Source organism: Carettochelys insculpta, chromosome 6 (assembly GCF_033958435.1).
Source record: "Carettochelys insculpta isolate YL-2023 chromosome 6, ASM3395843v1, whole genome shotgun sequence".
NCBI classification, from domain to species: Eukaryota; Metazoa; Chordata; order Testudines; family Carettochelyidae; genus Carettochelys; species Carettochelys insculpta.
In genome coordinates this window covers 95086720-95158808 of record NC_134142.1, presented here as the reverse complement: position 1 = coordinate 95158808, position 72089 = coordinate 95086720, and positions in this window count along the sequence as shown.

The following is a 72089-nucleotide window of genomic DNA, read 5'->3' as shown; positions in this document are numbered from 1 at the left end:
GATCTTGTGTTGTTTAGTGCAACTGTGTCTGGGAGGGGCCCTTTAAGGGAGCGGCTGGCTGTTGAGTCCGCCCTGTGACCCTGACTGCAGCTGTTCCTGGCACCCTTATTTCGATGTGTGCTACTTTGGCGTGTAGACGTTCCCTCGCAGCGCCTATTTCGATGTGGTGCTGCCCAACGCCGAAGTTGAACGTCGACGTTGCCAGCCCTGGAGGACATGTAGGCGTTATTCATCGAAATAGACTATTTCGATGTAGAGTGCACGTGTAGACGTAGCCATGGTATGCTGTAGGATGTAGTCAGTAAGTGGTACTGTACTTAGAATTCCCTACTCAGTGCACCTAAAATACATCTTCATTGTAATGTCTGGAGCTATGATGAAAGCAAACCCAAATGTTCTGAAAACATATACTGTAGATTAATAATATAGTATTATCCCAGATAACATAAAAATCATGGTACCTAACACATTGGTCTCTTGATCCAAGATTGGGACTTCTGGGTACTACTGCAATATAAATAACGATGATGATGAAATCCATAAACAAAATGTAACACTAAAGGACAACAATGAATGATGAACGATCATCTGCAGGGCAAGGTATCTAATAGAGATCTTTCAGAGGTCAATATTACACCTACTATTATTTAACACATTTGACAATCTGGAAAAAGTAAACAGGACAAACTACATTTATAGATTATACTAAATCAGAAGCAATTGCAAAATAGCGCTGAGAGAAATATATTGCAAAGGGACTGCAGATACAGTTTTCAAAACCAATAAAAATGCATTTGTAAACAATGAGATATGTGGTCAGAATTTCAAAAGTGCCTATATGATGTGTGAGCCTAAGTTCCATTTTCAAAACTGATTCAGACGCTTAGGAGCTTAAGGGTACGTCTATATTGCAGTAGAAAACCTGTGTCACTCTCAGAGCCTTTAGGTCAGTGGACTCAGGCTAACAGGGCTCCGGCTGCATAGCTATAAAATTGTACAAAGACAGCTGGTGCCCTGTGAGTCTCAGAACCCAAGCCAAAACATCTGCACTACAATTTTATAGCCGTGCAGTCAGAATCCCATGAGCCTAAGTCAGCTGACTCAGGCCCTGAGACTTCATGCCACAGGTTTTTTATTGCAGTGTGGACATACCTTTTGTCTCATCACAAGTAAATTGTGCTTAGTAAACATAAACGTTTTTGAAAATTCTAACCCAGGACAATGATTTGGCATGCATAAGGTGATACAGGGCACATTATTTACTAAGACGGTGATCATCATTTTTCTGGAGGGCACAGACGTAAGTGTACCTAGAATCCTGCATGTAATTCTTAGTATCTACAGTATTATAAAAAATTGAGAGGAAATTCAGAAGAAAGCACAAAAATAATTGACTTAAAAGAAAATAGTAAAACTAAACATGCAGAACTTTAGCATTAATTGAAGTGGCATAAATATTTGTCTATGAAATTTTTAAAAAGTGCAAATCAAGGAGAAAGAGAGAAATGATTTAAGTGCATGATAAAAGAAGTAGTGATGAGATAAAGTTGATCAAAGGATATAAAAGTTTGGTTGAATACCTGAAAATAAATTCCTAACAGTGAGGATTATTTAATCCTGGAAAATTCTCCCCCAAAAGAAGTGAAAGAAACGCTACTACTCATGTCCTGGAAAACTGTGATAAGTAATGCACTAGAAAAAATAGTGCAGGATACAATCCTGCAATGGCTAGAAGAAGCTCTAACTAGCTTAAGCTTTAGTTCTATGGTTGCATGGTTCTATGAATATGGTTAGAAGAGAATATATTATGCATATAGAGGATGGAAATCTCAGTCTGCCTTGGTTTCCCTCTCTGCTTTGTGCTGTTCGCAACTATCTCATCATCTACAGATAGCGAGAGGAGCAGAGGGCAACATACAATTACAAATTTATCCAAATATGGGACAGGGAGATATGAGGGGAGGGGTGGCTCCTCCAGGCTGCACCAAGCCCCATAGGAGTGGAGGTTCCTGGCCCTGGAACCCTGGGGAAACGGAAGTCGCTGGGGCTTCTGGCCTTGGAGCCCCATCAAGCGGCAGTCATGAGTACTCCTGGCTCTGGAGCCCCAGGAAGTGGCAGATGCAGGCGCTCCTGGACCCGGAACCCCAGGGAAGTGGCAGCCACGAATGCTCCCGCCCCCCAGCCCCAGCCCCGGAGGGCCTAAATATTGGAATATTTGTCCCTTTTAAAAAATAGGTCAGGAGGCCTTTTTGGCATCCCAAATACAGGATTGTCCTGCCCAATATGGGACAGCTGGTCACCCAAATTAATCCTAGTATTGGTGACCTATGCTCCACTCAGAATATAAGGGTTAAATAGTAGTAGTATTTTTGCTAGAGGCTGAGTTGCCCTCCAACACCATACAAAGTGAACATTATGGTCTGTGAAAGGCATCTTCCTGGGAGATTATTATTTGTTCATTATTTTATTTTACCCATTGAGTTTGTACACAAAAATCATACGGAGACAGAAGGAGTTATCAATTGTTACCAATGGGGATATCACTTATATGAGCCTTTAAGCTTGTGAGAAAGAGGGCTGAGATATCTGCAGTGGATTTAGTTCTGTGGCAGGGTGACTGAGACTGGCTTGCAGCATCTCCTCCCCCTCAGTTTGTGCTGGTCAATAAGATTTACCACATGGACCCAATTTGCATTACCAGGCTTTAGGGCTATGTTTACACTAGAAGCATCTGTCTACAGAAGTTGCTGTCAGAAGAGATGTTCTGACAAAACTTCTATTCACAGATCACATCTACACCTAAAAGTGTATTGATCTTTTGATCCACTCTGTCGACAACGCATTTTGTGTGTAGATGTTCTGCGAGTTTTGTCTACAAAACCCTAGCTGTGTCAATAAAACTCTCTCATGTAGACGTAGCCAAGCTGATTAAGAATATTTGTTGTCTCCCCAGTTCTAATGTATTGAGCATAAAAAAGAGATGTGACCTACACTTATACCACAGTTATATTGTCTGTGTCTCATTTCCTGCTGCATTTATTCAAAGTGCGTAAGTTCATTCTTTTAACTTGTTCTTTTCTTATACTTGGATGCCACAGTGATAAATTCTTTATCTATACATTAAATTACATTATGATAAATGTGTTCTGGGTATCTTAAATGAATAACAGAAATATGCTCACTTTCCCCAAGTATTTGTCTGTATTTTCAAGAAAAATCATAAGGAAATATCTGTTACATAAATTAACATATGCATTTAGGCAACACTTTATTTGTGTGATACTTGCCAGCACTGAGTATCAGCAACTCAGCACCCCCCAGCCATAGGATTGGCTGGGGGGAAGGGGCAGGGAACTAGCTGAGTACTGGCATCTCTCGCTCTCTCTCTCAATTTTAATACAAAAAAGGAACTGCATTTAGGAATCTATTAAGCGTGGATCTCTGACTCCTAACTATGGCTACAATAGATTAGCTTTGTTCTTGGTTTGATGCTTTCAAAATTATACTATTGTGCTAGAAAACAAATAAAATGTTTAAATAAAATAGAATTGTTTTTGTTTTTACAGATTTCTAAAGTGGTAAATGTTACAAGTGAACTGGTTCTATTTTCTCCTTGTGCACCCTGTACTACAATCCAATGAAGAAAGGGACTGGTACTTTAACAAAAAGATAAAAATAGAAAATAAAACAATAGAAGAAGGTTGGTCTAAAATACAGGAGCAAACCCTTTAAATCAACAGAAGCTAAACACTGGTTTGAAAAATACAAGTTCAGCTTTGTAAAACTTTTAATTTTATTTTGCTGAATACTCCACAAGGGTCCTCACCATTTCCCTCAGATTCCACTCTTTTCACAATCTGCAACTGTTTTAAAACACTTAGGCTACATTTACACTACAGCATCTGTCTACAGAAGTTACTGTTGGAAGAGATGTTCCGACACATAAAAGTGCATTGATCTCTTGATCCTTTCTGTCTGCAAAAGGGCCCTCTGGAGCATCTACATGGCTTTTTTGCAGTTTCTGTTGATAAAACACATTTTGGCTATGTCTATACTAGAAGCATCTGTCAACAGAAGTTATTGTCGACAGGGAAACCCCAATGGAACCTCTGTCAACAGATTGCATCTCCACAATTTGCTCTGTCGACAGAGAGCTGCAGACTGCATTGCCATCTAGTGCCAGAAAGTGGAATGGCAGCTCTAAAAACACGGTTGTCTGGCAAACCGAAGCCCCCTCTGTCGACAGAAGTGTTATGGCTCAAATTTTTGAGGGACAATACTGTCGAGGCAAATGCAGAGTTCTGTCAAGAATCTATTAACAGAATGCGTTAAGTGTGTAGACGTTCCCTGAGCTATGTCAACAGAAGGCTCCTTCTGTTGATAAAAACTCTCTAATGTAGACCCAGCCTTTGTGTGTCTACAAACTGATTATGATACTTTTTCCTTTTTTTGAGTTCATAACAAGATGAGTAATACTTTAGCATTGCTTTAATATTTTATCTCTCTCTACAGAAGCCAGCCAAATTGGTGCACAGTCTTAGTTGCTGCCATCATTTTTAGATTTTTCTCAGTATTGATTAGAACTTTTGTTGCAGGGATTATTAAACCACAATTAAACCATGACAGCAAACCTTGCTCAAGCAGACATTTCTTGTTTCAATAACATGTTTATTCAGACCTTGATGTGAATAAATCATTATGAAACCCTGAAAAAAGAGGATGTAGTCCCCAACTGAAAAATCAATCAATTTGTTGAGACAAGATTTACTCCTACTTGAAGTGTGACTTGTATTTGACCAACAATATTCATGCATCATAGTACTCTCTGCTCAGCTCCTGAATCTGTGCTCCATTTTCACCTATATATTTTAGACAAAAATGATCAAAACCAGGGATTACTTTAACTCAAATGGTGACAAAAGCAATAAATATTCCTCATGCCATCTGACTAAACTCTCAAACCTAATGATGTAATTAAATATTAATATACAATCAACATAACCTACTGAACAATCTAGAAATTCCTTTCCAAACTCAACTTCTGAAGCATACTACCACCATAGCACAAATATGGTAACCAAACTCCTCTCAGTAACAGTTCACTCCATGATTTCAGTCAGTATTTAAGTCTTTTTTATAATCTTATTAGCATTTGTTGGTAGAAGTAGTCAATTGATATCTGAAAATAGCCCTTTTCTGCACAGCAGCCCTACTGCCGCCAGGGCACCAATAATATGTCATTTCAGTTCTATATCAATATATTCACTTTTATCTCAGAAACTGTTTTGGAGCTGAATGGAGAGTGAGGGAAGGACATTTAGCATATACATGGGCTTCTTATTATTTAATCAGTGTGTGCAAAGGTGTCTAGCCAAGCAATGGCACCTTCACTGGCACGATGCCACAGTCAGCAGGCATTCATCAACAATATGTATTATCCTCTGTGTTCCAATGCATCTGCACAAAGGTTTAGAACAGCCCTAGTGATACTGGTTGGCTGCAAAGAATCCTTGTCCAGTCTGGAACCTGTTCAGCAGGGAACACTGACAATGCAGCAGGTCAAAACCAGATTGGCAGATTGTGGGGTTGGTGATAAGGGATTGGTTGGGAACTTTAACAGATACCTGTTGCTCTCTCCATATTGCTTCTGTCTGAACATCCTGGCATAGTAGATAAGAACATCATTGGTGACATGACAGCAAGGGTACAGCTAGCACTTTAAAAAGGCTATACTGCCGTGGCAGGCTTGGATTGGTGTATACTTTCCCCAGTAGCTTGCCAGTGGCAATCTCTGATCTGATATAAGGAGGAGCAATACTGCTCAGAACTGAGAGCCAGGGCAGTGGAGCCAGATGCAAGGTGCCAGAGACGATTTGCACGGTGGCATGTAACTTTGTGTCCAATCGACTCTATATTAGAGTGTGGTACTTAGCCACTGAATATGAGGTGAGCACAAACACCCTCTGGTGAAGCTGGCAGATTGCTCAGAAGATTCTTAACGTTTCTTGTCTAAAGCTGCTGTCTTTCTCATGTGGGTAAGGAAACTCAGTGTATAGCATAAGGTCACACCTAAATGAACTGGTTATACTTCATTATTCAACTTCTAACAATTCAGACAAACATTCAGGCTGTGTTTACACTAGACAGTTTTGTTGACAAAAGAGGCCTTCTGTTGACATAACTCAGAACATCTACACACATAAAGTGTTGTGTTGACAGAGTCTCAACAGAACTCTGCATGTGTCTCAACAGTGTTATGCCTTGGAAATTTGAGGAATAATGCTTCCGTCAACAGAACTCTGTCAACAGAAGTGCAGTGTAGACATTTCTGTTGACAGAGAGGACTTCTGGTTCACCTGGCAGTCCTGTTTGCAGAGCTTCTGTTCAGGCCTTCTGTCAACAGAGGGCAGGGCAGTCTGGCTGCTCTCTGTTGACAGAGCAGATTACTCTGTCGATCTGCTTTTGTATATAGATGCACTCTGTCGACAGAGTTTCTGTAGCCACAACTGTTGACAGATGTTATTGTCAACAGATGCTTCTAGTGTAGACATAGCCTCAGAGTTCCAAAACTGATTAATAGCTTCATATAATATTGGAGAAATATCACACATTGCAAGTTTGGTTGTTGAACAATCCACATATTTCCTGGCTATTCATTCCTAGCAAAAATATTTAATTCAAGCATTTGATTACATTGGTGGGCAGTGTGGTCTAGTGGATAGGACACTGAACTGGCAATCAGGAATCTACATTCATTCTGGTCTCTGCCCGTAACACATGAGTTGAGCAGGTCACTTCTCCTTTCTGTGCCTGTCTTTTTAATATAAATAAGATATAGGAAGCAGAAACTGTATTTTATTATATGAATGTAAAGTGCCAAGAATAATGGAGAGCTAATCTTATTTGGGTATAGAAGCTTTGGCACACCTGGGTTCCTCCTATTCTCTTCCTGTGGCATATATCGTCTGTGTCTATATTAGCGAGTGCTTTTAGAAAATCCAGCCCTTTTTTTAAAAGAACACAGAGTGTCCACACACAATACACTTTTTTGATCCGAAATCAAAAGAATGTGGCTTTTCTTCCGGACAGTCAAACCAAAAGGGATTGTGAAGAACTACAAAAAGATCTCAGCAAACTGAGTGATTGGGCAGCAAAATGGCAAATGAAATTTAATGTGGGTAAGTGTAAGGTAATGCACATTGGAAAAAATAACCCAAATTACACGTACAACATGATGGGGTCAAATTTAGCTATGACAGATCAGGAAAGGGATCTTGGACTTATAGGCTACGTCTACACGTGCCCCAAACTTCGAAATGGCCATGCAAATGACCATTTTGAAGTTTACTAATGAAGCACTGACATGCATATTCAGCGCTTCATTAGCATGCGGGCGGCAGTGGCGCTTCGAAATTGACGAGCCTTGCCGCCGCACGGCGCATCCAGACGGGGCTCCTTTTCGAAAGCACGCCACCTACTTCGAAGTCCCCTTATTCCCGTGAGCTCATGGGAATAAGGGGACTTCGAAGAAGGTGGCGTCCTTTCGAAAAGGAGCCCTGTCGGGACGCGCCGCGCGGCGGCAAGGCTCGTCAATTTCGAAGCGCCGCTGCCGCCCGCATGCTAATGAAGCGCTGAATATGCATTTCAGCGCTTCATTAGTAAACTTCGAAATGGCCATTTGCATGGCCATTTCGAAGTTTGGGGCACGTGTAGACACAGCCATAGTGGATAGTTCTCTGAAGACATCCACGCAGTGTGCAGCGGCAGTTAGTAAAGCAAATAGGATGTTAGGAATTATTAAAAAAGGGATCGATAATAAGACAAAAGATATCATACTGCCCCTATATAAAACTATGGTACGCCCACATCTTGAGTACTGCATGCAGATGTGGTCTCCTCACCTCAAAAAAGATTGGCATTAGAAAAGATTCAGAAAAGGGCGACTAAGATGATTAGGGGTTTGGAACGGGTCCCATATGGGGAGAGGCTAGAGAGACTGGGACTTTTCAGTCTGGAAAAGAGGCGATTGAGGGGCGATATGATAGAGGTATATAAAATCATGAATGGTGTGGAGGAAGTGAATATAGAAAAATTATTTACCTTTTCCCATAATACAAGAACTAGGGGACACCAAATGAAATTGATGGGTAGTAGGTTCACAACTAATAAAAGGAAATTTTTCTTCACACAGCACACAGTCAACCTGTGGAACTCCTTGCCCGAGGAGGCTGTGAAGGCCAGGACTCTATTAGGGTTTAAAAAAGAGCTCGATAAATTTTTGCAGGTTAGGTCCATAAATGGTTATTAGCCAGGGTAAAGTATGGTGCCCTAGCCTTCAGTACAAGGGCAGGAGATGGATGGCAGGAGATAAATCACTTGATCATTGCCTTCTGTTCTCCTTCTCTGGGGCACCTGGCATTGGCCAATGTTGGCAGACGGGATACTGGGCTAGATGGACCTTTGGTCTGACCCAGTATGGCCATTCTTATGTTCCTATGTGCTTATGAAGCCATCTTCTGCTCCCTGATCAGGAAGAGCACCTTCTTTCAAAATCTTCTTTCAAAAAAGAGCATGTGTAGATGCTGTGTAGGCCCTTTTTTTGAAAGAGCAGTCCACATGGCACTGGATTTTTCTAATTTTTTTTCAGAAGGGATCTTTTGAAAGATTATTGAAGTGATACTGTTGGCTATAAAATTTTGTGTATTTGATTTAGTGTGCAGCTGGTTGGTAATATTGGTGGCCTGTGTTATACAGGAGGTCAGACTAGATAACCTGGTGGCCCATTTTGGCCTAAAATTATATGTCTGTCACTTCTGATGAAAAAGTGCCTAAAAGGCAATCTATACTATGTAACCTACAAGATCTGGCCCTCAAGCACAGCGTAGCCAGCCACTGCTTTAAGCAGCTTCCTCCTCCATGTAGCTCTCTGCTCCGGATTCCAGGGGGGGAAGAAAAGGCTTTGGAGTGCTGCTCCTACCCCCTTGCATAATCTCTTAGCGCTCATTGGCTGGATTCCAGTTTCTAGCCAAAAGGAGTGAAGAGATTTTGCTGGGGGCAGGGCAGCATGCAAAAGTTGAGGCATCTGGAGCAGAAAGCCACATGGAGCAGGCAGCAGCTTTCATCCATCTGGGGCTGCAGCAGGCAAAGAAGCTGTCTCAGGATCCTACAGGGCTGCTTGCTGGGAGCTGTCGAGGTAAGTCTCCTAGCCAGAACCTACATCTGGCACTCCAGCTCCTCCCCTAAATCCTGTGCACCACCACTCCTTCCTGCTTACACTACATAACCCTAATCCTCTGTCCTCCCGTACCCATATCCCACATAACCCGAACACTCTGCCCCTCCCTCTCAGGATAGCCCCTCCCAGATTTTACCCCAGGTAAAATCTTTCCCAGATTGAAATCTCCTCCTGCTCTAGGTCACAACCCAAACCCCTGCACTCCCGTCTCCTGCCCCAGATCACAACCACCTCCTTCATATCCCTCCTAGAGCCCACACTCCAAGCCCACACCCCCTTCCTGCACACCCCGAGCCTACACCCCCTCCTGCACACCAAAGCTCCCTCCTCTACTCAACCTCCATCCCAGACTCTACACCTCCTCCATTAATATCGTGGAAGACTTTGGCCCTTCACCACCTTCCAAATTTTTGGAAAGGCCCACCCATCAAAAATTCTTTCCCATTTCTGCACTAGAGCCCGGAGATCTATGGCTGTGACTCACACCCCACACATATGGACAGCTGTCACTATCCTAGAGCAAACTTGCAGGCATGAGAAACAGTTTTCCAGAACAGTTAGTTGTAACTCTATGCCATGGCCCTCTGTTGGGATATGGATTTTACTTTCCCCATTCCACCAATATTAAGTCCAATTACCGGAAGATTTACTTGAGTGAAGAGAATGTCAATCTATATGCAAGTATTATATAATATAATAATTACAATATCTCAGAAGTACTTTTTTCATACCTATGTTTTCTTATTGGCCTGATCAAATCTTGGTGAATCTTTGCTGATTAACTAATTGTAGAAACCAAAATTTGGCAATGAACATGAAAATACAACAAAACCATGCCAGAAAATGCAAATATTTAGCACCAATGGTGAGAAGAGAACATTTCAACTCCTGCATGAGGCACTAAACTTGCAGCACTTGTAGCGCTAATAGAGCATTTTAAAAATTCAGCTCCTGGAATGTATTTTATAACTACCCATTCCAAGCATATTAAAGTGATTCAACAGCAGCAACATTTACACTAGGTTAATTGGATATCTTAGGTATTGTGAGTCACCATGTCTTTACAAGTAATGATTTTTCTTGTAATAATAATCTTTGGCAAAACAACTGTTAAGAACTCTATTGTTAAAAACAAACTGTTCTCCTAAGAGAATGCTACTATTCTAGTATTTTGTGCAAAATTGCTTAAGATTGGCTTGGTTTTGGCACTGCTTTACCTCAGAAGGCTTGAGATACTGTGGTCAGAAATATCTATTTCCTATCAAACCAAATTAGTTTAAACAAACAACAACCATAGCTAAAATTTTAACCAGAAACAGGAGCCCATTTTATCTCTAAGTACCCGCCAAAGGATACTTTGGGTCATCTAAAATATTAATGTTGCACACTGCCTAAACTTCATTAGGGAATGATAGAATTTTGGGAAAGACAATTGCCAGTAACTACTGAGCATACAAATATAGCAATTGATTATGAAGATAAGGCAAAACATAGTTATAAAGATGCATTTACAGCAAGATCCTACGTAAAAACATGCAGTAAAATCACAATAACCAAAAATTCCAATATTTTATTGGGTTTTGTTTTTTAATGTAATAAATGCCAAGTAAATCATTAAAAGAAATGTCAGTCCTGTCAGTGGCAGCTGCTCTCCCTACTAAAAAGGGAGGGGAAGTGTAGAAGCAGGGCAGCTAGCAAACCCCACAGCGGTCTACAGAGTCACTAGTGGGAAAACAACAAAGGCCTTTCCATGCAACTAGCACAGATGTGCCCATAGCTAAACTGTCAGAAGCAGTTAAGATGACAGCTACTCACAGTTCATTATTTCCTTCTCACAGGTCACTGGGTGACAAGCTGGGTCACCATGCTTTGTCGGCTACTATAGTCCTCCCTCCACATTTCCTATTCAATTTAAATAAACGTAAGCTGCTCAAGTTGATATACTAATGTAAACAAATATGTCCTAATGCTTGGAGAGAATAAGACTGCAACATTTATTATACCTTTGTACCATGTTTAGTGTGATTTATAACATTTAATTTGAGTGATGAACAGAAAATTGAATTTGGATATCTAGCAGAGATCAGAATTTTGTCAGGATGCAACTAAAGCACGTAATGAAAGCTAATATGTCACCAATTCAAAGCTTTAACCTTTAGAACATTTACTCAGAGATATAAAGCTATAAAACTTGAATTTCAGTGAAAAGATGCTTGTCCCATACAAGGGCAGAAACAGACTTCTTCACAAATAAAATTAAGTGAGATACCAGAAGTTAAAATGAATATAGGCCCTTTAAAATATGAAAACCAAAACATAACAGAAACAAAAAAAAATAACCCTCTCATGGTTTAGGATTTTTTAAAGTATGTTACATGGGATTTTTTTCTGTATCTCGATTACACATACAAAAGAATGTTAGCAGCTTTCAAGTTCATTCTCTTTAAACTTTTTCATCTATCATCAGGGAGTAAACATAGTCTACAAAATAGAGCTAGATGACGGTTCTTATCTATGCTTGACCACAAGGAATTTACAATCAATGAACAGCTTTTGAAGAATAAAAGTTAAATATTTTATTAAATACTAGAAGATTTACCTGGTATTGCTCAGGTCCGTAACTCAATTAATTTTTTTAAATAAATTGAAAACACACATGATTCACTTAACTTATTGCTGTGGGATGGGGCTAAGGGTGAAGGGTTCCATATGCAGGCTATGCCTGCCCTTTCTCATTGAAGTCAGAAGCACCTCTCCATGGCCACAGCAGCTCCAGTAGGCACAACCAGGACAGGGATGCATGTCTCACAGCTGGGGTAGGTCTAGGTTTGTGTGCCTCTTGTGCTCTCCAGCCCGAGTGAGGAATGCAGCAAACTGCACTCCCCTTCCTCTGCTCCCTAATGAAGGGGAATACCCAGCAATGTTACGCAAGTTGGCAGTGGGGAGGGGCCGGGAGAGCATCACCCCTACATATGCCCATCTTAAATGGTAGAAGGCTTGGGCAGTCTCATGTTGGGAGGTGCATTCCCAGCTAGCCCCTTTCACCAGCCTGGTGATTCCAATGGCTCTTTTCTATATTGTTTTATGAGAAGCAATCCCATTCCAGGTACATCCCATTTTCCTGGCACAACAAAAGCCTTATCTTCCATTAAGTTATGATAAGAGAAAGCTGTACACTGAATTTGGAAGTCTTAGCTCTTACAGTTTAGGAGGAGTTCTTGAACAGACAGACATAAACAGACTCTGACAAACTCTCTCAAATATATGGTAGATTACAAACAGTTCTACCAACTCTTAAGTATATAATGGATGTGAGTGAGAGACTAATACCTTAGGGCTATTCCTCAGCCATTTCCTTAGGTTAATAAATCTTGCAAAAATCTAATATGTGAACCTGACGGGCTTGTCCTGAAAGAGAGAGGTCTGCTCAATGTCCTACTAAGTACTGATCACTCTGGCTGAGAACCAAGAAAGCACTCCAGCATGTGCTTAATTTAACCTATGACTGACAAGTTCTGCTGGATGAGAGCAAGAGTGCTCAGAAAGTACCTGAACTAAGCTCCGGATGTAATTTTTGTAGCTACAGATTGAAGAATGACTCAGTAAAACCAAGTCCAGCAAAATATTGAAGCATGTGATTAACTTTAAATGTGACTAGTCTCATCTAAATTTCAGTGGAACTATTTACCTGCTTGTTTTCTGGGTTAGACTTAAGCATACAGTCCATGAAAATTGCCTTTCCTTCTTCTCCTGACCCACTCTTCCTGACTCTTTGCATTCCTCTCCCCTATATTTTGGTTTCATATAGGTATAAAGTAATTCCAACTGAAGGCTGCACAATCTCACTATGGAGTTATCATCTCAGGCAAAGGATATGGCCTCTAGGTTTTAAAAATATGGAATGATGATTTTAAGTGAACTGATCTCCCTCTATGAGGAATTTTATCTGCTGAGGTTGATGAGATAAAGGCTGCTCTTCTTCCTGTTTGGGCTTGTGACAGAGTATACCAACCCTGCACTGAGCCAACGGGGATGGACACAACATTGTGGGCCCTCTTCTCCTGCTGTGCATGCTCCAGATGGAAGAGCCACATAAAAGAAGGCAGACCAGTTTAGTTAGGGCTGGCTATGGAGGAGGAAAAATGTGTACTGAAGGCTTCCCCAGAGGGCCAGAGATGCTCCAAGCAGCAGAGCCTGTAGACCCTGACTTTGTTATGGGCAGCTTGCTAACTGCAGAGACTGACAGGGATGCCAAATCCATGCCAGTCAAAGAGATACCTGGATGCAACTTTTGGCAGGAACAAACCCAGGATATGAAGTAGAAGCCAATGCCTTTACCTTTAGTGGGGCAGGCCCTGGCTTGATAGGCTTCTACTACCTGATATGAGATCAAATCTCTAAGAATATGTACAAAACATGATTCACAGGTGTCCCATATGAACCGACATCAGGGATTCTCTGAGGTAATTTATTGGAAACCCATTGATGTAGACCATGCTTGTGCTTACAAAGTACCTGAAATGGTCTAATTTAAATGCTCCTCTCAATTTTACTTGTGAAATTTCTCGCACTAAAATGTTTAATATGGTATATGACAGCTAACACATCTACCTTTGACACCACTGATTCATAGGAGGCACTGATTCATAGGAGGACATCGTGCTAGATTTTGAACCAAGGGGGAACTAATTGCAACAGGCTGAAGACTGGACAAGATTCAGAGAATCTTTGCCTTTCCTTCTTTTTTGTATTCTAATGTGTTAAAGTTGAAATGTCGATAAATAAAATAGTTAAATACTAACACACTTGATTTTTATATTATAAAAATAATATACCAAATCTGCTATAGATACTTTAAGAGTCAGGGTGGGTAAGGTAGTATTTTTAATTGGATCAATTTCTGTCGGTGAGGGAGACAGACTTTTGAGCTCTCAAACCAATAAAGATTGGTCCAATAAAATATCTTACCTCACCACCCTTGTCTGTGTAATATCCTGGGACCAACACAGCTACAACCACAATTTGGATCACTCCAGTTAGACACTGATATAATACTTTTCTATGCATCTAGAAATACTGACTTTCAATATAAGTAGTACACAGACTTTGATCAAAAGGCAGTTTACTGAAGGAAATAGTGAAAGAGGCATCAGACACAAACGGGCGCTGAGCCCATGGTTGTTGTTGTTGATGATGATGATGATGATGATGATGATGAAAAGGCAGTTTGCTCAGTGAGATCTGTAGTGACACTATATTAACCTCAACAGAAGCACAAACATATTCCTATTAACTGTTCATTTTGGTCTCAGTATTTCAGGGTACTGAGTAGCTACAAATCCCATTGCAGGACTGAACATTCATCAGTATAACCTTTCAAGAACTTACACACAACAAAGTGAATGGCTACACCTAATATTCTTACATACAATAGCTATTTTATTCAATAGTGATATGAAAGGACATAGAACTATGTCTAATAGACAAAGGACTATGTGCCTTTAGTAAATGGCAAATATATGTTTAAAAAATATACTGTGATTTAGAACAAATCTCAGCAAGTTACAGTTCATATTTCAACTCAATTGTATGATGCTGAATTAATGCACACTCTTAAGATGTAAATTAGGATTAATGCATACTCTTAATTATTTAGTATTTTGTATTAACACAAACTTGTACTCATTGAGGCATTTAAGTGTGTGTTAAAACCTAATGAAGTCATTAGGACTTAATTATGTCTTTAAAACTATGCATGTGTTTAGGTGCTTTATAGTTCAGTGGCTAATATAAGAATCTAAGTTATCATGTGAGTAGAAGCTATTTTATAGCTCAACAGAAATAATAAAATATGGCAGAGTACAGTGATTGTAAGATGCTCCCCAAAATGCTGCCATCAGACATTCACCTTCCTTTCAGCCTTGTGTCTTGCAATTCTCCCTACATCCAGCTTATAGCGTCACCTGTCTTTTCATGTTTTTTTCTAAACATAATGTACAACACACACATTGCCATAGCATTATCCCAACATACACCGTTGTTATGACATAATATGGTAGCTTTCTTGGAAAAGGACACAGTAATCTTAAAAAATAAACCAAGCAAAGGACCAGTCAATTTTACCCAACAGTTTCTATTAATCCACAATGTGCCCCCAAATGATTCTCTCTCATGACATTATTATCATGGCAGATTCCCATGTTAAGGATGAGCTATGCCTGCCCCAACTGAAGCTACCTAAATGATGGTTGTTCTATCAAAATGAGGCTACCCTTATTGCCCACTTTGTTGCCACATATGAAAATGATTGTTTTCCAACACCCTGAGAAATATACGTTAGTGGTGACAGCTCTGAAATATAATCATACTGAAAGTACTTTTACCTTAAAGTATAAAGCTATGAAGAAGAAATATTTGGAATAACTTATTGCCCTTATATAAAACCATGGTATGCCCACATCTTGAGTATTGCATGTGGCCTCCTCAACTCAAAAAAGATATTTTGGCATCAGAAAAAGTTCAAAAAAGGGCAACTAAAATGATTAGGGGTTTGGAATGGGTCCCATATGAAAAGAGATTAAAGAGACTAGGACTCTTAATCTTAGAAAAGATGATACTAAGGGGGAATATGATAGAGGTAGATAAAATTACGAGTGGTGTGGAGAAAGTGAACAAGGAAAAATATTTGTTCTCATAATATCAAAACTAGAGGACAACAAATGAAATTAATGGGCAGTGGGTTTAAAACAAATAGAAGGAAGTTCTTCACACAGTGCACAGTCAACCTGTTGAACTCCTTGCCAGAGGAGGCTGTGAAGGCTAGAGCTATAACTGGGTTTAAAAAAAGAGCTAGATAAATTCATGGAAGTTTGGTCCTTTAATGATTATTAGCCATGATGGGTAAGGAACGGTGTCCTTAGCCTCTGTTTCTTAGAAGCTGGAGATGGATGGAGGGAGAGAGATTGTTTGATCGCTACTTGTTTGGTCCACTCCCTCTGGGGCACCTGGTATTGGCTACTGGCGGCAGACAGGATACTGTGCTGGATGGACCTTTGGTCTGACCTAGTATGGCTGTTCTTATGTTCTTACAAACGCAGAGTTTTTATTTCCTGCAGTCACACACATCTATTACTTTTGGTCAAGCCAGTAGCTGATAAAATCCCAACACAGGTTGGGCTTGGTTGACTTACGAGGCAGGATCCAAAACCTGCTTGTCACCAATTTAACACCTTATGAAGGGGAATAACTAACTACATTTAAATTGCTCAGATAATTTCCGAAGCAAAAACTTTATAGAAATTTGCCTGAATAAGAACTCTAGGACTGACGTATAGATAAGGTTTCAACAAAAAATTGTTCTATGCATACTTCATTCATTTGCATGTCTTTCCTTTCTCCCATTATATAAATAGATCTCAGTGTGCTATTTTACTGCTATACACACAGGCTACATCTACAGTGCATTCCACTTTCAGAAAAATGCAAATGAGTGAGATTGAAAATGTAAATGAAGTGTGGATTTACATATCTCAAACCTTATTTGCATATTCTTGCGTGATTGTGCTTGTGGAAGAGGCTCTTCCAGAAGCATAAGCAGCCATGTAAATGGGGTTCCTTTGAAAACAAACCCTGTTTTTGAAAGAACCCTTCCTCCTATTTTGTTTCAGAAAGATGGGTTCTTTTGAAAACAGGGTTTGTTTTCGAACGAACCCCTTCTATATGACTGATTTTGCTTCTGGAAAAGCCTCCTCTGGAAGAACAATCATGCTAGAATATGAAAATGAGGTGTGATATATGTAAATTTGCACTTCATTTTCATTTTTGATCTCGCTTATTTGCATTCCACTTCCAAAAGTGGAATTCAGTGTAGCTGTAGCCACGTATCAAAACAAAAAGCAGTCAAGTAGCACTTTAAGGACTAGCAAAATAGTTTATTAGGTGAGCTTTCGTGGGACAGACCCACTTCTTCAGACCATAGCCAGACCAGAACAGACTCAATATTTAAGACACAGAGAACCAAAAACAGTAAGCAAGGAGGACAAATCAGAAAAAGATAATCAAGGTGAGCAAATCAGAGAGTGGAGGGGTGGGGGGAAGATCAAGAATTAGATTGAGTTAAGTATGCAGATGAGCCCCTATAGTGACTCAGAAAGTTCACTTCACGATTTGCTCACCTTGATTATCTTTTTCTGATTTGTCCTCCTTGCTTACTGTTTTTGGTTCTCTGTGTCTTAAATATTGAGTCTGTTCTGGTCTGGATATGGTCTGAAGAAGTGGGTCTGTCCCACAAAAGCTCACCTAATAAACTATTTTGCTAGTCTTTAAAGTGCTACTTGACTGCTTTTTGTTTTGATAGTGTATAGACTAGCACGGCTTACTCTCTGTAGCCACGTAGTATAGCTTTCAGAATCACAAAATATATATTTATTAAATAAAATACCTTACATTTATACAGCATTTTTCTTCTTTGCTCAACATGTTTTACCAATTAAATGGAATGCTGAAGCTATTTAATAATCCACAGCAAAGCTACATCACAGGTTGGGAGGTTGGGACCAAAACCACCGGCAACAACAACATCAGTAGAGGAAAAGACTGTAGAAGATTTGGTATGTTTGGTAAGGAAGGTGACCTAAAAATTTTATGAATTAGTATTGTTCTTACTTAACATTTTACTGTAAAATGTTATTGAGGGTAAAATAATATTGTCATAAATTAAATATATTAGTAATGTGTTTTAATTTTTACTCCATATACCACAATTCAGTAAGACACTCTGACAGGCACAAAATCCACAAGACTTAAGGAAATTCATAAACTTAAGGACACCTGTCTTGATTACAAGTAGAGATTTCTGAATCAATGCCTGTGTTCTGTCAGAGTGTCTCTTTAGCTTCCAAATCATTTTAGTAAAGAAAGTGAAGATGTAAAAAAGAACAGAACATGTACTCTCATAGTTGAGTACACCGTATTCTTAACTTTTCCTATTGAGTTTACCTCATCTGGCATATAGCACATGATATTACATGCAAAGTAAAATAATACACAGCAATGCTGTAACATCACATAGTAATTTAAGACCAAGGGAATGTGTATATATATATATATATACACTAAGATTTGTAGAATAAATAAATGATTTTATGTTAGGCTTTGCATTCAAAATATTTTGGGAAGAGCTAATGTTGCCTTTATTAGCTCATTTGGAGCTTTTACATTTTATCTTTTAAACATAATAGCATTTATGATAGTTAACTTTAAGGCTTGGCTGACATTACTATTCATGGATTTTCTTAAAACTCTAATGCTTTGATGAGCTATATAATTACTAGGTAGTATTAGAACTAATATAGTACATTATTCCCAGAAACACTGGCTGTAAAACGTAGTACTTTCAGGAAGAAAAATCAAAGCATCAACCAATGGCAATTCATCTATGTGTAATACTTCCTGGAAGGAAAGAAGTATAAAAGTATCTTTAATAATCTGCACATCCCTATATTTGGATTTATTTATATTTTACCATTTTCATTATTTTGAATTAGTTGGGACTACTTCTACTACTAAGGTAATTTTATATATACATACACATAGATAATTGATCTGATGCTGCAAATGTTCACATGCAATGAACAAAAATAGCTGCTAAAATTCAATATTAAATTTTGTTGAAAAATAATATTGATGTCCACTAGACATGTGTTTTTTTATCAATACACCAATCATTTTTTAAATTTTTGCTCTGTTTTCCCACAAAGATGATCACCTACCAAATATAAATGTATAAAAAGGAAACATTTTGTGTTAATTATAGAAGCTTAAAGCTGCTAATTACATTTTCCCTCTCTAACTTAAAACTGCAAAGACAGTTACTTTTTTAGCTATAGTTTTAACCAAAATATACTCTTACACTATGGACCCAATGTGATATGCTATGTTTCAACTCAGCCTGAATTTCAGGTTTATATGTGTTATGTAACTCTAAGTCTAGTGCGAAAAACTATGTCACATAACATCAGTAAAATTCATATTACTCTGCATTCTGTGAGGTTTGTGCATAGAATTTAAAAGTAAATTTCCCATTACTATCAAAGTTTGTGTACACATCAATCTTTATGCACATAAATGTCACCCATTTTCATTAATTTTGGTCAAAAATCCATGTTTGTTTAAAAGCCAGAGGGCTTCTGAGATATTTCAATAATATCCAGGAAATCAATTTTACATGAAACTGAAGGAAAACATCTAATGTCATTGAACAATAAATATCAGTTCTGTCAGCGGCTTACCTTTGAGCTGAGGCCTTAGGATGTTTCTCTTCTAGCTTCCTCACCAGTGTGACTGTCAGCTGCATAGTCTCCCTTAGGGGACCTGCAGGCATTGAATGGGTGTCCAAAGGTCCTGAATGCTGTTTCTGATTAGGGTTGTTGACATTTTTTGTAGAACCTATAAAATGAAATACAACCATAAAATTTATGTATTGTTAATTAGAAAGTATGTGGCTACTTTTTCAAGTAAAGCTGTTGATCAACAGAAAATATTGAAATCTAAATAGCTATGTCAAGACTTATCAAGAAACAGAAATCTAAGTAAGCAGTAATTTTTTAATAACTTGCAATATACAGAACATGCAACTTCAACAATTTGTCAATCAATGCATTAAAGGAGGCTAAAATTGTAAAAGGTGTGGTACACAAAATAGTTGTATTAATTAAACTCGTGTCTTATTAAATGTATTTCTTTCATGCTTTTTAATTTAATAAAAAATGAGTTTATTTATTTAAAATATAAAGAGGATAGAGGTTATCTTCTCTCTTTTTTGAAAATACATTTTTGAAAAGACTGTCTCTGACCTGCCTCTGGCTTGGTACAGTGACCTCTTCTGCAGAGCTGCTCTCTATCTCTTGATGAGCTGTAGACCAGGCCCCATGGTGGATGTGGTGTTCCATCTGGGTCACCTCCTCTCTTACATTTAGCTCCTCTAGGTAGGTCAGGACAAACTCAGGGTAAGCCTGTAGGAAAGGACAAAGGCAGAAGAGTGACAAGGAGTAACATTAGGATATATCAGCAGAACCACAACAAACCACATACCAGGAATTATAGGAAGAGTGGTTGATATAGGCAATGTCACAAAAGTTCCTGAATATAAATAACTTTCATGAAGTTTTCTTAAATCTGATTTACATAAGACTTTTACAGATGTGCTACAGTGAAAAATACACTATGTAAAGGCTAAGGAGTAATTTAAGATTACGAATTGACAGCTTTCAGACTAAAACACCCACATAAATGGAACTAGTCTTTTCTTGTTACTCACTGATAAAACAAATATTGTATCCCTCTAAGTAATTATATGCAATTAAATATGAAGATCATATTTAGCTAGGCTCTGAAGTATAAGATGTTAGCTGAATGCCATTTCTCAAAAAGGCATGAACCCAAACTTTTTTACTCAGATGGAAAAAGGCTCTTCGAGTTGTGAAATGACTACATTTTATTTTTTAACAAACAACACAATTCAGTTACCAACTTTTGCACTCTGTTGACTTTGCTAGCCTGTCAAGTTAGCTAACATACTGTAGGGGTGCATCTACACTAGCCAGTACATTTGAAAGTGAGGTGAAAAGATGGCCTTCTTGCAAAATAAACCGTGAACGTCTACACACGCTCCATGATCTTTTGAAAGAACTGAGCCATTCTGTTGAAGTTAGTCCTCTGTTCCCACGGTGGGAAGAGTGCGCCCTCATGAAAGATTATTTTGAAGGACAGCAAGCATAGACTCTCCATGGCCTGTTATTTCAAAGAGGGAGTCTGCCATGGCAGCAATCATTTGGCAGGTGGCAACGCTGCTCACAGCACAAGCCGAGCTGTATGACCCCAGCGTCCAGCTGTGTTTAAGGAAGCAGGCTCCCACAAAGCCCCAGGCAGGAAGCTGAGAGCATGCAGGAAGCAGGGAGCCCACACTGCTGCACAGCCTGCTCCCAGCTGCGAGGCCCCAGACAGCCTACCCTGTTCTCCAGCACCATGGCCAGCACCCTGGACCCCTGCACATTCTGGGGAGTCCTTCCAGGACGGGAAGGCAGGACGTGAAGTACTGGGCACCCTGGTGGAGGGAGACAGAACTGTGGGACCTCCTTGCCTTTTGGGAAGATGAGGAGTTCCTACCTTTTGGGAAGACTAGAGTTCCTGAACCATATGGGGGTCCAGTGCTGCAATACCATGGCATTCAAGCACCTGTCCAAGGCCCTCAGTGGCCAGGGTCACCCCACTCACACCCTGGGCCAGATGAGGTCCAAGGCCGAGGAGCTCCAGCAGGGCTATTGCAGGGCCTGGGACATGGTCGGGTGATCAGGGGCAGCACCCACCAGCTGCCCCTACTTTAAAGAACTTGACTGCCTCCTTGGGTCCACAGAAGCAGGACCCCCAGCCACGGTCCTTGACACAGCAGACCCCAATACTCAGCTGTAGCCCGAGACGGGGATTGAGCGGGAGGACTGCCTGGGACCAGTGGCCAGCACCAGGAGCCTGCAGAGACTCCAGACCATTGGTAATGATGAGGGCTTGAGCAAGGGAGCCCTCGTCATCAACATCCTGTCTGGCCCATCCAGCCAGGCCCCCTCCGATCATGCCTCGCCCAAGTTCATGGAAAGACCCAGGGGTATGTGCTGTGCATGCCAGTCATGGTGGGGCTCGGAGAGGGGGCGCTTGGTCCTGCCTGTGGGGGCCACAGCCCACCCACATGGCCATTTGCCCTGGAGTACATGCAGGCCTGATTGCCCCGCTCCCCTGACCTCAGAGGGCTGACGTGTAGTACTCAGCACCATGTGGCCAGGACAGCACCATGGGGTGCCCATCTGTGGGGGGACTGGGAGGGGCAGAGGGCAGCTTGTGCTCACAGCACCCAGAGGGGGGACCCTGGGATGCAATCCCTGCAGGGCCCCCGGGAAAGGGAGCGTGTGAGAGGGGAGGTTTGCAAGGGCCATCACTCAGGACTAATGGCCCATTCCTCTTTGCTCTTGTCTCCACAGCTCCAGCAGCCGGCAGCCAGACAAACACTGTCACGGGCCTGGGGATCCCGACCACTGACACAAGAGGGAGTGGCTTGGACCCTGACCATAGACAGCACGGGGCCACTGCCTGGCAATCCACTGGCACCACCTGGGAAGTGAGGAGGAGGCAGGGGACCTGACAGATGTGCTGTGGGAGTGGCTCGCCATGGAGCAGCAGGCCTGGGACTGGGTGGCAGCCAACCTGGATGCTTTAACCCAGGTGGTGGTTGGCCACTCCCACATCTGCCCCTCCCTGCCCTCGCCCCTGCCCTGCTCCTGTCCCCAGCTGGGGCCGCACCCCCAGTTTCCAATGGCGCCCCTTGCCACAGTGCTCCCTAACCCCTAGTTCCCACATGCAGTGGGTGTGTGACATGGGCATGGCTTACTTCATTGAGGATGGCCCTGACAGTGGCCCTGCTCACCCCAAACTGGTGGCCAGTGGATCAGTGACTGTCTGGGGTGGTCAGTTTCCAGAGGGTGATGATCACACTTTTCTGGAGCAGGAGCGCTGGCCTCATGTGTGTGTCCTGGTGCTGGAAGACTGGGGCAAGCCAGTGGCACAGCTCCAGGAATGTCCTCTTGGTCATCCTGAAGTTCTGTAGCCACCGGTCATTACCCCAGTCCTCCAGCACCAGTCAGTCCCACCAGTCACTGCTTGTGAGGAACCACCACAAAGGGCGGAAGTCCTGGAGGACCAGTAGGGATGTTATGCCCTGAGGACAGCCTCCAGGAGGGTGGCTAGTAGGAAAGCCACCTGGAGCCACGGGTGCATGGCAGCGAGGACCATGGCCAGTGCACTGGCCACAGTTTCAATGGGGTGGGGAGCTGCTCGTGGTCCATGAGGATCCAGGGTGCTTCCTCCACTCAGTCTCCCTGTGTGCCTGGGGACAGGTAGCTGGCCCTCAGCATGTGCAGGTCGAGGCTTGGGATGGGGGCCCTTTAAAGGGACGGGAGGTGGCAGCCCTGGAAAGGCTCGTCTGCCACGAGACCCTGCCCGCAGCATTTCCTGCCCCTGTACTTTCGAAAGAGTGCCGTGGGACGTGTAGACACTCTCATTCAAACATGCAGTGGGGTCCATTCAAAAGGGCAAATCAAACCTTCGCTCCCCATTTGCCTGTGTGGACGCTTCATTTTGAAAGGCTGTCTTTCAAAATTAATTTTCAAAAGCCGTCCTTTTGAAAAGGAGCTTGTAGTGTAGATGCAGCCTAGGTGAAATCATATCCTAGCAATAACATCCTATTCTCCTTGACCAGAAAGGGATATCTGCATTCACAACCACTTAACTAAAGTCAAAATCACCACATCTTCCATCAGGATAACACGATCAGTCTCATTTGGCTTAACTCTGGCTGTGAATTGACTGCATTGTCACACCTCAGGAAGTACTTCAGGCTAAATAGCTTTCAAAGAGATTATTCACAGTTTACCACTGTCTTTAAAATCAGATCTCCCACGTATCTAATTCACTTTTCAAAATGGTACCTAGAGTTTGAAAATTTTCCTATAGTTCTAAATGTGTTTCATGACTTACAGGATTACATTTGCACAAATTGTTTTGGGAATAAGGGAATTTCAAAGTGTAGGGTTTATTTTGAAGTGCCCATGTCTATACAGCCAGTCTGTGTTTCAAAAGCAGCACTTTCAAAGTGCAACTGGCTGGCATAATGCTAAAGAGGCACTGAATACGCATGTCAGCACCTCATTAACCTATTCTGAAGTGCCTCATTAACATGCCCCTTCCGAAAGGAAAGGGTGTGTGTAGACACAGCCAGATTGTAAAGTATTTGTAAATATAGTTAATCAGTGAATAGCAGATATTAATTCCTAAGGAAGTGAGTTTCTCTTTCCATTTGAATGTGTCATAAACCATTGCATTGTATTATGACATGGCACTACAGATAAAGTGAATGTGCTAGGAAATATATATTGAAAAACACAACATTTGGGGATTAGAACCACTAACTGTTACCACCCTGTTGACAGTAAGTCAAGCACAGGCCAGAATTGAATGGAAGCATTCTGTTGTCCACAATTTAGTAGTGGAAATTTTGGAAGTAAATATTATATAGAGAGTATAAAAGGGGTTTTAAAAAGCCAACACATGAAAAATCACTTTGCATAACAAAAAAGGATGAAGTGCTGTACTCAGCAGGTAAAGAAAGAAAGAGCACTAATACTGTATCTCTATTCTGTCAGCCCATCAGGGCTGTGTGAACAGTAGTATCTAATCATTCCAATGGAATGTCCAAATGAGTGGGAGGAAAATAGAAGGCTGGTCCCAGGCAGACAATGCAAGTGACAGGCCAGCTATTGATTTCCTGCTGGACTGAGTATTCTATTATTTTCCATAAGTTAGCTGATTTAAATACAGTACATGCTGCTAACATTTCAGTGCACATTTTTAGAAAATTTACTGCACATTCAACAGTCACTGAAACTTTTTAGGTCTTGATAAAGCACAGCTAATTAATCTTTGCAAAAGGCACCGAGCATCACCCCACCAAAGCCACTAGTGGAATATAATCCATTATTTGGATTGGAAGGGCAGGAAGAGGAGAAGAGAGTAAATATTAGTCAAATATTACTCTCCATGGATCCCTAATCCCCACACATATGAAGTGACCTAAAATATGTCAGAATTCGTCAATTCAAGCTGCAGAGTGAGGACACTCATCTTCACCCATACAAAATAAAAAGAAAGTCTCTGTCAAGACTATGCACAGTTGTTGCATTCATGCTGCCCACATTAATACTCCCATTCAGAAATTTGATGTGACTGCAGTCACTAAAAAGGAACTTCTTGACAGCAAATATACTCATAGAAATATATTCTTACTCCGCAAGTAATGTATTTGAAAAGGGGTGTTTCCTTTATCTGTCAGAGAGCAAGCCCAACAGCCAGCAGTCCACTCTATTTATAAGAAGGGTAATCACAAGATTAAATTGGTTGGTATTTCTACTGTCATCATCTTCAGTTCAGTCATGAAACATTTGGTTTTAATTTGCTTGTTGATTTTATTTTTAAGAAGAGCTATATGGAAAAAAAAGTTAGGCAATAGCTGATATGGTTTTAATAAGGTCATAACTTTACTATTGAATGTCTGGAACTATCCAGCAGATAAAAGTGGACTGTGCAGGTAACTCCGTGATCATTCATTAACTACCTGGGTCCTTCCACAATCTCCTCTTTTTCTATGCAAGGCCCTCAGCCAACCCATTGTCATCTCTCTTAGAACAAGGGTTATGGGGGGTTATAAGACAGTGAATGTTGGCTCTCTCCTATGCTAGTCATAGGAGCCATGAATACCTCTTCCCTTCTCCCCTCCGCCACCTTTCTGTTCTTTTAACAAACACTTATTTTAAGGCATTTTAAGGCCTTTACCAACCTTTTATCCAGTCATTACATCCATTCCGTATCGTGTACCTGCACTGGACAGCCACCACACACTAACATAGTCTAACTCCCTTCCTTACTCACCATAACAAAGCTCCACCAAATTTGCTAAGGGGAAGGTAAAAACACTCCAAAACAGCCCCTCTCCATCTTGGCTTATCTGGTGGCAAGGAAAAAATTCTATCCCAGTCTTCCTAGAAAGGAACAGCTAGCATGACACCCACAATCTGTCAGCAGCAAACCTGGTATTTTGCTGCTTCAAAAGGAGATAGATTGAGTGGTGCTCTGTCTGGTTCCCAAAGAAGGATCTTTATCCCACTGGACTTTTGACCTCCCCAGCCCTTCTGGACTCTGGAGATGAGTCAGTGATATCACGCTGACCCATACTCCTTTTTGCAGAGACTTTGGAGCTTTACTCCCTCTCCCAGCTGTAAAGGCTATTCCCACATCCCTTGCAAGCCAAACCTCAACCCCACTGTTAAAAGGTGCTTTATAGTGACTGGTGTTTGCCTGCCTCACAGTCACTTATAAAAACCTACAGAACTATCCTTTAAATGTTCCCCACAACACATAAATACTCTAAATAAGCATTGGAGAGGCCTTTTCTACACCTCTTTTTAACAAAACAATATCTCATTGTTTGCTAAAGCAGTTGGTATGTTTTGTTCCATGTACAAAATCACTACATTTAAAGCTCTTTGGACGTTTACATCAAAACTCAGTCAGGGGCATAGCAAAGGCTGGGCTTAAGAGACTGACATTCCAAACCAATGGGTGTTTAAGTCTCTCTTAAAAATGAATATAAAAGCAATGATGCATACGTTTCTCTTTAGATGGCAACATCACCTTACATTTCTTTTAGCTTTAGCCTTTCTTCCAAATATTCATTTCTGACCAAGTGAATTTTCTTATTTATTTCATTTTAAATTATGAATAAATGTTGCATTTTTATTTATATAGAACAAATTATAAATCACAATAAATGTGTGTAAAATAATGATGAAAGTATTAAAAATCAAGGGACAAAAGCAAATTTAAAATACAATAACTGAAAAATATTTATAGAATATTCTAATATTAACATACATACAATTTAAAACAAAATCTTTTAACTTATTAATTCAGGAGGGTATTTTCCTCACCACATGTATATATATATTACTTGTAATAATAGATTGCATGCTAAAGTTTGAAAAGGAAGAAATAAGCAGTCCTGTAGCACCTTAAAAACTAATACATTTGTTTATTAGGTAATGAGTTTTTGTGGGTAAGACCCACTTCCTCACATTTGGAGTAGGCAATTAGAATTTAAGGTTTATATAGTAGGGGAGGGGAAGGAGGGAAAAAAAGAGGTTACCTGTCACTAATAGGACCAGTAGAAGATGCAAGTTAAGTTAAGTAGACCATATGCCATTCCTATGAATGTCTGGCTTCTAATTGTCTACTCCAGATCTGAAGAAGAGGGTCTTATGCACAAAAGCTCATTACCTAATAAATAAATGTGTTAGTTTTTAAGGTTCGATGGGACTGCTTGTTATTTGTGAAACTACAGACTAACATGGCTACCCCTTTGAGTCTATGACAAGGAGGGTAAGACAATTCAACAAAACTTCTCAGCTTGCTTCAAACATACCCACAAACCACGTACCTTACAATAAATAGACCCATCATTTCCAAAACCCCAGCGTTGAAAGATGCTGTTTTTGTCTCTGCAATGAAAAAATATAGTCAAACTTATACTTTCTTAATTCCTACTAAATAATGTGAAGCAAATTAACATTTACACTTTTAGTTTCCATAGTGAGATTTCTCAGATAAGAGATGTCATTTTCACTTTTGCCTAATTAGTCATGATATATTTAAAAAATAACAAAACAAAAAACTATTACATAAATCAGAAATTAAATACATAAAATGCAGAAGTTAAACTATGGAGAATGCCAGTGACTCTGAAAGCCTATTTCCAGTTCTGTTTTATCATTGCACTTTTGATCATCCATTAGTATTTCTTTTGACCACAACAATATAAAAAATCAGATTTAAGAAAAAATGCTTAAATAGTACTAAAGTTGTGATTCTAAGAGGGAAATCCTCAAGATACCAAAATTCTAACTGACATTTGTATTTTAATTCATGATGCCCTATTTCTAGAGGAAAGGACTTCACAAGGGCATTATCCAAAAAAGGACGACGAAATGTAAGGTTTTGTTTTCTAGATTTCGTACCTTTCTTAGTCTTAACATTAGCTTATGATTTTTTCATTTGTAGTATTTCAATATTAAACGATAGCAATAATTCAGAACACAAGGTTTCTCAAATCAGATCTTAAAATGTAAGCTGTTCCTGCCTTTAGTTTCAGGGTGTTCATAAAAATTTATTTCTGAGGTAGTGTTCTGTATAACAAACAATAAAAAACAAAACAAAATAAGACCTCTTAGCATTCCAATACGTGGATATTTGCTTAAAGATATATCAGGCAAAAGATCATGTGTGTCTGACTTGTGTAACATTTACTTTAAATGTAAATAAATCAAAACTAGGGTCAATGCACAATCTTATTCATATGGGACATGTCTTGGGAATGACCTAGTGTAGGTAGTGGAGTTTTTTCCCCTAAGTGTCAGCAAGTGACAGATCTCAATGACACCCAGTGCTATTTTTCTGCAGGGAATGCACCCAGAGGAGAAACATATTCAAAGTTACTAGGAATCTTGACATCTGTAACGCTCTTGGGGCATCGCATCAAGAGTCTTTAGGTTATTTTGATTTGATCTACATATCCATGAATATAACAATCAATGTGCCCAATGGTCTAGTAAAACATTCACCCTATCCTACACATTAGTTCCTTTGCTGGGAAGTCTAGGTGTAAAAGGCATAGTGACCCAGAGAACCATGCCATTGGAAATATACAGTATTAATAAAAGATTTCCCATTCTGAGTAGTTAATGCCTTTCCCTTCATCTTTCTTTCTAGAGTTAGGTTTGCTAAATCAATATTAAAAATGTTTACTTCTAATTAAATGTGAATGTTACCCAGTGTCACTAAGTCAGATTCCATATTTCATAGTATTTAAGTTGCAGGACTGAGGCCCCCATGTTAAATTATGTGTAGTCTTTATGCACACAAGTAGACTTCCATAGGAATGTTCATATAAATCAGGGCTACTTCTTTAGTAAGAGTTTTTAGAACTGTACTGTGTTTGATGTGTTTCCGTTATCATTTGTATGTACCTGTTGATGGTTTCTAGGGTAGAAATTCTTTGGCACAATGTGTTCCATGCCTAATCATGTAATTTAGTAATGCTAATATACAGCTTGTAAAGCATCTGGTATGTAAAATGAAAACCACACACAAATATTGTAGATCAAAAGAAGATACAAAGCAAACAAGTTTTTGATGTGAATTTACAAGACCAAAACATAGTTGTCTACCCTATGGAATCTTTGAATAATTATTGCACCTATATGTGACTAAACTGATGGCTGTGTCTACACTTACATGCCTCTTTTGAAGGAGTCATGCAAATGAGGGAAATTGAAAATGCAAATGAGGTGCAGATTAAATATCTGATACCTCATGTGCATATTCTTCTTTCAAAAGAGCTTCTTACGAAAGAAAAGCAGCGTAGATGCAGCTCTTTCAAAAATAAAACCCATTTTTGAAAGAACCCTTCTTCCTAAAAAAAAAAAAAATCGGAAGAAGGGTTCTTTCAAAGAGGTGGTTTACTTTTTACTTTCGAAGGAGCTGCATCTACGCTGCTTTTCTTCTTTTGAAAGAAGCTCTTTCTCCAAAAGAAAAATATGCACATGAGGTGCCAGATAGGTATGTAAATCTGCACCTCATTCATTTTTGATTTCCCTCATTTGCATGCCTCTTTCAGAAGAGGAATTCAACTGTAGACACAAACGTTATGTGGCTTCATGGATTAGCTTGAGGGGACCATGGAATGGCACTTGCATTTAATATATCTGGAGCTCTTTTTTGAGGAAAAAAAAAGGCAAACAAGTGCCTGAGAGAGGTTGTAATAAAAGGCAAAACCCAAAACAAACAAAAAAACTCTGTTGCAAGTTTTGCCTTTTGCTTATGCTTCTCTAAGGCTACATCTACACTAATGAGTTTTTTTGAAAATGTGTGGACTCTTTTGAAAAATCCCATGGAGCATCTACATACAAAATGTGTTCTTTTGCTATTAAATTGGAAGAATGCAACGCTTTTTCCAATAGCCCTCTTTCCCTCCCAGAGGAGGAAGAGCTCCTTTTTCTGAAAGATTATTTCAGAAAAAATGTGCATAGCTGCCCCGTGGCCCTTTCTTCGAAAGAACAGTCTTCATGGTGCCAGATATTTGAACCCTGGCCCATTCTTTCGAAAGAGCCGGGGCTGTGTGGATGCTCTCTATTGAAGGAGAAGATCGATTTTTTTGATTCACTTTTTTTGTGTGTGTGTATGCTCTTTCAAAAGATTTTTCAAAAGAGATCTTCCAGAAGAACATCTTTCAATGGACTGCTGTAATGTAGACACAGCCACAGTGAATCCAACCTATATATTCAGACTAAACTGAATGTTTTTGCATTATCACATGATTCTAACAGCTGTTTGCAAAGCTGTTCAGTATATTGGGAATTGCAGGGTTATGGACTGTAGGCCCTTTGGGGTAATATTTTGTTTCTTGCATTGCTGAGGAAGTAGATGTTAACATTAAGTTCTGCTTCTCTTACTTTTTGTTTTGGAGTTGCCCCCTCAGTTTACAAAATTTGATGCTCCCATTACAGTATGTTTTCCCATTGATTTCAGTGAACTTTGGAATCAGGTTTATAGTTAGAAACAAAGTGAAAAATCAGAAAAAATGAGAGCCTGATGGTGATAGTCAAGATAACAAAGAGATACTGTTAGTATGCAAAAACAATGAGGAGTCCTGTGTCAGCTTAAAAGCAAACAAATTTAGCTGTGCAGACGCTTTTGTGGTCCGGAGCCCACTTTGTCAGATGCATGAAGTGGAATCTTCACTTTGGCAGGGATATATATACATTCATGTAAATATAGATATGTTACATTGCTGTGTGGAGGACCAGAGCAGGATGGATGTGGCCCAAGAGTTGATCAGAAGTCAGAATACCGAAAGGGAGGGATTACCTTTTTTTGTAATTCAGCTACTCCCAATCTCTGTTCAGACCCAGACTGATAGTATCAATGATAGTATCAATTTGCATATGAATTCCAGGTTTGCAGTTTCCAACTGTGATCTGTTTTTAAAGGTAAGTTGTTTTTTTCTCAAGTATGGCAACTTTCAAGTCTGTTACTGGGCGTTCAGGGGGACTAAAGTGCTCTCCTACTGGTTTTGAATGTCACCATTCCTGATGTTGGATTTGTTTCCATTTATTCTTTTGTGTAGAGACAATCTGGTTTGGCCCAACATACATGACACAGGGGCATTGCTGGCACATGATGTCATATATCACAGGAATAGGTATGCAGGTGAACGAGCCTCTTATGGTATGGCTGACATGGCTCAGTCCCATGATGTTGTCACGAGAGCAGATATGTGGACAGAGCTGGCCACAATGTTTGTGGAAGGGATTAGTTCCTGGGTTAGAGTTTCTGTTGTGTGCTACGTGGTGGTGAGTATTTGTTTCAGGTTGGGGGGCTGTCTGTAAGCAAGGACTGGTCTGCCTCCCAAGGTCAAGAGAGTGAGTACAACAAATTACTTTTTATGTTTGGTGCAGCAGGAGAAGAGGAGAAGGATGATATTCCAGCATTTAACTAACAGAACTTAGTTGTAATGTGTCATAGCTCCACTGGCTGCAGAATCTGCCCCAAATAATCTTGCACAATTGGCAGAAATCAAAAAAAACATTCAGACTGGAGAGAGCAAATACTGTATTGTAGTTTCAACTCCATTTTTAGTTTTTATATTTCAAAGAGAATACCTTCTTAAACTGTCCAAACCTTTATGATTCTTTAAAAAATCTATAAAAGAGAAATAGATATGACTAACACTGAGATGACTGGTTATATAACTGAAATTCTGATTCCAGTAAGAATTTGAAGGTGAAAGGTCATCTATAATACATTGATTATCACATATGATTCAGGAACATTGACATTAAACAGTATAACAGCATTTCCCAATAACATTCAGCTTACCTATATAATTCTACATATGGCACAAACACCACATCATTAGTACCTTTTTTGTACTGTTAACTTATATCCTTCCAGAGATGTGCCATCATCTGTTTTGACTCTAATTGGATGACCAATAGCTAGACAGCTCTGTACCAGAGCTCGACTCAGAATCATTCCAGCCTTCCAATGAATGGAGAAAAAAGGGTTTGAATAAGTTAAAAGAACCAGAAAATTCAACAATGTGTCACAAATAGAGAGGTCATTATGCCTGGATAAGCCAGGATATTAACAGTTGCAGAAAGTGAAACACTATCCACAACTTAGCAGTCAATGAGCCCTGCTCAGAACCAGTGATCTTCTGTACAACAAGGGTGGCATTTTACAGTTCAGTGCAAAATAGAACAGACCCTTGATATCTTCATTTGTCCTTTTTCTGTGCATATTTCACAGTGCAACGGTTTAGGGTCCATAACGTGTCACTTGCTATCCCTATAACTACAGAGTTTACTTGAAATATGTATGCACAGAAAAAAGTTCAGTGAACTGCAAAGATTGCAACAAACCTATAGTCTTTGAGTCAATTTAAAGTTTTACTCCAAGTCTGAAACAGTGCTGGTTAAACATCATTAAAGACTAGTTTGAACTGGTTTTGTTTTTGTTGTTGTTCTAATATCCACACTTACTCCAAAAGCAGATGAGTGAAAGCTTTGTTAGAAGTCAAATATTTATTGATATTCCTTTAAATTGCATTTAAAATTATAAAATGTATTTTAACAAGATTTTCCCAAACATTTTGTTTGGAATATTTTAATATAACATTAACAGTGGCCTAAAAATAAGACAGGGGAGATAGAATAGAAAATAGGAATGGAAAAGATGTATTGGATGAAGCAGCCTAGCACTCTCCCAAAGCAGGACTGTGCCCAAAAGAGTATTTGCTAAAACTTTGTCCAGTGTTCCTTAGAAAACCCCAACAAGTGTTGGCATTGGGAAAGAATTGTATATCTCGTGATTTCTTTTGGGAGCCTGTTCCATAGTCTCATAGATCTCACTGCCAAGAGTTTATTCTGCCATACATCTTTGATTTTTATTCTATCATTTCTAGTAATAGCCTCTTATACGATCATAAATAATTCCTGTCCATGATTGGTACATACCTATCTCTATTAAAATGTTTGCTTAAAAGGACACTTTAAAATGTAAATCACTATCATTTCTGGAAAAACATCATGAAAGTTTATCTAGTCAGTTACAAAAGCTACTCATCCACCTTTTACCAGGATGATGTTAGTGATGACAAGAGTCAGCATGGGGAGGAAGGGAGTTACACTCTCCAGAGTAGCAGGCAAGTAAAATTTTGAAAAAGCTGACCTTTTCTCTCAAGAGTATATAAATATTAAAAAAATAGGTATGATTTACTGTAAATAATTTAGTGACTCCTGGGATGCTACAGGCTATAAGGGTTCTTAAAGCTAGCAGTTGCTCCAGAGTACCTGAGACACTGCTATATTTTCCTATATACAAGACATAACTGCAGGATAATACATTCTATAGGTTAAAAACTATAGATAAATATTTGCTTTTCAGTGGCACCTGCTGTACAAAGAAGTTTCTAACAAACTAAATATTTTAATGATGTCTGAACCATAATAACAACAAGAAGTCCTGTGGCACCTTATAAAGTAAGAGATATTTTGGAGCATAAGCTTTTGTGGGCAAAGACCCGCTTCGCCAGACTAAGGCCGTGTCTACACGTGCACGCTACTTCGAAGTAGCGGCGCCAACTTTGAAATAGCGCCCGTCATGGCTACACGTGTTGGGCGCTATTTCGAAGTTGAAATCGACGTTAGGCGGCGAGATGTCGAAGTCGCTAACCCCATGAGGGGATGGGAATAGCGCCCTACTTCGAAGTTGAACGTCGAAGTAGGGCACGTGTAGACGATCCGTGTCCCACAACATCGAAATAGCGGGGTCCACCATGGTGGCCATCAGCTGAGGGGTTGAGAGACGCTCTCTCTCCAGCCCCTGCGGGGCTCTATGGTCACCGTGGGCAGCAGCCCTTAGCCCAGGGCTTCTGGCTGCTGCTGCCGCAGCTGGGGATCCATGCTGCATGCACAGGGTCTGCAACCAGTTGTTGGCTCTGTGGATCTTGTGTTGTTTAGTGCAACTGTGTCTGGGAGGGGCCCTTTAAGGGAGCGGCTTGCTGTTGAGTCCGCCCTGTGACCCTGTCTGCAGCTGTTCCTGGCACCCTTATTTCGATGTGTGCTACTTTGGCGTGTAGACGTTCCCTCGCAGCGCCTATTTTGATGTGGTGCTGCCCAACGTCAAAGTTGAATGTCGACGGCACCAGCCCTGGAGGACATGTAGACGTTAGTCATCGAAATAGACTATTTCGAAATAAGGTATTTCGATGTAGCGTGCATGTGTAGACGTAGCCAATATGTCATAATAAAAAGTTATTGTGGATGATTCAGCTAAACTGATGAGCTTCCAAAAAATGAGATGATGAGCTTTAAAAAAATCCAGAGATCTTATTTCCCCTGTAGAAGCAGACATCAAAATCCTGAAGGACTGGGGCTGACCTGATGTACATGGAGGACACAGCGGTGTAGGAGTGGGAAGCCCCTTCCCCTAATCGCCACCCTCACAGCATGGAAGAGGGGGTTAACCCCTTAGCTCTTGGAAGCTGTCTGCCAGGCTGATGCAGGGGTCAGCACAAACAATCCAGAGACAGTAGAGAGGTGCCTTGGAACTTAACAGAGCTGCATCCCTGATTATATTGCACCTGGGGCAACTACCCCGCTTGCCCCACCTTTGTTATGATGCTGAAAAGGAACCTTCAGCTAACCAGCAGACAGCAAAGGGGAGGAAGCAGTGGGCAGTTGGAGCAGCAAATAGTTGGGGTCTCAGTGCCCAGTACAAGCAGAGCCAAATGGGGCCTCTTCCGAGCATAGTCCCAGCTCCACAGCCCCAATGGTGTCATTTTAAACTCGGCACTGCCATCAGTGCAGAAAGGCGAGTGGGAGGCTGGGCCTTTTCTAACTGTCCTTCCCTGCCAAAGCCTTTCTTTGCTACAGTGAAAAGCCCTAGCAGTGGGCAGCTCCTGAAGCTCTTGTCCACTGTCTCCTCTTTGCTAGAACCCTTCTCTAACATATACAGCTGCACACCACAGAGTGAAAGCTGTAGGATTTTCTCTGCTGTGCACCTGCAGTCATGCCTAGTGTAGAAGTAGTACACAGTGTCAGTAATGGAAGCTAATGTGAGTTGTGTGATTAATCTGGCATGCAAATAAAAGAAATTAGTATCCAGTATCTTCAACATGTTGTATATGCTATTGTTTAGTATATTTATGTGAACTATGAGAAATTAATAGTGTTGTTTTCCAATTGTACTTATTATCTTACAGAAGAACCTGAGAAATATGAACAGCTTGCTAATGGAGGTTGCTTGTTATTCTAAAATATTTGTAATATTGAAAAATGTGTTATGGTTGTTCTTTTAAAAATTTATAAATGAACATTCACTTAAAACAGCTTTGAAACTTTACTATGCAAAAGAAAATGCTATTTTCCCTTTTTTGAGGGTTTTTGTTTAACAGATTACTGTGACGCATTTGCTTTCTTTTGTTAGGGGTGTGTGTGTCATTTAGTCTCTGCTGTCTGAATGTGTATTTCTAGTTTCAAATGAGGGGTGTGATTCTCTGCTCAGATCAGAACTCTGGTGTTTGTAACTTTGAGATTCTACTGTAGTTTTTCTTTGTATTCTAACATGGATTATTCAAAATACAGGTCGCACCTCCCTGGTCCGGCATGGTCAGCACCTGACCTTTCCCGGACAATACAATTTTCCAGACCAGGGGCACCTCCACCCCCCACTCCACTGGGCTGCTTCCCCATCTGGTGGTGTGTACATATCCTATCCTAGCCTGCTGCTGGGAATCTCACTCACGCTGCTAGGGGACTAACTCTGGCTGGGCAAGGCTGCCAGGAATGCAGCTTCTGTACTGTGGGGCTGCCAGAAGAAGCCATCTCTGGCCTGTCTTGATTCAGCTGCTCCTGGACCCAGCCCCAGCCCTGCAGAATTGCTGGGTGAAGCCAGCTTCAGCTGCAGCTGTGCAGAGCTCCGCGTGCCATGGCTCCAGTCCCACAGGGCTGCCAGGGCTACATTTCCAGCTCTGCACTGCTGCCCCAGTCCACCGGGGCTGCCAGGAGAATCCAGCTGTTGCTCCAGTGCCATGGGGTTGCCCAGGACACAGCTCCAGCAGTGCACAGCTTCCCCGGCCCTATGGTGCTGCCTGGGACACTGGCTTGGGCCTTGCATGGCTGCCCCTCCCCCCGGTTGTTGGGCGACACAGGCTTTTGCTTGTGCAGCTGTCCCCCCGTGGGGCTGCCAGGGACACCAGCACCAGGTCCCCAGGGCTGCCTGAGGACATGGCCTGAAGCTTGCCCTCTGCCTGGCTCTCTGGTCCAGGAGCATCCCTGGTTCTGCTGGACCAGGAATGTTGCTGGACCAGGGAATGCCAGTTTTAGGAGGCAAAATCTGTATATTGATGACATCTCACTTCCTGCCAGGCAATATGATAGGAATTAAATTTAAAAATGTTGTCTTCATTTGCTGGGACAAATGCCTGAAAGAATAAGTGGTTCTGGGAAAATAAAACAGACCCATTAAGTTGCTCTCAAAATTAGCATTAGGATTTTAATTTAGTCCACTAGTAAAAAGGAATAGTACAGAATATTAATACTATCCTTTATCTATTTTTAAAATAGGTTGCCAGTGTATTGCATGAATTATAGCTCCTATTATAAACTGACCTTAGACATCATGGAAAATTAATTCCATAGTCTAGCTTGGGGGTAATGAAACTATGTAGCCACAGTTCCAGTGGCCACTTTCATTCTACCTGTTGTAGGTATAAGGAGATCCTGCAAAGCCAGGCTCCATGCCACCTGGAGGATATACAGTGGTGGATTAACATAAAGGCAAAAGGGGCAGTTGCCCCAGAGCCCCAATGCACCATAACTCTTGTTTTGTTTAAACAATTCTTTTTAATGGAATAAATGTGTCACGTTGTTCTTATTTTAAAATTAATATAAGTGTAATTTTATTATGCACCATGAATAATAGATTTGTTATTTTGGTGTGTAACTAAATATTGATATTTTAATATTTTGGGGGACCCCTTGTGACTGGGTTGTCCCAGGACACCACTTGTTTTTAATCCACCCCTGGGGATATGCACCCTGTGCAGATTCACAGCTTCCTATTCTTCCCCTAACTCCTATTACAGCAGAAACCTCACTAGGCTTGGGGTGGTGGTGCAAGATTCACCCCAGCTGGAAAATTCATATATTGAACTTTTTTAAAAATCCAATGTTAATATAATAGAGTGATGACAGTTATCAAGAACTAGTTGCTATAATGTCATATTAGCTCACAAATTAGAGACCTCTGAAGTCGCTCAAACCATTGCTGATCGCAGCCCAACTGTGCTGCCTCTTACAATTATTCCTCCCTTTTACACCAGTGAATTTCATTTTGACCCTGTCACTAAAAGTGATCCAATCCAATCAAATATAATACCTTTGTGATCAGCCATATATTAGCCAGAGGCCACAGTGTGGATGGGACTTTTAGATTCTGACAGTCCTTTCTCCTTGAAAGTTCCTTTCTCATTTTTTCCACAGAAACAGAGACATGAAAAAAACTATCTGGGGATCAGCCTAAACATTAAAAAAGAAACAAAAACAAACAAACAAAAAAAACCCAAGAGTGTTACTGTAATTGGTCTTTTAAATTAATACTACTAGTCAAGTTCAGCTAATGGTACAAAATGCCTGTTAATGTATTGTGTCCTCAAAGAATGCTCTTTCTGTAGAAGCATAACATGCTTCCAATAAACAGTGGCCATTCATCATATCTTAATATTTGAAATATTTACCCTTATTAATATGTTTGAGGAAAGAGAAGTTTTTGAATGACCCACATTATTCAACCTCTCTATAAGCTTCCAAGACAAGGCTATAGTAATAATATAACAATGTTCTGCTTCCTATTTTTAACAGAATGTAAAAATAAATGAATAGACTTATTCTTCATCCTCAGAATCCCACCTGGATGGAATAATACTTATTTTAAATAGACCATATGTAAATTAACAGTGCTCTATCTGTAATATAAGGGCTACTACTGCATACGTCAAAACACTCACTTTTCAACGACTGCTTCCATAAAATTTATGACACAAATATTTTGTATAACCACAACAAGACAGCATTAATGAATAAATACAGAATAATATAATGGAGATTTAACCTAGGATTTCTGCATTACATATTCTGCTATGCACTTCCAACAAGTCTAGAATACAATTATCAAAATCTGTTGTGATTAAGATAAAATTCAGCAGGCCAACAGTAATTTCAATAAGGTTAATATAGTTATTACAGATTATATGGGTTCAGTGTACTCCAACAGAACCATTTTAAATACAAAAAATGACTATCTGTCCTGATCTTATGCCCATATTGATCATATTGTTGGTGGGGCTTTTTACTTTCAAATGAACAGACAAGACTAATCAGGAAGGATGTTTAGAATACAAAGTAAGCACCCAAAAAGGTCAGGGGCAGGGGGGAAACGTACCCAGAACCCATTCTGAAATGAGATATTAGAGATGAACAGAAATGTGGGAGAAGTGTGTGGTTTTTTTTCTTGCTTCTAATTCACTCCCTTTTGAAGCCAAAATTAATGGTACATATATTGAGGCTAGCAAAGCAGCAGAAGCAGAACATAAACACATTTAGCACAGAGATATCTGATTTCATATTACCTGTTAGCCAGCAGTAGGCAGATCTTACAAGGGAATCCCCACAGTTATTGTACAATGACAATGGATATCCTACTAATCCTCCTCCAAAGGCTAAGGGCTTAAGACAGCACTCTTCCTCAACCTCACTATTATAAATTGCTATTAGATATCAGAGGTTTTACAACTGGGTAGAAGATTGTTTGGGTTGGAATTAGACTCAAGTACCACTATGCTGTGTGCCTCCCTATTCAACACCTGCTGCAAGTCCCTATATTTTTGTTATCACTACCACAGGTTTTAATCTTATAACATTTGGTTTAGTGGTGCAGCAATGAGGAAGCATTGGCCCTTTGTATTCATCTCAGGCTGGCATTCAGGACTGACACCATGTTGTTCATCAGGAGATAATAAAGCTCGACAATACTCAAGTGACACTAGACAAAGAATCAACAGCATGTTCCTCTCATCAGCTTCAGATGATCTTAAACCTGTAGACCTTGAGGCAATGGCACCCCAAAAAAGCAACAATGCCCATTAACTTTCCTATTTGAGTTTTCACCTTTTTAATGTATTTGATAGGTTTGCTTCAGACTAGTAGCCCATCAAAGTAAAATGGAGAGATGTGACTTAGAGTGCTTTTAAAAAACATTAGAAATTGCACTGAAAGTGTACATTCATAGCATGTGCTATCACAGGCCAAGTTGTACGATCCTATATCACACCATCTTTTTTTCTATGACACATGCTATTAAACATTTTTCTTTCAATCCACAGACAGAAGCAAGCAAAACATGCATTTCATCCTTTAATAAAATTACAAATTAAAAAATCTTCCATTTATAAAGAATGCAAACAGATAAAGCAGGTTGGGCAATCATAAACAACATTTTTGGAAATTGTACAAGCAAAGCCAAATTATCTTACAGAACTCCATGAAAAAAAAAAACATCCACAATACTACCTGGGCTTGTCTACACTACCACCTTCCTTCAAAGGAAGGATGGTAATTAGGATGTTGGGAGTTTACTAATCACACAGAATCACAGGGCTGGAAGGGACCTCAGGAGGTCATCTAGTCCAGCCCCCTGCTTCATGCAGGATCAACCCCCACTAAGTCATCCTAGCCAGGACCTTGTCCAGCTGGGACTTAAAAACCTCAAGGGATGGAGAATCCACCACCTCTCTAGGCAACGCATTCCAATGTTTCACCACCCGCCTGGTAAAGCAGTTTTTCCTAAAATCTAAGCTACACCTTTCCTTCTTCAACTTCTGACCATTACTCCTTGTTCTGCCATCTGACACCACTGAGAACAGTTTCTCACCCTCCTTTTCAGAGCTCCCCTTCAGGAAGTTGAAGGCTGCTATTAAATCACCTCTAAGTCTTCTCTTCTGTAAACTAAACAAGCCCAAATCCCTCAGCCTATCCTCATAGGTCTTGTGCTCCAGACCCTTAATCATTTTTGTTGCCCTTCGCTGAACCTGCTCCAGCAAATCCACATCATTTTTATACTGGGGGGGCCCAAAACTGGACACAATATTCCAGATGTGGCCTCACCAGTGCCGAATAAAGAGGAAAAACTACTCCTCTAGATCTGCTCAAAATGCTCCTTCTAATGCACCCTAGTATGCCGTTAGCTTTCTTGGCTACAAGGGCACACTGTTTACTTATATCCAGCCTTTCATCCACCATAACCCCTAGGTCCCTTTCCATCATACTGCTGCTGAGCCAGTCAGTCCCCAGCCTGTAACAATGTTTGGGATTCTTCTGCCCCAGGTGCAGGACTCTACACTTCTCCTTATTGAACCATATCAGATTTCTTTTGGCCCAGTCCTCCAATTTATCTAGGTCCTGCTGGACTCTCTCTCTACCCTCCAACGTATCTACCTCTCCCCCTAGTTTTGTGTCATCCGCAAACTTGCTGACGGTGCAATCCAGTCCCTCATCCAGGTCATTAATAAAGGTGTTGAATAACACCGGCCCCAGAACCAAGCCTTGCAGCACTCCGCTTGAAACAGACTGCCATCCAGATATTGAGCCATTGACCACTACCCGTTGGGCCCAACCATCAAGCCAGCTTTCTATCCATCTTATAGTCCAAGGATCCAATCCATATTTCCTTAACTTATGGACAAGAATGTTGTGGGAGACCATATCAAAAGCCTTGCTGAAGTCAAGGTATATCACATCCACTGACTTCTGAAGTGCTGCCATGCACAGGCAGCACTTCATTAAGCAAATTCCCCCCTGCAGCAACTTCAAAGTTTTAAACTTCGAAGTACCCACACGCGTCTAGCCGCGGCTCACCCGACGGTACTTCGAAGTGCTGGAGCAACTTCCAAGTCCCCTTACTTGAGTATGGGGGAATGCACGCAGCTAGATGCATTTAAAACTTCGAAGTTGCCGCGGGGGGGAATTTGCTTAATGAAGTGCTGTCTATGCATGGCAGTACTTCATTAGTAAACTCCCAACACCCTAATTCCCATCCTTCCTTTGAAGGAAGGTGGTAGTGTAGACAAGCCCCCTTAGTCTTTTAAAAGGGGTGTGTTACTTTACTGTTATTATGTATAGCAGGTGATTCTCAACAAGGAGTATGTGGCACCTATGGGATATAGAGGTCTTCCAGTAGTTACATCAACTCATTTAAAGATTTGCCTAGTTTTATAACAGGCTGTATAAAAACCACTATCAATGTCAGTACAAACTACAATTTCATGCAAACAATGACAATTTTTTATACTGCTCTCTATTCTATTCTGTGAAATGTAAGTACGGTATTTACAGGTGGCAATAAGTGCAAAGGAGGTCGATGTCCCTGTGGGAAGAACCTCCTCCATCATGTCCATCTGCAGCAACCCCCCCAGCTTCCTCCATGAGCAGATTCTCGTGAGAACTGTTCCTGCAGAGGGATGGGGAGGGAGAATAGAAGGGAGGCCTAGAAGAGAGTTACCAGGTATAGTCTCCCTGAGCTATGGTGAGGACCCAACAGTTCCCTTGTTATGGAGTGCCAGGCTGGAAGGAAAGGCTAAATGGTTGGCAAACAAAAAGAGAAGGACTCAGTGAATTCATCCAGGGATAAGGGATGAGGTGGAGAATGCTTGTCCCAATGGTCTTTCTTTGCATACAAGAGGCTGTTCTGATAACTCCTCCTTGATTGATGGGGTAGTGAGCTGGAGGCGTCTGGTACTGGGGCTGTCTCAGAAAGGTGGTGGATGGCACCTCCAATACTCCAGCCACTGAATGGGACATCTGGGACTGCACAGAGAACCCTCACAGGACCCATGGACACCACTGGGTAGGCTAGGGAGTCCCATCTGTGGTACCACTGATTAGGGTAACAAATGTCAATATTGAAGCCTGGGCCAGTGGGAGACAGCAGGGCTGCAATACCCAGAGCTCATTGATCTGTTGCTGCCTAGTGATAATGATGAGGGTGAGTGGGTACTGCCTTTCTGTTCCTGGTTCAGGCTGTCCCAGTTGACTGAGGGAAGCACCTGGAGTGGTGATTTGGCAATCAATGGCACTCTTGTGACCTGTGCCACAGACAAGTACTCGGATGACAAGTGGATGACAAGCACTGGGATCTGGAATGGGATCTCAAAGAGACTCGATGCTCACATACCTCTGACAAAGCAGGCTTTTACCCACAAAAGCTTATGCTCCAATAAATCTGTTAGTCTACAAGGTGCCACAGGACTGCTCATTGTTTTTGTGGATACACACTAACACAGCTACCTCTCTGATACTATGCTCCTCTGATGCACACCTTGAGAGTGCAGAGCTGGTGAATGGTGTCAGTGAAGGGAGCAGTGGTAGTGGACGGGCGATTTGTCCTTCAACTGTTGGCTGGAACATGGGTAGTACTAATCACAGGTATGCTGCAAGTGGCAGTGGTTGCACACCTCTTAAGGTCTACACCCACTTTTGCCTCAAGTCACCAACCCCCACCACACCACCTATGAACCACACGGGGCTGAGGATTGCCCTCTTTTTGGTACAGAGAGGTAAACTCAGGTGCAATGCTCTTCTAAAGTGGGAGTGCTGTTTACCAAGGGATCAAGGCAGGCCAAGTGACAGTTTTCTCCTACCACCAGTGTAGGCAGCATCAGCACTGAGATAATGTCCTGGGCCACTTGAAAAACCTGAGCTGGATGGCATGAGGAGATGGGCACTTACCTAGAGCAGGAGGTGGAGAGTGAGGCAGACCGTCTCTTTCTTGTTTTGTGTCCAGAAAGATTTACAAATTTAGCACTTTTCACTAATATGGGCCTCTCCCAAGCACTGCATACACTTGCTGTCGTAGGCCTGCAACAATGAACACATACCTTAAAGCCAGGGGACTGGGCATGCCCTGTTCCAAGGCAACATCCCTAATGGATTTAATAACACTGCTAACTAGTAACAATTAACTAAGAGGGAATTATTTACAAGAAAACATGGGGCTGACACACCTGCCAGGCCTCTGGGCAAGATCGGGCATGGGGGAAGAAAAGTAGACAGTGGGGAGGAAGGGAAGGCACCAGTAAGTCAACAGAACGCAGCACTTTTGTTGACAGCTGTACCCTGCTCACTACAAGGATGATCTATCAACAAAAAGCCAGTCTGGACATTCCAGGGGACCTTCTGTCAACAGAAAAGGCTTCTGGGATACCAGGCAACCCTGTCTGCTGTGCTTCCAGTTGGCTGTTTTGCCAGTAGAGCAGCCGGGCAGTCTGGTTGCTCTATGTTAACAGAGTGGAATTCTCTTTCAATCTGTCTTGCAGTCTGGCCATGATCTGTCGACAGAAGTTTTGTTGGAAGATATCTTCTGACAAAAACGACAAATTAATCAAGTCTAGACATAGCCTTAAAGAGCCTCATGGACTCAAGTGGTACATATGTTATGAGCTGGATCTCCGCACAGAGTGAATTTTATACAGTGTTGATTGACTGAATAGAATACACAATTTCCTTTAACATTAGTGGGAACAGAGGACTTAAAAACCAGTACATCACCTTCAAGTTTTACCATGATGTCTCAAATACAAGTGAATCAATTCAGGAACTTGTGCACTGAAGTTTATATTGCTCTTCATGTTCAGTAAAAGGCCAAGCATATAAAAGTTTGTATAAGGTCCAAAATTAGAATTTCTCCAAGATTTCTTTTGTCAAAAGTACACTATGATGAAGTCCATATAAGCAGTGTGAGTGGACAACTAACTGGAAGTGCCCAGGGATGACATCTGCTGATGGATATCTATCCCACATTACTGGGGTATTGGCCAATCTTCCGCAGCAGTGACAAAAGAGCAACAGGTTGTAATTGCCAGGGTTTTCTGAAGCCCCAGATGTATGCACTGGGATGGTATGTCCAAAATTCTACTCAGCTGGAAATCTTTTATTTTTAATCTTCTATTGACAGTAACAGCTAGAGGTTGAACAATAATATCTATACCTGAAAACAATTTCAAAATGTATGCATCCAGAACATCTGAGCCTTTTGCCTTTTTAGTGTGTAATCCTCTTAGTGCCTTCCGCACCTCATTGAGCTCCAAGATTCGGAAATACAAAATACTGCAGGTATCTGACATCTCTGCCCTGAATTTAGCTTTATCCTCCTTGAGCACAGCAAATTATAATTGACAATACACTGTTCATTCCAGATGAGTAATTGTTGGATGCTCTCATCCTGTTTCCAAATGTAAACTTCTCAATGGATTAATGCAGTTGCAGTTTTTATGCTTATATTTACTATCCCATCTTCTATCTTCTGAGGTTTATTTCTCATATTCCATTGTAGGTATACAGTAGCAGTATTCAGATGTTTTTATCTTTCTCCTTATTGATCTATAGATTTATGCATTTCCAGGTCACTTTGGAATGTGTTTATACCAGATAGTAGCTTCAGCATCAATATAACATGCTAATATATTAACAAGATCACGTAACATAAAAAGGTTGCTGTAGATTACCATCGTTTAAACAAAGGAAACTATGTTGTTGCCCCATTCCACAGAAAACAAATATTTGGATGGCTATTGAAGAAACCTTGCAGAATGCATATGTTCTCCTAAATGTTTCTCCTTGGACTGTGCCTGGGTTCTCCCATTGCAGCAGAAATGATGCAATTCTGCTATCTACTGAACTTTATTTGCTCTTGGGGGGTTAGATACAAGTTTGTCTCAATACAGTATTATTATTTGTATTGCACCGTTGTGCTACACACTTATCTAAAGTGAGAGCCAATTCCTGCTCTAAAGAGTTTAAATTTTAAATAGGCAAGAAGGGCAAAATGTGGAAGAGGAAAACAGGCTTTCCCACGATCACACAGCCAGTTCAGTAAAGAATATAATTCATGTCTTCTAAGTCTCAGGCCACTTTCTTTCCATCTGGACTCAGGTACCTCATAATTTGTGAAGAATTTGTGAGAACAATCTTTAACTGACAATGTAAAAAGGCATACTGCAGCTGTAATGTTGTACTCTATTCATTCTTCTAAGTAAACTTAAAGTGATCACAGCTACTAGCTCAATTTAAATGATTTGCACAATCAAAATGACTTTAGTCAGGCAAGACAAGAGGTTTTATGTGAATATTAGATTAGGAACTCAGTTTACATTTTCAGTTAACAAATACACTTGAGTGAGGCTAATGTACTTATTCCTTTATATGAAAACAAAAATATGGTATTGGACTCAAAATTTATACAAACACTCCAAAATATAAGCACCTAATAAGTTACTGTATTTGACAAATAATTTTGATTTTCTTTCATTACCAAAACAAGAATTTAAATATCTTAATCTTTTCAGTGTTTGCATTTATGGAACTCTTATCACATCAATGGAATTGCAACATTTGAGATGTTAACTTGCACAAAACAGGAAGTGAGAATCAGGTATATAAAAGTCATATTTAATTTATATAACAGTTAATAGCATATGTTAAAAAAAAAAAAAAGAGTATGCTGACCTTGTATTGTATAAAATGGCTATCCAGGTCCACCTTTTCTAAATTTTCAAGTGTGAGATGATTTATGCCCTGTAAGTTGTCTGGAAAAACTGCACAAGCTTCCCAACTGAAAATACATAAAGTCATTAAAAGATTCTTTATTGGGACTTTTTAAAACTACTAAGAGAGCTTCTATATTTTACCAAAGGTTTGCATATTTTTAGATATCTTAAGTTTGTATTAGCATATAATTAATATTTACAAACACTAAAAAAATTACCAGTGATGCTTAAGAAGAAGGTGTGCTAATTTAAATATTTTAAATTATACTTTGGCTTAAATCAAATTTAAAATTAAAATCAAATGGACAAAATTTTAATACTTTGGTTCAAGATCGTTAGTCCAACCAAACTGTACTGGGTGCAAGATACCCAGGGAAAGACAGCTCCAGGGTAAAAAATATGTTTTTTCACTCATTTTGTTCTCTCCTGATCAGAGGACCATTCATGGACTAATTTGATCCCTAATGTCATTTATAACAGTTCCAAGGCTGCTTTTAGTCATGGCAGTAGTAACAACCATTTCACCATCTGGGAATCACTGGAGTACAGCTACACTCCAACCACATTATATCTCCCAGTTGCATTTCTAGCACCCATTGTGTTGTGAGCTCTACAGTGTGGGCAGTGAAGATGACAATGAGCCAGCTTCGCCGGCTCTTTGCCTGAAAGAGACATTCTTGGTTTCCTGATAGTTGAGAGTTTTGCCACTCATTTCAAAGGGACCAGAATTTCACCCAATGTTTGTAAGAAAAAAAACATCTGTATAATATGGAGTAGAATTACAGGACAACAAAACTGCACATTTTCTTAAGTTTTCCCTTTCTTATATGAAAAGTAGACATTACCTCATACTGATATAAAATAATATCTGCCTGATCTACACATTTTAAAATACATAACATTATTTAAATGTTTGTTTATTCAAACAGTTTAGACATTCCACATAAAATACTACGGCTGTGTCTAGAATAGCCCCGAACTTCGAAGGGGGCATGATAATTAGGGTGTCGGGAGATTACTAATGAAGTGCTGCAGTGCATATGCAGCACTTCATTAGTCAAAATCTCACCCACGGCAACTTCGAAGTGTGAAACTTCGAAGTGTCAGCTTGTGTGTAGCCAACGGTCAGCTGCGGGTACTTTGAACTTCCCACGCTACTTCGAAGTCCCTTTACTCCTCAAAATTTGTTGCCACAGGGGAGATTTTGACTAATGAAGTGCTGCATATGTACCACAACACTTCACTAGTAATCTCCCGACACGCTAACTACCATGCCCCCTTCGAAGTTCAGGGCTAATCTAGACACAGCCTAAGTTAATTTGCTGTAGGAGCTGCTCATGTGCTGCATGACTCATTATCTCCCTTTTCCTCTTATCTTAACAATGAGTGCACAAGGGCCAGGAAAATCTGGAGGTTACATTAAAATGGAACCTGTAACTAGGGCCTCTCAGAAAGAGGCATGGGCACCAGTACTTGCTCTGGTGAACCTTAACAATTCTGCAGTAGGTAGGAAGATGAACATTCCAACAGAGAATATAAGAATAACTTATTTGATAGTCTACTATTGCTACAAAGTAAGGATTGGGAGGCAAGCTGGAGAATAAGCACAGTGAAGTGAAGTGCATTTTTTATTATGAAGGTGCTAATTAGAATTTTTAAACTGATGCGCACATACAATGGTGGAAGTATAGGCTCTTATTTTGCAGACATTTATGCAGTTGAATAGCGTTGATCATGCGAGTAACCTTTTAACGTTGAACAGAACTACTCACATGCTTAATGTTGTTTACTCATGTGCATACCTGTTTGCAGTAACAAGGTCTGGAGATGCAATTTACATAAAACATTGAAAAATATACAAGCAACTAGCTAGCCAGGTACTTTTGTTTTTGGCATGTTAACACGTTAAAATGAAATGTTTAATAGGGAAAATCTTTTAGAATGCATTTTAGCAAATGTAAAAGCAAAGTGTTTTTTCTTATAATTTAGTAAGAGTGCTGAAACTAACATATATTAGTGTCTTAACCAGGGATGGCATAAAGATTTCTGGAGTCCCTGCATCAAAGCAAGTAGGGGACCCTCCCCATCCCTCCTGCCTACAGATCTCTCTCTTGGTACACCTGCTTGGGAAATGGGGTGGGGCCCAGATGCTTGCCTAACTTGCCTAGGGCTTGTCTACACTTGCCCCCAACTTCAAAGGGGGCATGTTAATCAGGGCGACGGGAGATTACTAATGATGTGCTGTGGTAAATATGCAGCACTTCATTAGGCTAATTCTCTCCCATGGCTACTTCAGAGAGTCAAACTTTGAAGCTTGTGCACATGCTACTTCGAAGTCCCTTTACTCTTCCGTGGCTGAACGTAAGCCGGCACTTCGAAGTTTGATACTTCAAAGTTGCCATGGACGAGAATTAACCTAAAAAAAATGCTGCATATTCACCACAGCACTTCATTAGTATTCTCCCATCACGCTGATTAACATGCCCCCTTCAAAGTGGGGGCAAGTGTAGACCCAGTCCTAGTGTTCCAGCTGGGAAGGAGGTTCAGATGCAGAGGCTTGCCCCACTCTGCCTGCTTAGTGCTCCACTGGGGAGCATGGCCAGAACTCAGGGGCTTCTCCCATCTATCTGGTGCTCCAGCCAGGGAATGGTGTCAGACAGCAAGGGTTCCCATTTTTTCTGCACAACGCAATTAACCAGGGCCTCTGTGGAATTGACTCTGTTGGCCAATCTGTCACTGGACTCAGCACTTTATTGAAATTACCCATTAAACGGTTGCAGAAAATGCTTGGGGTAACAGCCACCTCCTTATTTTAGGTCACACCTTCTAAAATTTGAAGGATGAGGTATATTGATTTTATTTGTTTACAGTTGTTGACACTTTTTGAAACACTGATGAGGAAGTACTGCTGCATTGTACTGTGCCCCGAAACAATGTTATAAACTGTCACATTTATAGGAAAATTTGCAAACTAATTGTAAACATTTTAATCATTCTCCATCTTTCTCTGTAATCTTGTGCTTTCAGAGAACTTTGACAAAGCAGAAGTTAATATACTTGTCATATCCAGGCAGCAGATCAACATTAGGATCCAGAAGAGTTTTATAAATAACTGTGATACCATCCTTTTCAGCTGCAGTCACTCTGTCGAAGGTCAAACTTAGTATGTGGGATAAGGGAGAGCTGGAAAATGGAAATAACATCAGAGCTGACCTTTCTGAAACAAAATTAAACAGCTTCAGAAACAATAATGAGCTTATACATATGAAGGAAGTAAACATAATGGAAACACTATTGAAAGATCTAAGGCAGAAAATATTAAAACCCACTGCATTTTATATGTCAGAGAGAAGATTAGTAATCTAGCAGCCACTTTTGGCTTCAGTTCAGGTGCTCCCATCTCACTTACTAATTCTCTCTCCAGAGATCTTCTTATCTTTATTAACCTACAGATTATGATCAACAAACCAATTGAATTAGTTTTGCAGTATTAGCTCTTTTACTGGAATAAATAACATTTGGGAAGAAAGAAATCGGTATTATGATCAGCACCCAGTTAATCACGTAAGGATAATGAAATAATACTGTAGCTTATTGACCATGAACAATAACTAAAACATATCAACATATATGATGAAACTAATAAATTATGTATTTTTGTTAAAATACAGTAACAAATACGAGTTTGTTTAATTAGCTGAACCTTAATGTTGAGAAATCCACTGAAGACTGTGATCAGTAGCTCAGCCTTCAAACTGATATATTAATCTATAGGTCTAATGGTTGTAAGCAACATTACATTAAAATCTAATAATGCACGTATAACTTACATATATACTCTTATTAGTAAACTTTATATTAAATGGACACTTTCAACTTTATATCCACTTTCCATATTAATATTAATATTTTTACCACAAGTAGAAGCTAGTATAAATAAACTGAAACACTTTAGAGGTAAATATATAACTTCTATTTCTTTTCTAATTTGTTTATTTTGTACTTTTGATAGCATGTTTGTAAATTCATAGCTTCATTGTTTCCACTGTATAGTCAATCAATTTCCCTTTGTTCATTTGTGTTTTTTCCACAGCAGCAAAGGCAAAACACATTCACAGAATCAGAGACCCTGGGTAAGAGGCTTTTTGTTTTGCTTTGTTTTGTTTCGTTTTCAAATGTAAGAGGTATTCAGAAAGCAGGTCAACTTCACTAAAATGCTTTTATTTCATTTTGGTGAAATTAGCCAATTGTGAGTTGTCAATGTCATTTTAAACAAAGAAAACAGTACAGCACTGAACAAAAATTTTAAAAATGTGTCAAAACACATATATAACAAACTGTATGCTATTTGCATACCTTTCTACTCGCTTTGCAGGGATGCAACAGTGTGAGAAATTAGAAAAGCAAAATTAATTTTAAAATCAGACAAATGTGAATGTTAATTGTTATTTACCATGTTGTGGCATTGTTACTGCAATTATCTAATACTACACACCATTAACTTAAAGCTGGCATTTTGAAGATGAAGAGAAGGCATTTTCTGGAATATTCACTAAAAACAATCGTTGCATTTTCTGTTCATTCTACGAATGACCCCAGCGACAAGTTACCAGTTTTGGATTAACCAGTTTACAGGAATACAGGAATTATTTGCAAAGAAATTGAATATGTCATAATACATAGGAAAAGTGAAAGGTCATCAATATTTCAACCACTCTCAGATAACACTGTACATTGAGAGATTTGTCATAAATCTGACATGACCTTCCCCCAACAGAGTAGAATCATAAAGAATTAGTATTAAGAATAGATTTTTGTTTGCTAAAGGAAACTTTGCAAACTTGAATAGGTATTTATCACAAGATTGTATGATTATCTCCTGTTGCATGTGTACCAGTGAATATGAGCTCTATGCAAAATGTTACACATAAAGTTTATATTATGTCTTGTTTTACAGTTTTCTGACTGCACAGCAAGTTTTATTATTACTGTTAATAATGTATTCTACAACCATGCTCCAAACCCCAGTGAGAATGGGTGTTTCATTGCACTTGCCTCTATTCAAGCACAGATGTCAAAGAGAAGGGGATAAACAAACTGTTTCCTTGCCAATAATCAACGGAAATAGGGAATTGTATTAAAAGACTGTAAATTGAGCTAAAATGCTGCAAATAGGTTAAGTTGCAAAATACAAGCCCTGAGTGAAGCTCATAATAATTGCAAAATCTTATCAATAAAGCAGACTGAAATAGTGATAAATGACTGTTCAATTGCTGGCTTCAGTGGGAGTGTTGCCCAAGTAAGGACTGTAGGTTGTACCTCATATGCCGCCTCTACACGAGCAAGTTCTTTTGGAATAACAGGCCCTTTATCGGATGAACACATGGAGCATCTACACACAAAATGAGCTCTCTCAAATTCCTTTTGAAAGAACACGGTGCTTCTTCCAGAGGCCCTATTACAATCCCAGACCAGGAAGAGCGCCTTCTTCCAAAAGATTCTTTTGAAAAAAAGTGTGTGTAGACACTCCATGGGTCCTTTGTCCATTTCAAGATAAAAATTATGTCATCACAGATTTTATCAAATTATTCACCTTGAATCTGCTTCTAAGTAACTAATATATAAACTATTCAATAATTGTTACCACTTCGATCATTGATTCCAAGTATGCAGCTGTATTTATGTATGTATGTATGCAGCTGTATGTAATTAAATTGTCACCAAAGCTGTGAGTGATAAAACCAGCTCAACAGCAAGTATTCTGTAAATTATTTGGGCTAACCCTCATTTAAGTACTTTTTATTTACAAATCTGTTGAAACCTCAAAGAGAAATTGTGCAATGTGTTACACATGTTGAATATTATCTTCAAATCAGTGTTTCAGGTATTCTTTACACTTCTGAATTTACAGTAAGTTTATTGCATTAACATCACAATTCCCTCAATACTTGAGCTTAGTTCTGATTAAAATAGTTTTCAGCTATTTTTCCAGTGTAATGAACAAAACTGGATGATTAAACAATGGACAGTACAATATACATTTACAAATGTTTTTCAGCATTTTATTGCTGTATTGTTTTGCAGTTAGCAACCATAATGACTGGTTTTCTGAACAAAAATGATCAGGAATCCTAAACTCAGTTCTATTTGCTAATAGTCTAAGAGGGGTAGCTGTGCTAGTCTGTAGTCACAAGAAGCAAGCAATCTTGTAGCACCTTAAAGACTAACACATTTATTTTTTAGGTAATGAGCTTTAATGTGTGAGACCTACACCCTCGAAAGCTCATTACCTAAAAAATAAACTTGTTAGCCTTTAACGTACTACAGGATTGCTTATTTTTACCACCTCATAATTAAGTCACAAAGAAGCATTAAATTATATTAAATTGAGAAAGTAATCTTCAGTTGATAATACCATACAACAATGAACTTAAAATCTTCAACAACGTTTCAGACATGATCCCAGATGTGTCCTGTCAATACACATAATTTCACAATAATTCAACAAGATCTCAACAGGCTAGCACAGCAGTGAATAGATATGCAGCACAGCCATTTTTTCCTCAGAAAACAAGATACTTTTTTGCAGGAATTAGCAAATCTAAAAACTTAAGTGCCACTCAAACATCTCCAGAAATCATGAGATGAAAACATGAGAAGACTATCTTTTTAAAAAAACTTTGGTAGGCCAGCATTTACAAGCTTTACCAATTTATTTTTCACTCTACCATCACTGGTGCTTAAGAGGTTAAGACTTTATTTGTGAAAACAGAGAGAGGTAGTGGGGAATCATTTTGTCTGCTGCTTCATAAATCTTGCTTAAGATCCTTTTCAATTACCATCCATTTCTCCTTTAAAAAGGGACAAAAAAATAGAGGAGTGGAAACAGGTCAGGGCAGTCTGTGACAATGACAGTGTGATGGGCTTGGACCCCCTGTGGTGTTTCCATCTGCTATCATTAAGGTGACTATTCAGACATGAAAAAATCCCTCTTGCTGTGCTGACAGGCAGACATCAAGAACTATGACAAGGCATTAAGACAGAAAGTCAGAGACAGAGATGTCATATTCCACAAACAATACTGCCTCAAACAAGACCTATGAAATTTTCTTGGAATTTAAAATAAAAATAAAAGGGGTTTTACCTGGAGGTTATCAAACTTCCTCTTACATTAGTTTGACAACGAAAAGATTGCTGACTGTCACACAGATAAACAGTTAGCTCCTGCCTGTAATCTTTACCATAAAAAACCCAAACTTTTTGCTCATTCTTCAGGAAAAGTGGGTTTTTAATTTCTCATCCTTTCTCAACAAAAAGCCGAGCAGGAATGAGACTGAGGCCTGATGGTTTGAAGTTTGCTGCATACTGTAGTTTTCCATGGATCATATGCAGCAGCTAGCAAGGACAAAGCAAACAAATAAATACACTAAAAATGTGAACATCTGTAATAAATTGTTTATACTTCATAACAAATGAAGTCCAAACAAATGACAATTAAATTCATATAGAATGTTAAAAGAAGTGTGAAATTACTGCAATGTTTATCTCAGTGTAAAATAACAAAATGAGCACAGGCTTTTAACCGGCAGGGGGTGCAACAGGATTATGATTGAGCTCTGACCCTTTGGCACAGAAACTGAAAGCAGATGTGACAGTTGTACAGAACAAGCATTTAGCTTCTGCATACTATAACAGCTCTCTTTATAAAGATTATGTTTTTCCTATCCACATAAAGAGCTACAGTTTGATCATGTTTTTACTGAGCTTGTTCAAGTTTTACGAGTGCTCTCCACCTTCCTCCCAAACCATAGGTGATCAATAGCTGAACAATAATATTGCAAGCTTCATTTAACAATTTCTGTACTATGTCCGTTAACTTGCTCCTACCAGAATAGCCACCTCTGTGAATATAAGATTTTCACGAATTTCATTGTTTCTTCTCCAGAAGTTGGTTCTCATCTCCATTTCTGAACTTTATTTAATGTTAAATGACTGCACTTCAGTCTTCATTTTTGCACAGGTAGGGCCTTTACATATTTGCAGCACCTTCAGGCTTTGGCAAACGTTACTGGACTGCAAATTTTGTGGACAATTTTCCCTGAATATTGTAGTCACCTCATTCCACTTCTCCCTTTTATCACTCTGCCTATAGAAAAGCACTTTCCCTTAACAGACATTCACATGCTGTCTTTCTTGCCAGCTCCTGCCATTGAACACAGCACTGAGTTGCTCCTTATTTCGATGTAGCGAAATTGAAATAAGCTATTTCGATGAATAGTGTCTACACGTCCTCCAGGGCTGGTGCCGTCGACGTTCAACGTCGACATTGGGCAGCACTACTTTGAAGTAGGCACTGCAGGGGAGCGTCTACTTGCCAAAGCAGCCCACATCGAAACAAGGGTGCCAGGAACAGCTGCAGACAGGGTCACAGGGCGGACTAGCACTTCCGGGGCAACAGCCAGCCACTCCCTTAAAGGGCCCCTCCCAGACACACGCAGCCTGCACAGCACGCAGTCTGCAGAGCCACAAGCATGCACACCCCATCGAGGCAGTATGGACCCCCAGCAGCAGCAGCAGCAGCAGCCAGAGGTCCACACACCCGCCCCTGCAGGAGCAGTGCTTGCCCTGCTCAATGCTATGCAGGAGGCAGCTGACCACCTTCTATTCGCGGAAGAAGAGCTGCCCCCAGGGGAGGAGGAAGCAGCCCCAGACCTTGCTGCCCTCTGACCCCACCCCCGCCGCACACGCCGCCGGCTGTGGAGCTACCCCACGAGCACCGACTGGTGGGAGCAGCTGGTGCTCAGCAAGTGGGACAATGAGCGCTGGCTCCAGAACTTCCGCATGAGCCGGCAGACATTCCTGGAGCTCTGCCAGTGGCTCACCCCTGCACTGAGGCACCATGACACCTCCATGCGGCATGCCCTCACGGTGGAGAAACGGATCGGCATCGCTGTCTGGAAGCTGGCCACTCCAGACAGCTACAGATCTGTGGGGCAGCAGTTTGGTATGGGCAAGGCCACCGTCGGGGCTGTCCTCATGGAGGTAAGAGGACCTGCGGGGGGGGGCCTAGGGGAGGGAGCCCTGGGGTGGAGGGCCAGACACACCCTGCACACCCCTCACTGGTGCTCTCCCATGTTCTTCCACTGCAGGTCGTCTGCGCCATCAATGCCCAGCTCCTCCCCAGGCTCGTGCGGCTTGGGGACCCGGATGCCGCCATCGTGGGGTTTGCCAGCCTGGGCTTCCCAAATTGCTTTGGGGCTCTGGATGGGACCCATATCCCCATCCGTGCTCTGGAGCACAGCGGAGGATGCTTCCTGAACAGGAAGGGCTACCATTCAGTGGTCCTCCAGGCCTTGGTGGACAGCTGGGGCCACTTCCTGGACATTTATGTTGGCTGGCTTGGCATCACCCACAATACCCAGGTGTTCAGGAATTCGGGCCTGTGCTGCCGGCTGGAGGTGGGGACCTATCTCCCTCAGCGGGAGATCCCTGTGGGGTACACCACCATGCACCTCTGCGTTGTCGCAGATGTGGTGTACCCCCTCCGGACCTGGCTCATGCACCCTTACAGGGGCCATATCTCAGCCAGCCAGGAGCGCTTCAACGCGCACCTGAACCATGCGCGCCAGGTGGTTGAGTGCACTTTTGGCCGCCTCAAAGGGCGCTGGAGGTGTCTCCTTACCCAATTGGAAGCAGGCCCCACCAACATCCCCCAGGTTGTGGGCACATGCAGTGCACTCCACAACCTGATGGAGAGCAAGGGGGAGGCATTCTTCCAGGGCTGGGCTGTGGAGGCTGGCAGGGCCGATGTGCAGCCACCCGCTGCCCCCAGTCACCAGGTGGACCCCGAGGGGATCCTGGTCCAGGAGGCCCTGCAGACCCATTTCGACCAGGCCGTGGGGTGAACGCTGGCAGGCCACCCACTGCACCCCCCATCCTCCACAACACTCCCTGCCCTCACGCCCACACCACAGAGCACCCAAGAGCACCCCCCCCACTTTTCTTGCAAATAAAAATGGACCTGTTGTTTTTGAAACCAACAGTGAATTCTCTTATTAATACAATATATATAAATATATATATATATATATATATATAAATATATATATATATATATATATATATATATATATATCAGAATAAAAGGGGGGAACTATTTACATGGGGGGCAGGTACCATAAAAGAACAGGGGTCCAACACACACTTTATACAAATAATGGGGGATATGTACAAAGGGGGAGGTGGGGGGACATCCTCGGCCCCGCACCCTCTACTGTCCGGCGCCCGGGCTTGGAGGGCGCGACTCTCTCCTCAGCCTGAGCCCTGGCCGAGGCTGGCTGGGGGCCGGGCGAACCGGCAGATACGGCCAGCGGGTGTCTGCAGGCCCCAGGTCCCCCTCGGCGGAAGGCCCCAGGGTGGCGGATGGCAGTGGGACGGCGGTCAGAGCGGCAGGTGGAGCGGCAGGCAGAGCGGCGGGCGGCGCGGCAAGTGGGGCCAGGTATTCCACTATGCACTCGAATGTGCACATGAAGGCCCCCCATACCTCCTGGCGCCAGGCCAGTGCTCGCTCCTGGAGCTCCAGCCACCGCTCCTCCATCCGCAAGCACCGCTCTGACACCTCCAGCTAACGCCGGAGGGTCATGAGCAGCTGGGGGTCCGTCGCCGTCCGCTGGTGACTCCTCCTCTGTCGGCCTCGTCCTGGGGCTGGTTGGTGCTCCACCGAGGGGCTGACCTGCTGGGATGGCCCCGGTGGGCTCTCCGGGACCACTGAGACCTCGCTGGCGCTCTCCAGGCCCTCTGATGGTGCAGCTGCAGAACACAGGGGGGAAGAAGAGTGGAGACAGCCGTTAGTGTGGGCCCCGACCCGTGGCCCTTGTCCTCCCACCCCTCTGCTGCTGGTTCCCCATCCCCCTCCCCAGGAGATGCTGCTGCTGCTGATGGATGTTCCCCCACCCCAGGGGACCCTAGGTTCCGCTCCCCCCATCCCCAGGGATGGGGCATGGAGCTGTCCTGCTGGGGGGCAGGGGCTGATGCACTCTTCTGAGGGACATGCCACTGCTGTCCTTGGGGCCATGGTCATCTGGGCATGTGAAGGGCCCTGGTCATGTCTGTTGTCCCCGCCGCTTAACCCCGGGGGTGTGCACTGGGGGTTACATACCTGATGGTCCGCTCCCATGGTCAGGGGACACCCTCTGGGTGGATGCCCTGCTGGAGCTCCGGGATGGGAGGGCGATGTGGAGCCCCCCGTCGCTGGAGGAGGATTCCCCCTCCTCCTCCTCCGGCATCCCAGGGGTGGGCTCCTGGGGGGGCCCCTGGGGTGCAGGGCTTGCCTCGGGGCGGACTCCGTCTCTGGGGCCTTCTGGGGCTCGTCGGCCAAGGTGTCAACAGTGGCTGGCGGGGAGGAGGTGTACCGGGGCCCCAGGATGGACCTGAGCTGCCTGTAAAAGGGGCAAGTGGTGGGGGCAGCCCCAGATCGGCTGGCCACATCCCGGGCCCAGGCGTAACCCTGCCACAGCTCCTTAACCTTACTCCTGACGTGGTCAGGAGTGTGGGCAGGGTGACCCCGGGCAGCCAGGCCCTCGGCCAGCCGAGCGAATGCATCCGCATTCCACCTCTTGCTCCCCATTACCTGGAGCACCTCCTCCTTGCCCCAGAGCCCCAGCAGGTCCCAGATCTCGGCCTCTGTCCAGGAGGGGCCCCGCTGCCTTTTCCCAGGCTGGCTGGCTGCCTGGAAGCCCTGGCTCCCCTTGTGGGGGGTGCCGGCGAGCGGCCATCGCTGCGGGGGTGGTGGACTGGGGCTGCAGAATGGTGTGCAGGCTGGCCATGTGGCTGTGCTGCTGCCTGCACACGCTCTCAGCTTCCTGCACAGGAACGCAGGGGGCGGGGAGCTTTAAGGGGCCACTGCACACGGCGACCATAGAGCTCAGGGGCTGGAGAGAGCGTCTCTCAACCCCTCAGCTGATGGCCGCCATGGCGGACCCCGCTCTTTTGATGTTGCGGGACGCGGATCAGCTACACGTGCCCTACTTCAACGTTCAACGTCGAAGTAGGGCGCTATTCCCATCCCCTGATGGGGATAGCGACTTTGACGTCTCGCCGCCTTACATCGATTTCAAATTCAAAATAACGCTCGCCACGTGTAGACGTGGCTAATAAGTGGGATCCAACAGAGATTAGTTCTTGGCCAAGTTCTGTTCAATATCTTCATCAATGATCTAGCTGATGGCATAGAGAATACATTTATAAAGTTTGTGAATGATATAAGACTGGAAGAAATTCCAAGTGCTTTGGAGGATAGGATTAAAAATCAAAATTATCTGGACAAACTGGGCAAATGGTCTGAATGGGATGACAAATGCAAAGTGCTCCACTTGGGAAGCAACAATCAGTTACACACATATAAAATGGGAAATGACTGCCTAGTAAGGAGTACTGCAGAAAAGGATCTGGGAATCAGAGTGGACCATAGGCTACATATCAGTAAAAAGTGTAACATGGTTGCAAAAAAAAAATTATTATTCTGGGATGTATTAGCAGGAGTGTTGTAAGCAAGACATGAGAAGTAATTCTTCCTCCTTTACTCTGCACTGATTAGGCCTCAACTGGAGCATTGTGTCCAGTTCTGGGTGCCACATTTCAGGAAGGATGAGGACAAATTGGAGAAAGTACAGAGAAGAGTAACAAAAATGATGAAATATCTAGGAAACATGACCTATTGGTGAAGATTGAAAAAAAACTGGGTTTGTTTATTCTCTAAGGCTACAGCTACACTGTAGCCATAACTCAAATTTATTTTTTTCAAATTTGTTTATTTATTAGGCAAATTGTGTAATTTTTTTCAAGTTAACTTATTTCAAACTTGGTGCCAACCACATGGCACTGGAGTTTGAAATAAGCAGCTATTTCAAAGTTTCCACTACCCCTCATATGACAAGGACTACCTGAACTGAAATACCATGCTCGACATAGCGCTGATCTTTCTAGCATGGTGTTTAGCTGCGGAGTTGCTATTTCGGGATACAACTGTATCCCAAAATAGCAACTATAGCATAGATATATCCTAAAAGAGAAGACTGAAAGGGGACATACCAGTTTCCAAATACCTAAAATGTTGTTATAAGGAGGTAAGACTGTTGACAGTCACCACGGGCCCAGAAGAAAGGTGAGAGGGGGGCCCAGCTTCTGGAGTGGGGCCAAGGATGGAAGGGGCTGGGCTTTGGGTAGTCAGCCCTAGGCCCCCTCCTCCCCTTCATACTCCCTAAGAGCCACATGTGGAGCATTGGCACAGCACTCCGAGGCATTTCAAAGGGGCCTGGAGCTCTGGCCACTGCTGCTGTTAATTTGGCAGTGGCTGTGCCTGGAGCTCCAAACCCCTTTGAAATGTTGGGCCCAGGGGCAACTGCGTCCTTTGCCTGCCTTATCTGTGGATGTGCAAAGAGGAAAGAGAAAGTATAGGACAAGTAGCTATCGGCTTAAATTGAAGCAATGGAAGTTTAGATTGGACATTAGGAAAAGCTTCCTAACTGTGAGGGAAGTTAAGCATTGGAATAAATTACTAGGGAAATGGTGGAACCTCCATCATTGTTAGATGAACACTTGTCAGAAGTAGTAACAGAGAGGTAGCTGTGTTAGTCTGCATTTTAACAAAATAAAACAGCAGTCATGTACCACTTTAAAGACTAACAGAATGATTTATTGGGTGATGAGCTTTTGTGGGACAGACCCACCTCTTCAGATCTATATAATTTCCAGTCCAGACCTAGATATATAGCACAGAAGTCCAAAAAATTGCAATAAAAACTGACAAATCAAATACATGAACTGAAGGAGGGGGGTGGTGGATGGGGGATGCCCCGCTACAATGTACATTGGACAAACCAGGCAAACACTTTGCCAAAGAATGAATGGACATGGAGCAGACATCAGGAATCTCAATACACATAAGCTGGTTAGCAAGCATTTCAGTGGTGTAGGCCATTCTGTAAAAGACCTGAGAATATGCATCCTATAACAAAGAGACTTTAAAAACAGATTACATAAGGATATTTGTGAACTGGGCTTCATATTCAAATTTGACACATTAACACTTGGTATGAACAAAGACAACAACCATCTCATGCATTACAAGGACTGCTTCCCTTCCTTTGATGTTCATAATGATCTCAGGCAAGACACTTAACATCTCCCACCCCGCACCCACCTCCTTCAGTTCATATATTTGATTTGTCAGATAGTAACAGAGAGTAAGCTGTGCTAGTCTATACACTATCAAAACAAAAAGCAGTCAAGTAGCACTTTAAAGACTAGCAAAATAGTTTATTAGGTGAGCTTTGTCTAAGGGAGTTAGAAGTCTGTCCAATATACAAAGCATCTGGGCATTGTTAGCACATGATGGCATATATGATGTTAGTAGAGGAGCATAAGAAAGTGCCCGTGATTCTGTGAGTAACCTGGTTAGGTCCAGTGCTGGTATTTCCAGACAAGATATGTGGACAAAGCTGGCAGCGGGCTTTGTTGCAGGGAAAGGTTCCAGGACTGGTGTTCCTGGGGTATGGAACCTTTCCTCTACTAACATCATATATGCCATCATGTGCCAACAATGCCCAGATGCTTTGTATATTGGACAGACTTCTAACTCCCTTAGACAAAGGGTCAATGGTCACAAAACAGACATCAAAACACTCCAGATCCACAAACCAGTTAGTCAACATTTTAATGGAATGGGGCATTCTGTCAATGACCTCAAGGTATGTGTATTACTGAAGAGACATTATTGCACAGTTTTAGAGAGAGAAGTGGACGAGCTGACTTTTATATTCAAATTCGGCACATTAACACATGGTTTAAATCGTGATGGGAACTTTCTGAGTCACTATAGGGGCTTGTCTGCATACTTGGCTCAATCTAATTCTTGATCTTCCCCCCCACCCCTCCACTCTCTGATTTGCTCACCTTGATTATCTTTTTCTGATTTGTCCTCCTTGCTTACTGGTTTTGGTTCTCTGTGTCTTAAATATTGAGTCTGTTCTGGTCTGGCTATGGTCTGAAGAAGTGGGTCTGTCCCACGAAAGCTCACCTAATAAACTATTTTGCTAGTCTTTAAAGTGCTACTTGACTGCTTTTTTATTTGATTTGTCAGTTTTTATTGCAATTTTTTTGGATCTCTGTGCTATATATCTGGGTTGGGACTGGAAATTATATAGCTCTGAAGAAGTGGGTCTGTCCCACGAAAGGTCATCACCTAATAAATCATTTTGTTAGCCTTTAAACTTGTCAGGAATGGTCTAGGTAATACTTAGTCCTGCCATGAGTGCAGGTGACTCAACTAGATGACCTCCCAAGTTCCCTTCCAGTCCTATGACTCTCTGCATGGATGTTATCAGTCTTCATCCGAGAGCTCTTCCTTCATGTAAATACCATTGTACTTTGAAATGCTGAGTTCAGTCAGTGGTATATTATTAGTGTAGGTTAATGTTTCCAAATAACCATGGGGAAAACGTAAATCTGTGCTGCATAATAGTTTGGGGTACACTGCTAAACCTCAGAGTCTGAGATACAGTGAGAAGATATACTTAGATTCTATGACTCACCAACTCACCAACCAAAACTAAAAGAGCCCAAGTTTTCTTAATAAAAACCAAAATCTTGTAATTCTTAATATTTTGATTGTTAGATACTTCAAGAAAAAGTGGATCTAAACTTACTCTCTCCATCATAACACTGGGTTGATTCCTACAGTTATTCTCCATATCTTTTTTGGTGATATAAACTAGGACCTCCCCTGTGTCTTTGCCATTTTCATACACCTGAAAAATAATTACATTCAGGTTAATTGTGCTGAAGAAATCAATAAGGCCTTGGTAGTTTCCAATTCTGTACTTAACATCTTGGGTTATATTTCTGCCAATGCTGATTGTTTCTTTGCAGCTTCCTCTTAATTTTAATTAAAGGCCAGGAGGAATTGGGACGTCAGTGGCTGTCACCACAAACTGAAAAAAGTGTATGATCACTTAAAAATGTAGTTCATATCTATACATTCTGGTAATATTTGGGCCAGTGCGTTTGGAAGAAAAGATACAGGTTTCACCTCCTTTGTCCGACATGATTGGGACCTGACAGGTCCCAAATGAGAGAATTTGCTGGACTATGGGAAGTCCATGGCTTCTGTCTCCAGATAGCCTTGTGCTCCCTGGGCTGCTGTGGCCCTAGCCTCCAGCCTTAACGCCCTGGAGTTGCCATGGGGCTACAGTCCCTCCCCCTTGGCTGCCACATGCCCCACTCTGCTGCAGGGAAGCCAGGCTACTCTGACTCTGTCCCCTGTCCTCATGGTGCAAGTAGGGGATGGAGGATTCCTGCTCCTCCTTAGCTGCTGTCGGGCAGGCAGAGGCTAGTTCCAGCCCCCACACTGCTGTAAGGCAGGTGGTAGCTCCAGCTTCCAGACCCACTGCTGCAGGGCAGGCTCCGGCTCTGGCTTTGGGCTCTGTGCTGCCATGGTACTGGCAGGGGTTCCGGCTTCCACCCGATGCTGCCACAGGATGGGGCCTCTGCTCCCAGACATGCAGCCCCAGGGCAGGTGGGGCTTCTGCACTGGCTCCAGTCCCAGGCTGGTACTCTTTTGTCCTGGAACATCTGTGTTTCTGCTGGATCACATATGTTGCCAATGAAGAGAGTACCAGATTTGAGAGGTTCTATCTGTGGATGTTTCTCTACCCAAAGTGCCTATATGTTGACTGATTAACAACTTAGAATAACATTTTAAAAAGTGTGTAAATGGTGGGAGCTTAAGTCCTAATGAAAATTAATTAGTTTGAGGCTCCAAAATAATAGAGGTAATTTTGAAAATTTGATGCTTCCACTTCATAAGCTCCATAGAAAATATATTTTGTAGGAAGATTTTCCCAGCCTGGTGCTTTAACGTAAAAACTGAAGTAAAACACAGACAGTACCAGAGTTTTCTCTACCCAAATTGTATAACATAGGTAATGTTTCTTGGAAGCTCAGTGCTTCAGCAGCCACCCAGGAGAGATTCTAATACTGCCCAGCTTATTAGCAGAGTACCCACAATACACCCACAGTAGGGAGCGTGTGTTTTTATTAGTGGTACACATCCGGACATCCTGATGAACATAACCAATTTATCCTGTTCATGGATAGGAAAAGATAGAGGGGACACGGAACACAAATATTTTGTGAACACTGAAATCCAAAGCATTTCAGCTTGTCTAAAAGAGGATATTCCTGTAAATGGGGTCACCTCTGGGTGGGTTCTTCTAGCACTGAAGAGAAAAGCACTGAATATCGCCCAATATTTTAATTTTCAAGAAAAGACTCGACTGACATTCTGTTGCTGTCTTCCCATTTGTTTTCAGGATTTAGAATTAAAGGCATATTTACATTGAGCAAAGAACTGAGTGTTGAAAAGATTCAGACATAGGTAAAATGAATGTCTAACTATCTGACAGTACATAATTTGGCTGTATTAGAACTACAGCTAAGTGAATGCTGCAAAAACATTCTGAAAATATTCAAATTCATTTTGTGTTCACACCCACTTTGTGCTTATTTTCTACGAATAACCGAGCAAATGAGTTTACTGACAGACATGTTTTTAGAGAGAACACATTTTAAATGAATGCTAGAAAATGCTGAAATCATATTCCAGAGCTCATGGAAGAGATGATTTACAATTGCTTACAGTCATTCTTTAAATGAATGGTATACATATTACCTGCATGTACAGTCAAAGCTAGCAAATTTTGTGCACAGTCTAAAGGCCATCAATTACCTGCAAAATTATTTTGCAACTAAATTTTAAGAACAAAAAATGAGAGAATGATAAGTAAGTTGCAGACAATTCTGTTTCACTGTGTTGTAGTTTGTTTTGCTAGTTGAGATACATGAAGCTAAATATGTAATGCAGCTTTACAGCATACAATAGAATACACACCTGTCCCTGAACAAATGCCATTGTGTTTTATGTTCAAAAAGATAAAAATCAGACAATTTCTACAGGAATGTTGATCAGTGAATCTCCATTTTCGTGCTTCTTGCCTTTTTTGAATGTATTGCAAGTTTCTCTTTGTGAACTGTTTGACATCCCTGAAATTTACTTTTGCTTTTGCTTGTTAGCTCTTACACAGAGAAACTTAGAGGGTGACCTGTATAGCCATTTTGACCAAAGTTGAGTAGAGAATGAAACACTACTGTTCTACCACAGTTAGATTTTTAACCACATTTAAGGCTTTATAACTTGAATAGTAATTTTGAAGTGTCATAGGTTTTATGTGTGAATTTCCTAGTATGTGAAGCTTCTATGATGGTTTGTGACATATAGACAAAATGGCTCATTTGTGCTTGTTATAGCATTTCTTTATAACAGCCTCTAAAACTTCAAACTTGCTAACAATCTCAGAGTAGCTACATATTTATAGCTTTCAGGATTTCACTGTGGTTTACATGTTTATATCTAAGGCCAGTTAAGTTATATATTCCTATTCAGAAGAGTGTTAAGCTTGTGCATCACTTTAAACATGCTGAAGTTCACTTAGAGTCAGTGGAACTAGAACACATGCAAAAAAGGCAAGAAGCACGAAAATGGAGATTCACTGATCAACATCTCAAATATGTTTCTGTGATGTATACATACATTTATTTGCTTTTCTCTAAGTAGCCTAAAGCTGGGGCGAACCAAGTGGGGGGCTGGCCCTCTCAGGGGGGCATGAAATTTCAGCAGATTGGATGCAGCACAATCAGCTGTTGGGTGTGAGGCTCATCTATCTCACTACAAATATTAAATATGTTACTGTTTTTATGTGTGTATTCACATTTATATACCGATTAATAAAGTTTTTACATTCTACATACTTATTTTCTTATAAGTGCTGAAAAGTTTTTTTTTCTTATGAACATATCTGAAATGGATACATTAGACAGGTTGTGGGGGGGGTCTGCTAGTTGCTAGAACAAAAAGTGGTGCCTGATGTCAAACATTTGCTCACCCCTGTTCTAAGGAAGAAGTATAATAAAGGGCATCATTCTGTCTACAGTATAGACTTTTTGGGTACAGCTACACCACACCAATCTGCCGACAATACATCTGTCGACAGAGTGCAGCCACACACAAAAGCCAATCAGAAGAACACTCCACTCTGTTGACAGAGCAGCTGGACTGTCTGGCCGCTCTCTTGACAAAACAGGCACCTGGAGGCACAGCAGACAGGTCTGCCCATTGTTCTGGACACTTTGTCTGTCAATAGAAGGCCCCCCAGAGCACCAACACAGCTTTTTTGCCAACAGAATTTGTCAACAAAGGTGCTCTTCCTCATCTGGGAGAGGCAGAAAGTTGTCAGAGGAAGTGCCGACGTTTGTCGACATACCGTCAATGAAACACATTTTCTGTGTGGACGTTCCACCAGTTTTGCCAACAAAACTAGGGTTTTGTCAATAAAATTGCAGTTTTGTCAGCAAAACTTGCTAGTATAGCCATAGCCTTTGAGTGGCACCAGTCCCACTGAAATTAATGCACAGGTTCTGGACTTTAATGAGAAGCTACATAATCAAAACCAAATATTTTGCATCATATATTCATTTATGCACACTTCAGTACTCAACTACAGCCACTCCTGAAGAAAAGACATCAAGCTGGCAGACAAACAATGCAAAACACTCTGTAGAAAAGGCTAAAGTCTTTTTTACAAATGCCTTTTATTTTGATATAAAATGGATGTATTTAAGCATGGGCTTTATTACTTTTCTGTATTGATGTGCTAGAGATGAATAACTTTCTGTTAAAAAGTAACTTTTCTTTTGCACATATGGATACGAAACAGTGTTGCAAACAGCTAACACAAACGTTGATTAAATAAATTTGAGACCTGAAACAATTACATAAATAGCAATGGGCTATCTAGGGGTTCCTTTTCATCCATCTCACACAGAACCAACTCAAGCCCTGACCCAGTAGCCTGGGAAATTCACACACCCCTAGGCACCTTGGAGAGGCAATGCTTCCGCACTTGCAAGCATAAAGTCTGAGTGCAGAAAAGAAATTTTTAATGAAAGAGGCAGAGAAGTCACATGACATTAGCTTGAGAAAAATATAACATCTAGGCTACGTCTACACTAGCACACTACGTTGAAGTAGCGTATTTCAAAGTAAGAACATCGAAATAGGCTACTTCAATGCGTATCGTCTACACGTCCTCCAGGGCTGGTGCCATCAATGTACAATGTCGAAGTGGCAACAGAGAACGTCGAAAGGAGCCGTCCCAGAAGGAAATGCAGAGTGTCCACACACACAAGGGCTCCCCGTAGAAATAAGGGGCCAGCAAAGCCCCAAGCTGCTCCCTTAAAGGGCCCCTCCCAGACACACTCGGCCTGCACAGCACGAGATCCACAGAGCCGACAACTGGTTGCAGACCCTGTGCATGCAGCATGGACCCTCAGCTGCAGCAGCAGCAGCAGCAGCAGCAGCAGCAGCCAGAAGCCCTGGACTAAGGGCTGCTGCACGCAGTGACCATAGAGCCCGCAGGGGCTGGACAGAGCGTCTCTCAACCCCTCAGCTGATGGCCGCCCTGGAGGACCCCGCTATTTTGAAGTAGCGGGATGCAGATCGTCTACACACGCCCTACTTTGATGTTGAACGTTGAAGTAGGGAGCTATTCCCATCTTCGGATGGGAATAGCGATTTTGATGTCTTGCCACCTAATGTCGATTTCAATGTCGAAAGAGCACACGGCACATGTAGATGCGAAGTGTGCTACTTCAGTGTTGTGCTGGCTACTTCTAAGTAGCTGGCTAGTGTAGACGCACACCAAGAGTTCATAGCCCACCCCCAAGTAACCATGCCAACTCAAATGGATTGAGCAGTGTCCGTTGACTCTCAGGTTCACCAGTCCAAAACTACAAGGGTCGCATTCACATACCCAAACTTTTTCTACACCCCACTTCAAATGCCCCACTTACAGCTCTGTCCGATTGGTGCAGAACCTGACACATCACCCTGATGACTTCCCTCATGGAGTGTAAGGCAATGCCACCTTTGTGATGGTCTTGCCCCTCTGGCTGTCTGCTGCTTCTCCTGCCAGCTGCCCTACTGGCTGCCCACTGGTCGCTCCTGCCATTCTCCCTGCTGGCTGGCTGCCTGCCGGTGGTGCCTGCCAGCCGCCTGTCTGATGCTTTGTGGGTTTGGCTTAAGGCAAACCCTGTGATTTCAGCTCTCAATCTCAGTAACCACCAGGGTGTATTCTCACACAAAAAGAATACAAACTCCAGCATCAAGCTTTTAGTTCCACCTTTGAACAGTGTGGGGAAGGATTAGTCAAACCAGGCTTACAGATATATGGCCAAGGCTTAGTTTGGCCTAAGACTCCCAGCCAGCTGGTTCAACCCTACCCCCTGCTGCCTCACAATGCTCAGATGAGGGGAGCTCTGTGCGATCCATGTCTTACACAGTGATGATGATCGCCCTGTATCCCCACAACAACTTCAAGCATAGGTAAGACTCTTACACTGGGTGACAGTATAAATTGTGACTTTACAACAACATGCTGTTTACAAAAGACAAAACCCCATTGCTTCACCTGCCTTGTTTGCAAGGCATTACATATGAACACGTTTGCATTTTCATGCAAATGATCTCTAAAGGACACATTCCTCAAATCCTTCAGCAGTATTGAGCTCCTGCTGACACATTCCTGACACTTGTTAAAAATATTTTAAAAAGGCATTGTGTATTATACTTTCTTAGGACTATTTTTCTAATGTGCTCCTTTGCTTAAAAGTGTATGATTTGGACATAGATGATTTAACTAGGAGTTAAGCTGCACACATACAATGCTTGATTCAATGATAATATTTAAGATGCATAGCAAGACCTGTCATCATTTGGGAAATAGTTAGGCAAGTATTAACTGGTTTCTGAAAATCAAAGATTGTTTTATCCCAATATTAAACAAATGTGACCAACAGGAATGGGTCCATTTCATAATGAAATACTAGTAACTACACATCAAAGTCAAGAAAGTTGCACTGAAAAGAAATAAAACAAGAAACTTCTCACCAAAACTGACAGCATTTTCTCCCAGTTTATAAATTAAATGTCTGACCAAGGAAACGTATACTTACATGAGTAATCCTTACCTGAGAACTCTTAGTGAAATACATGACCAAGCCCTTAAAAGCAGACATAAACATATGGGCACAAAATGCTGGTATTAAAATTGACAGTTACAATTCTTAAGTGTTTATTAGAATAGAAATTTGAGAATTAAAATGTGTCTACAAATAGTTTTATTGAATGATACTCTATATAAGCTGCTATGAGAAAATGCTGCTTGTGCCCAGTGCCTGATCCCAGTGAAGAGCAAAAGTTCACATAACTCATACCTAAATGTAGTTTATGTTTCCTGATGTTTGTGAGGAATGTAATCCACTAAAATGCCTAGGATAAAATATAATCTTGTACAGATCTCTACCTACTTAGATACACAACAAAGAAAAAAAATCAGAGCACAGTAATAAACCAATAAATAATAACAAGTGTATTTTTCAGCAGTAAGTAGAAACACTGGGACTGTATAGCCTCATCCTCCAGGTAGTTACAGAATGACATAAATCTTTTACATTTGTATATATTCTCTTAAGAATTAACTTAGCAAGATCCAATGATAACACATGGGATATTTTCAAAATATTTGTTTGCTGGCTCTTTTCAGTGTATTGTACTTATATTATTTGGGCTAAACGTGGAGCAAAAATCTTCAGTGTAGATCAGCCCATTTAGATCAGAATACTAGTTTTATTTTTGGATTATCTACTTTTCTAGTTGGCTTCCTAGCAATAAATTCACAGGACATTTCCAAGCCTGTCAAAAACTACAGAGAAAAAACTTGCCTCATTACAAAAGGCATTGCATAGGAGCTAACATTCCAAACTTATTCAGGGCTCTTATACAGATTGGCAATACAGCACAGGTTGAACTTCTCTAGTCTGGTACTCTTGGTATAAGACCAGTGGTGAATGAGAGAATTTGCTAAACCACAGGAGGTCAGTATTGTCTAGCAGCCTTACCAACACTTCTGCTGCTTTTAAAAGACATGTAGGGGTAAATTAGAGCTAAGTAACAGCACAGAACACTGAGTGATGGGACTAGTGGCTGTAAATAAATTTTATGGGACCATGGCAAACTTAGCCACACCAATGGTAAGTGGACATCTGGCTAGCTAAAATCATGCTGCACCATGGATGTTGCCAGAATATAGTGTGCAGGACTAGAGAGGTTCAACCTGTAATATTCCCAAGGTTCATTAAAAAGTAACAAGCAAATGAAAGATCATATTTTCTTGCCTGTAAACAGCAACACATGGACATATTTCACATTAGAAAAATGCATTCAAGGAACTCTGAAATTCATAGTATGGGCCATATAAGTTTGATCCGTTAGTATCACCAATGTTATTTCACTGCAGTGACTGTGTCACAGGTTCAACCTCTTGACAGATTACACTATCAGAATTAGTGGGGGAGAACTACCATTAGGTATCATCACATTTGGAGACTCTAGGAGCACAAAAGAATGAGTGACTCCAAGTCACAATTTATCAAATGTCTTTTTTTAAAGAATTTCATTAAGTAGATGAGCAATGCCACAACTATTGACACATACAGAAATTGAGAAAAAACATAAAGGCTGCAACTACACTTGCAAGTTCTTTTAGAAAGTCTGGCCCTTTTGCTAGTCTTTAAAGTGCTACATTTCTGCTGTTCTCTTCTGTTGTTTATTTTAATTTCAATTATTGATGAATAGAGAATAGTGCACTGAAAGGCCTGCAATATAAGTTATGAAGAAACAGAAGCCTCATTTTCAATAATACGAGTACTCACGAAGAAATGTAATTCACAATTCAAAGTAGGAATATTTGATATCAGTAACAATGACTAAGTGTTTTTTTTCTTTGTATCAAGATGGAAAATCCTGAAAACAATACAGGACACCCACCTTGAGCTGCAGGCCTTGTGGGACAACCATGTATGCTGGAAGACTTTTAATGTGCTGGTAGGCATAAGAAGAACACTGCTCCTGCTCATCCTGTAATTGTGGGGTGAGTTCTGAGAGGTGATGTTTGTAGCTCTTGATGGCCACTTGCAATTCCTCGATCAGTTTGCTCACCTGAAGGGTTAAATTACAAAAGCTGTTAGCTAGAGGCAGTAGTTGATGTCACAGCTACAAGAATTTTCATTATAAACTTAAAGGCAAAGACAGCTTTTCAATGCAAATTTTGAAAGGAAGTATTAGAACATACTTGACCTCTCAGTATATCTACTTAGCTACTGTAGACAGATCTGTGTGTGTTTGTGTCTCACAGAGAAAGACCACACAATCAATATATACAACAGAGGTGATATGCAAAACAAAATTTTTTTGTTTACTTATTTGGTTATGGATGGACACATAATTCATAGTAGTTACATATGCATGATCACCTTTAATTAATGAAAATGTACCAGTTATTCAAATCCAACGTTTTAAGAAATCTTTTCCATTCAGAACTGATCACTTATAATGCATAATGTCCAAAAGAATGGTTCTACTGGAATTAAAACTGCATGGATGTATTTGTTCATATGGCCTTTCTAGATTCCACTGCAGAGTTTTAAAACATTTCCATGTCTTTGATAGGTGCTCATATTTTTACTTTAATGAAAACAGTGATTCCACAAATCAGAGATGCTCTATTTAGCTATAAAGTTTGAAAAAGTTTCAATGATGGCTCACCAATTTAGGGGTAAATATTATATTTGGGATAAATAAAATCAGTGTTGCAACTAAATTGTAGAAATCATATCCTGTGGACTATCAGCAACAGCTGCTAAATACATATGTAGCCACCAGCATCAAGAATTTAAATCTAGGACATCCACTTTCTACCATGGTTGGAGTTGAAGTCAGTAGGGATGATGCTGCAGACAGTGCCCAGATTTGAATTGAAAGGACAATATTTTCACTATAACAACTTTGGAATTATCCATCCTTTTGGTTCTAGAAATTGAGCTGGAGATACTTTTATAATTATTTCTTAATATTTCAGTCCAAATTATGGAGCTATTTTAAAAAGAGCACAGACACAATTCATAGTCATTTGGGGGTGTAATTACCATCACTACATACCCATATAAGGTATTTTTTGCACGTGGTAGAACATACAGTTATGCAACTAACCATACTTAATAACTGCATTTTTCATATGCAATTGTGCACCTAACAATGAAAATCAGATCATGAATATCATTCATTTTGTCAAACTTCAAGCAAAAGTAGTGTGTAGTGAACATGGCAAGTGGAAAAATTATAGCTTTGTATTGCATAGGTACTTTTCTTATTGTTCTATTTTATTAATTTTTGTATAGATAGATCAAGAACACGACACAGTTATATAAAGCTATACACAACTCATTTATGAGTTTTAAAATGAAAACAAAATTCTTGTGACTGGAATGCTACCAAACCCCTGAAACATTTGTATAAGCTTTGTCAGAACTTTTCTGTGGTATGTTTAAGAGATATGAAGCATAAGATAGTAACAAGAAAACTTTTGATTAAAATCACATTCAGAATACCCCTCTATTATTGCTTAGTAAAATAACCATTACTATGTCATAAGACCTCTTAATTCCCACATGTTTAAAAAGAATATGGACATTATTATATAGAATTGGATAGCTGATTCATCCAGTCCAGTATTCTGTCTCTGACCATAGCTAGTATTAGCTATATCAGATGAAAAAAAGGAAAGAAACTCCATAAAGAACAAACATAGATTAACCTGCTTAACACCTCACTTTCTTTTTAACTTCATCAGTTAGTGGCTTATGATATAAAGCATAATTTTCAATCAAACATGATACAATAGTGGATGTTCCCATTATTGATATTTATATCTATTAATTTTTAAATCCTACTAAGTCTGCATTTACGCTCAAGCGCTTAGAGCAGCACAGCTGTATCGATGCAGCTGTGCCACTGAAAGATCTCTCCTGAAGTTGCTCTCTACTGTTAGAAGCTATGTCTAGATGGCACATGCTATTTTGGGATATGGTGGTATCCCAAAACAGCTGCCCACATTTATTCAATACACCCATTGTTACAAAACAGTTTGCAAGATAATGGCCACTTTTCTTGCATCCCTATATGCTTCATAGAATGAAGAGGACAGGGATGCCTCAAAATGGGGCTTTATTTCAGCATTTCGTGCCATTTAGACAGCACTACATGCCAAAATAGCCTATTTCAAAAATCTATTCAAAATAAGCCAAGCAATTTGCATATCACAAATTGAGAAGCTTATTTCAAGCTTGTGTAGATATAGGCAGAGTGAGCTCTCCCCTTGACATAATTAATCTACTTCCAATGAATGGTGGTAGCTATGTCAAGAGGAGAATTTCTCCCAACCATACAGCACTGTGCAGACTACAGCTTATGTCAGC